Genomic DNA, 66,510 nt, shown 5'->3' on the forward strand with positions numbered 1-66,510 from the left:
ACCTGCCGGTCCAGTGCCTTATTCATCTGACAAAGCAATTCCATTCCGATACAATGTTGTCTCTGTCGAAGATGGGAAAGAGGTGCCCTTCCCTTCTCCGTCTGTTGTAAACATAGCTGATGTCAGTGGGTTGACCCGTAGCGGTCGTGTGTTCTCTGCACCCCCGAAGCCTCAGGCTGTTGCTTATTATGTTGAGCATCCGGTTGGGAATGCGGTTAATTCTCCGAATCCGGCACCTGTTGTTAAACCCTACTCTGTACAGAAGACTCCTACTTCTTCTGTTGGCCCTAGTGGCACTGCGAATGAAGATTGTGATGAGATGCTGAGGCTCATCAAGAAGAGTGAGTACAATGTTGTAGATCAGCTTCTATAAACGCCGTCCAAAATCTCCGTGTTATCCTTGCTGCTGAATTAAGAACCGCATAGGGAGGCTCTGCAGAAAGTTTTGGACTTGGCTTATGTTGATCATGATGTCACTATAGAATAGTTTGACAGCATTGTTGCAAACATCACTGCTTGCAACACTTTGAGTTTCTGTGACGCTGATCTTCCTGAGGAGGAAAGAGACCACAACATGGCTTTACATATATCTATGAATTGCAAGAGCGACGCCATGTCCAACGTGCTGGTGGACACCGGGTCATCTCTGAATGTATTGCCGAAGACCACTCTCTCTAGATTGTCATATCAAGGGCCTCCCATGAGGCAGAGTGGTGTTGTTGTGAAAGCTTTTGATGGGTCGCGTAAAGCTGTGATTGGGGAAGTTGATCTCCCAATCAAGATTGGACCAAGTGATTTCCAAGTTACCTTCCAGGTTATGGATATCCACCCATCTTATAGCTGTCTCCTTGGCAGACCATGGATTCACGAGGTTGGCACTATGACATCCACCCTACACCAGAAGCTGAAATTTGTTAAGAACAAGAAACTGGTTGTGGTAGGGGGAGAAAAGGCTCTCCTGGTTAGCCACCTGTCTTCCTTCTCATACATTGATGCTGAGGATGAAGTTGGAACGCCTTTCCAAGCTTTATCTATAGCCGAGCCTGTTGAGAAGAGGTCTCCTTCATTTCCTTCCTATCGTGATGCGAAACTGGCCATTGAATGTGGTGCAGTTGCTGGTCTAGGAAAAATGATCGAGCTTGAAGACAATAAGTCCCAGGCTGGCATTGGCTATTCTTCAGGGGTCTTCAACGACAAAGGGCTGTTCAAGAGTGGAGGTTTCATCCACGCCGATCAGACTGAAGAAACTACTGCTATCTTGGAAGAGGATGCAGAGGACTCTGACAACTTTGTTATCCCTGGTGGGATCTGCCACAATTGGGTCGCTGTGGATGTTCCTACGGCCATTCATAAGTCAGCGTAATATGTTTGCTTTGTTTAAAAACCCTTCTCCCATGCCAAAAGGAGAAGTGATGACATTGTTGGCATCATATATACAATGATATTTTCATTCAACTGATGCATGTTAAACATTTGTTTTTCCAATTGTTTTCACTTTTTGCTTTTTTGCATGAAATTGGTGATCACAAAAAACCCTAAAAACAAGAATAAAAGCAATATTTTCATCTGCATAATGATTGCCTTGTGTGATTTCTAAAAAGCTTTTTATATTCAAAATCATTATGCAGGTTGATTCTTAAACCCATTGAACATAATGATCCAACGCCATCTCGCAGATTTGAATTCCCTGTATTCGAGGCAGAGGAAGATGATGTTGAAGAGATTCCCGATGAGATCACTCGTCTCCTTGAGCACGAAGAGAAGATCATTCAGCCACATCTTGAGAATCTAGAAACAGTAAACTTGGCGTCTGAAGATTGTGTTCGAACAGTGAAGATTGGGGCACTCCTTGAAGAGTCTGTCAAGAAGGGGTTGATTAGTTTGCTATGAGAATATTCCGATATCTTTGCTTGGTCGTACGAAGACATGCCGGGTCTAGATACAGATATTGTGCAACATTTCCTGCCTTTGAAGCCTGAGTGCGTGCCAGTGAAACAGAAGCTCAGAAGAACTCATCCAGACATGGCAGTGAAGATCAAAGAGGAAGTTCAGAAGCAAATTGATGCGGGGTTTCTGGTGACTTCTACGTATCCTCTATGGGTGGCCAATATTGTTCCTGTGCCTAAGAAAGACGGAAAAGTCCGTATGTGTGTTGATTACAGAGATTTGAATAAGGCTAGTCCAAAAGATGATTTCCCTCTACCACACATTGATATGTTGGTAGACAATACAGCTAAATTCAAAGTCTTCTCATTTATGGACGGATTTTCCGGATATAATCAAATCAGGATGGCACCCGAGGATATGGAGAAGACAACATTCATCACACCTTGGGGAACATTCTGTTATCGAGTGATGCCCTTCGGTTTGAAGAACGCCGGAGCCACGTATCAACGTGTTATGACTACCTTGTTTCATGATATGATGCACAAGGAGATAGAGGTCTATGTCGATGACATGATTGCTCAGTCTAGAACGGAAGTTGAACATGTTGAGCATTTGTTGAAGCTTTTTCAGCGTTTGAGGAAGTACAAGCTTCGTCTGAATCCGAACAAATGTACATTTGGAGTCTGTTCTGGCAAGTTATTGGGTTTTGTTGTCAGCGAAAGAGGTATTGAGGTTGATCCTGCAAAGGTCAAAGCAATACAAGAGATGCCTGCGCCCAAAACTGAAAAGCAAGTCCGAGGTTTTCTTGGCCGCTTGAATTACATTTCCAGATTTATATCCCACATGACTGCCACATGTGCGCCGATATTCAAGCTCCTCCGGAAAGATCAGTCTCTTGATTGGACCGAGGATTTCCAGAGAGCTTTCGACAGTATCAAAGAGTATCTGTCTGAACCTCCGATCTTGTCTCCGCCTGTAGAAGGAAGACCTCTGATCATGTATCTGACTGTTCTTGAAGACTCCATGGGTTGTGTCCTTGGTCAACAAGATGAATCGGGAAAGAAAGAATCTGCTATCTACTACCTGAGTAAGAAGTTCACTGATTGTGAGTCTCGATACTCTATGCTTGAGAAGACGTGCTGTGCTTTGGCTTGGTCTGCTAAGCGTCTACGCCAGTACATGATAAATCATACAACTTGGTTGATATCCAGAATGGATCCAATCAAGTACATCTTCGAGAAGCCTGCTTTAACCGGGAGGATTGCCCGTTGGCAGATGTTGTTATCTGAGTATGATATTGAGTATCGAGCTCAGAAAGCTATCAAAGGTAGTATCTTGGCTGACCATTTGGCACATCAGCCGATTGAAGATCATCAGTCTGTTCAGTACGACTTCCCTGACGAGGAGATTCTGTATTTGAAGATGAAAGATTGCGATGAGCCTACACTTGATGAAGGTCCAGAACCTGGTTCCAGATGGACGATGGTGTTTAATGGCGCTGTAAATCAGTACGGAAATGGTATTGGGACAGTAATCATTACCCCCTAGGGCACACATATTCCGTTTACAGCAAGGCTAACTTTCAAATGCACGAATAATATGGCTGAGTAGGAAGCCTGCATTATGGGATTGGAAGAATGCATCGATCGGAGGATCAAGCACCTCGACGTTTATGGTGATTCGGCCTTGGTTGTCAATCAAATCAAGGGTGAGTGGGAAACGAATCAACCCAGTCTCATTCCGTACAGAGATTATGCGAGGAGGATTTCAACTTTCTTTACAGAAATTGACTTTCATCATATCCCTCGAGAAGATAATCGGATGGCAGATGCGCTTGCCACGCTTGCTTCCATGATTGTGGTGAAGTATTGGAATGAAGTTCCCAATATCACCGTGATACGCTTGGACCGACCAGCTCATATATTTGCAGTTGAAGAAGTCAAAGATGATAAGCCTTGGTATTTTGATATCAAGAATTTCCTTCAGAACTAGGTTTACCCGCCTGGGGCATGTGTGAAAGACAGGAAGACTCTGAGAAGGTTGTCAGGCAGTTTCTACTTCAGTGGTGAAGTGCTTTACAAGAGAAATTTTGACATGGTTCTGCTCAGATGCGTGGATAGAATCGAAGCAGACCTGTTAATGACTGAGGTCCATGAGGGTTCATTTGGTACTCATTCCAATGGACATGCCATGGCTAGAAAGATGCTGAGAGCAGGCTACTATTGGCTGATAATGGAGTCTGACTGCTGCAAATATGTGAAGAAATGCCACAAGTGTCAGATTTACGCGGATAAGATTCATATTCCTCCGACACTTGTGAATGTGATTTCATCACCATGGCCTTTCTCTATGTGGGGAATCGACATGATCGGCATGATTGAACCGAAAGCGTCCAACGGACACAGGTTTATTCTCGTAGGAATCGAGTACTTCACCAAATGGGTTGAAGCGGCGTCGTATGCTAATGTGACCAGGCAGGTGGTCGTGAAGTTTGTCAAGAATCAACTTATTTGCCGTTATGGTGTGCCTGATAAGATCATTACTGATAATGGATCTAACTTGAACAACAAAATGATGGAAGAGTTGTGCGCTGAGTTCAAGATTGCACACCATAATTCCTCTCCTTACAGATCCAAGATGAATGGGGCTGTTGAAACTGCTAACAAAAATATCAAGAAGATTATCCAGAAGATGGTTGTCACGTACAAAGATTGGCATAAGTTGCTGCCATTTGCTTTGCATGGATATCGTACATCTGTCCGCACTTCAACAGGGGCAACCCCTTATTCTCTTGTTTATGGAATGGAGGTTGTTCTCCCAGTAGAGGTGGAGATCCCATCAATGAGAGTCTTGATGGAAGCCAAGTTGACTGATGCTGAATGGATTCAGAGTCGTTACGACCAACTGAATTTGATCGAAGAGAAGAGATTAACTGCCACGTGTCATGGTCATTTATATCAGCAGAGAATGAAGAAAGCATTCGATAAGAAGGTCAAGCCTCGTGTGTTCCGAGAAGGTGACCTCGTGCTTAAGAAAGTCTTGTCTTTTGCGCCCGATTCCAGGGGCAAGTGGACTCCAAACTATGAAGGTCCATATGTTGTCAAGAGAGCCTTTTCAGGCGGCGCTTTGACACTTACAACAATGGACGGGGAGGATTTCACTCGTCCTGTGAATTCAGATGCAGTCAAGAAATACTTCGCCTAGATAAAAAAAACAGAATAGCTCGCTAAGTTAAAACCCGAAAGGGCGGCTTAGGCAAAAAGGAGCGTCTCGGTGGATTGAAAACCCGAAAGGGCGATCCAGGCAAAAGTTAGAGACATTGAAAAAAATAATTTGCATCCCGCTAGATTGAGTACCTCACCCTGGGGTAATCTATGCAAAAATTAGGGATTTGGCAAGTAACTGCATCCTGACAAGACTTTCTGTTTCACAACTGTCTTTTCGTCAGGGATTCTCGATTCGTCGTCAACCAAAGCTTCAAATACATCGGATTCAAATTGGTAGAGAAATGGTCATTATGTTCAATGTAGCCCTCTTCCAATATATATCACCGATTTCAAATTTGTACAGATCTATGGAGTCCTGCCATTTGCAGACTACCATTCCATCAAATCAATTTGAGCTTTTATCCAATTATTTGGACTCTTATTTGTTTCAATTCAAAAAACGTTTTGCATGTTTTAATTGATAAAATATCATTGTTTTCAAAATAATTTTTTTTTCACAAAAACAACTTTTAAACAAAGTGAACATTCACAATGATCAAAGGATACTCAGGAGATTCTCAGTGCTCTCCCAAGGGTGGTATGATTTCCAATAAGGTAAGACATTTGTTCATATCTCCAGAATAACTGTATCTTTTTCCTATAGAACCTTTCATGGTTTCTCCTCAGCGAGGTTGCTCAGTGCAGTGTTGGTTGAAGTTGTTCAGCTTCATTTCCCCCGCAGTACAACATTCTTCCTCCTAGCCTCTACTAGCCCCATGGTGGTTTTCATCCCCAAAGGAGTGCTGTTCTAGCCCTATTGTGGTGGGTCATCCCCAGTAGGTTGTTGTTTGAACACTTTTGTGGGCCAGTTCTCGAGCAGAGTGTTTGTTGAAGACTTCAACTTTCCTCTCCAGCATTATTCTCTCCCCGGCATGGGTGCTTTTCTTGGAAGATTCGGTATTTGGTGGGTTGACATCCCAGTACTTCGTCATTTCCTCGGATAGATCCCCAACGAAGTTATTGGTATGATGAACTTCATCTATACTGTCTATCCCCATCAAAGATCTGGTTGCTTCCTGACATCTCCGATCCCTAAGCATGAGTTGCTGTTGCGGCGTTTCTGCCTGTGCATTGAACTCTTTTCTCCGGTTGTGACTACGATCCCTCCGGAAACTTCTTGAGGCCTTCCTCCCCTGCAGAGCTTTGGTGATTGCCTGATACTTCTGATCCCCAGTAGAGTGGCTTGTGTGGCAGGATCTACTTGTGTGATCTTTTCTCCTTCAGACGGGTCTTCCCCAGTGATGTTGCTCAGAGTTGCTTTCGTGGCAGTTCTTGCTTGTGCAGCGAGCTCTCTTTCCCAGTTGAGACCGATGATCCATCCTTGCAGATGATTTGGTTGTCTTTGATCCTGGCAGATTGTTTGCTCTCCGGCGATCCTGGCTTTCTCTCCTGTGGTGTAGTACCGGGCGTTTGTTCCCTGGGCCTGTTTGTGTTAGAAATGTCTGTTTGTCAGCATTCATCAAACATAAATCACGCATATTCATGCATAATCATAACATTCAGATATTCATGTTGCATTTTTGCCATATATCTTTTGATTGTTGTCTCCTGCTAAGTGGTGATATAGATCTCCCCTGTAGATCTCCCCAAGCAGATGTCGGGTGTCTAATCCCTCAACATAGAGTCAGCCCCTTAAGCAGAAAGTGTCTGTCATTTCTTTTGCAGTTCCCCACTGAGTTATATCCTCGTGGATGACGGTTGTTTCCGTTCCCTCCCGACACATAATGGGATGGGTTTTCCCTTTTGAGTTCTTTCCTGATTAGGATGAGTCTTGATTCAGTTTGCCTTTTACTTTGATCCTGAATTGGCCTTTTTCAACTGTCTCTTGTGCTTCCCTTTGGCATAAATGAATAGTTGCTTACTAACCGACACTCATTCATCTTATCCTCAGTGGATCTTTTGGCCTTCTACCTACAAATCGGTAGTCGTAAGTCCTATCTGTGTGGTTTACTGCCTACTAACCGGTAGTTATAAATCCTACTTACATCCCCTAGCAGAGGTAACCTTTGTGGTTCATTCTGGTTGATGGAGGATTTTGTGGTCTTCTACCTACTAACCGGTAGTTGTAAATCCTATTTTCTCCCATTCTGTTCCTCAGCAGATTGTTGTGGTCTTCTACCTACTAACCGGTAGATGTGAACCCTCTTTTCTCTCCTTGCAGAGTTAACCTTGTTGTTCATCCCAACCGATGGCGGTTACTTTTCCGTGGTTTTCTGCCTACTACCCGGTAGATGTAATCCCCTCTTTGTGGTTATCATTACCCAGTTTGCAGTATTGATATTCCTTCTCCCTTTTGGATATTTGCTTTGATTAAGCAATTTTATCTCCAGCGGGTCTTCCCCTTCCTTGTGGATAACTGCTCCGAGTAAGCAATTTTATCCTCAGCGGGTCCTCTTTCATTCACCGTTTGCCGGTAATGTTTGTTGTCCCTTTTGATTGGTCATCATTATCATACCTAGTTTGGTATCCTGATGCCTTTCTTTTCGGTTGATTTATCCTTTAACAACCTACAAGTCGGTTATGGATAATCTTCCATACGAGTATATTATCTATGTTTTGACGGCTATAGATAATATATCTCATGCACTCTTCGGTCGAAGCCTTTCGTGTTTCCCCAGTCGAGTAAGATTCGTTGTCCCTTTGCGGAGTCGAATATTCACCTTTTAATTGGATAGTTGCCGTATGCTTGCAATTTATCCCCAGTGAGTCATCTCTCGTCTACCCTTTTGTTGTTGGTAACGATTGTTTCTCTTTTCGGTTGATTTATCCTTTAATAACCTACAACCCGGTTATGGATAATCTTCCATGCGAGTATATTATCTACGTTTTGACGGCTATAGATAATATATCTCATGCACTCTTTGGTCAATCTTTTGATTGTTTTCTCCAGCAGAGTAAGATTCGCATTCTTTACAGAATCGAATGTTCATCCTATAAACAAGTCTGCTTTTCTAGCTTTCTTCAGGATGATGAGTGTTTTGGAACACAAACCAATTCACGATTTCGGTTGATCTATCCTTTAACAACCTACAACCCGGTTATGGATAATCTTCCATGTGAGTATATTATCTACGTTTTGACGGCTATAGATAATATATCTCATGCACTCTTTGGTTGAATCTATTATTTGTTTCCCCAACTGAGTAAGATTCACATTCTTTACAGAATCGAATGTCCGTCCTATAAACAAGTCTGCTTTTCCAGCTTTCTTCAGGATGATGAGTGTTTTGGAATACACACCAATTCACGCCTTGGTCGGTCACCTGTTATATACCTACAACCCGGTATCCTTGGTGTTCCTTCCTGTCTGCTCCCTATTATGACCTTGGTCCCCTGTGGAGTCAGATTTTCCTGAGTGATATACCTTTTTCAGGTCTTCCTCAGATTTTTGGTCGATTGTATCTCTCACCCGTACACAGGTCTTAGATATTCATTCTTCCCGAGTTTGTTACTCACTAACCGGTAACACCTCATCCTTTTGCTTCCCCTGGAGAGTCTTTGTTAGACTTTCCCCAACGGAATTTCTGTTGTGATTCACCCTTTTGCTGTATTGGCGTTTTCCCCAACATTTTCAATTTTCCCCGGCAGGGAGATTCTGCGTGAATCTTTCCCTAGCCTGAGTCCGTTTATTTTTATCCAAAGTATCCTTTGTGGATAGTTTTTGTTGTATTGGCGTTTTCCCCAATACACGCATCTCTGAGTCAGCTTGAGCCTTTCCATCGGATTTGTTCCCTTTGGAAATTTCTTTTCCCCCAGTTTGAGTCCTTTACTCTCTAGTAAGGTCTCCAGGCGAGTCGTGTCCTGCTCACGCAGTGTCAAGTTCTTTTTTCCCTAATTCAGAGTCGTGTCCTGCTCACGCCTTCTTTCTTCTTATCCCCATAAGAGTCCTGTTAGAGTCTCTGTTCTTGGTGAGTGTATTACTCCAATAGATCGTCTTTTCTTCTTTGTGGACCTGTATTCCCCACAGAGTTTGTTTGTTTTACATGCATACATTTGCATCATGAGGTCTCTTAGGGACCAAAATTTGTCTCATTATTGTTATTTAAGCCCATTCTACCGCGTCGGGATGAAGATTTTAACCTTCACTTCTCCGGCTAGAATGACCTTAAATAGGGGCATCTGTAAGACCCCAATTTTGTCCCTAAGATCCCTCATGGCATCATATCATAACATTGCATAGCCTCAGGGATCATTAGACACCTTGCTTCCTTCCTTGTGGGTGGGATATCTCCTAAGAGTGGTTCTTGATCACCAAGCATTGTTTGCATTTGTGTATCATTGCTTTTCTTTTAATCACTAACAAAAAATGTACAAAAATATGTCATTAACATTTGTTACTTGCAGCTTAAGCAACCAACAGGTCAAGGCACAGTCAAGTGAATCCTTTGATCAAGAGATGAGGGTTCCATTGAGATATGGATCATGTGATCATTATTTTGAGCTTATATGAGCTAGAGGTCCATTTTGGAGCAAATTCCCCAGGTGTTTGAAGCTCAGGATCATCAGAACATTTTCAGGTCATCTAAGGACCAATGCCAGTCAACTGAAAGTCAACTGTGGGTTTTGAGTGTGGGAATTGGAGTTATTCATCCCATTCATGTTCCAACAATGCTTATTCATCATGTCAAACATCCATGTTGAAGAATTTGAGGTCAAGTCAAAAGTTTCCCAAAATAGAAAGTGACCTATAATTTCAAGTTTCCAAAAATGGCAAGTTTTTGGTCCAACTTAAACTCAACTTTCCAACATCAAAGAAGCTTCAAATTAAATTTTATCCAACATGAGAGTTGAAGATCTCTCTCTCCAAAAAGTCCAAGATCATGAGCATCTGATGAATGGTTGAGGAGATATGATCAAATCATTGCCAAGTGTGCATGGAACTTCAAAAGGCCATAACTTTTGACTCATAACTCCAAATTGAGTGGCTCTTCTTGCATTTTTCTTCTCATGACATGAACTTTCCAAACCATTCATCACATTGCATAAAATCTCATCATATGACCATTTGTTTTTTCATACCTTTTTTGGAGGGAAATTCGAAAATTCAAAATTGGTGCATTGTATGGACAAAATACCATTGCATTTTGGTTTATGAAATGACTTTGAGTGAATTTTATCATGCATTGGCTACTGTTCACGTGGGATTACTCCATGCACCACCAATTTTCATATTTTGCCAAAACACCTCATCATTTTCACTAATCACAAGTTAACCATGTTTAATTTTAATTAGGATTGGATTAGGACAGAGTATAAATACAAAACCCTAACAGAATTTCAGATTAGCTTCATCATTTCACCATTTCTAGATCTAAAACTTCATCCCTCCAAAATTTTCTCTCAATCATAATTCAAATTTTCTACACATAACCTTGCAATATTCTTCCATATTCTGGTTCTGTGATATGGATTTGGTGTAGATCGAGCTCTCAATTGCAGAATTTGGCCAAGAATTGTGTGGTGCAAGCTCAAGAACTCAAGTATGGAAGTTGATTGTTAAGCAAGATCTAAGCTGTTTCAAGCCTGAATTCACTCATCGATCTTCATGACAAGTGTTCTGGAGTAGATTTGAAGCTTGCCAAGCCTTGGATCGTGCATTTCCAGAAACTGCTCTTCAAGAGGTTCAGTTTTCGAATCTCATAATTCTTAAATCCATTGACATGTTAGTGTAGATCTACTCTTGCTGATCAATCTGATATAAATTTCGTGTGATTTGGTTAAGAATTGAGTGAGATATGCTTAATTAAAGTTTGACATGTTGAAATGTTTTTGATCAATTCTCACGATTCATGATGAATTAACTTTAGATATTGGTTGATCTGTAACCTACATTGCATGACCATTCTGATGATATAAAAATTTTAAAATTTTGGATTTTTTTTTCGTGAACAGTAACCACCACCGTCTTCATGAAGAAGACGGTGGTTTCCGCCCGTAGCGTCCACCTAGCGTCCGTTTAGTGTCCGTTTGGTTTTTGGTTAGGGCTTTGGTCCAAAACGTCGTCGTTTTGGCCAGCGAAGGCGCCTTCGCTTCGATTCCAGCATGCAACGTTTTTCAAATTAATTTTCATTCTTCACTTTCCCTCCATGATTCCATGTACTTGTTCATTTTAATTCAATTTTTTTTTTGTTAACTTTGAAAATTCATAATAAATTGAAAAATGACCCAATTAATTCCAGGTTTTTTGCTACTCTATCCTTGACTTGTCTTCTATTTTTTGATGTAAATTTATGAAATTATGCATGGCTAGAATTTAAGTTGTGTTAGGATAATTGAACATGTGTGCATTTGTGACATTGTCTCATTCATCCCATCATAAAATGCTCAATATTGATCCAAATGCCATGAAATTTTGCATGATGATTCTTAACATGTTGATGGATTTGTGTGATTTTATTTGGCATTTTTTGCTATTTCCTTCTCTTTTTGGGACACATGTACTTTAGGTGTGACAATTTGTGTCACACAATAGGATGTCTAGCTTGTGCATTTTTGTATCCATGTCATTTGAATTCTGATGATTCTGATTTTTTGTATGTTGATTGTGTGTGATATGTTGAATGCTCATAAAGTTTTCCAGAATCATTTGAATCATTTCTGTTTTGATGTGGAATTTTCCTTCTTGATGATCAATTGTATGCACCTTTTGCTTGCCTTGCCTTCTCATGCTCATGAATTGAATTTGCTTGTTGATTTTGATTTGGTCCTTTTTAGGACATGTTCATGATTGTTTAAATGTGATTCATGTTGAGTTTTAGCTTCTGTTTTGAATTTTTTCTTCACTTTTGACCCTAGGCTTTGCCTTAGGGGTTTGGACTCACATTTTGAGCTGTGCATTTCAGGTTTCAAGCAATTAGCCACATTGGTTGATATGATCTCATCACTTGAGATACAAGTTATTTCGGTTGACTAACCTTGCTGTTTTGTAGGTCTTTTGGATGGTGAATCAATTTAGTTTGCTTGCATCTTATGCCTTGCACCATTGTTGTCTGATGATTGGTTGTCTGACTGTTGTTGATTGTTTGATTTGTCTGAATGTAAATATTGACTGGTTTAGCTTTTCTTACAGGTACTTTAGTAGCTTTAACTCATTACTTGAGTTGCTTTGCTTTGCTCGTGGTTGGCATACCACTTAGGTAAACTTCTTTTCTTCATGTAGTCTGGAAGACCTGCTGTTTTTGGCAGGCACCTGTTTGAAGCCCTCCTTAAGAGGCCATGTCTTTGTTTGTTTAACTTTGTGCCAAGCAGGTTAAGTCCTCTTAAGAGGCAATTGGCAGATAAAAGGGATGTGTAATCCATCCCCTGCTATTCAGTTGTGTCATTCATCTTGCCCACACCATGTGTTGATGCACTATGAATAAAAACCCAAAAATCTTGTACATAGAGTCAGTCATTGTGGAATAGAGTTCCCCATTCTGGACTCCCACAAATTCTATTGATTCAAGCTCACCCAAGCCCGGGTTAAGAGCTATGAGGCCTAACCCTCATCTCCACTTCATCTGCTCACCCTAACTCTCAATGTTAGAGGTTAAGAGCCTGACTACCCATTCCAGTATTTGGCTTGTTTGTCAAGGTCGATATGACCCCTTGACTAAAGCCCAACCTTGCTTGAGCCCCTTGGTTATGTATAGTGTGTGATAATTGACTGCTTGTTTGCTTATTTGTCCATCTGTGCATAATTGTTGGTGTGTGCCTCTGTGCATTGTTTTCATCTTTGAACATTAATTGTATATCATTTCATGATCATTGTTCATAATTTGTGACATTTGGTTTTGTCCATTGAGGAGTCAATTGTAAGTCCATTGATTGGCATTTGTTTCCTGTGATCTGGTAGGAGTTGGAACTAAGACCATTTATTGGCATTCCATTTCCTTGGAGTCGAGTGTAAGACCATTTATTGGCAACTTGTTTCCTCTTGCTTATTGCATTTGTTTTCTTTGCTTTGTGAGACTAGTGTAAGTCCATAGATTGGCATCTGGTATCCATGTTTTCTTTGCTTTGTGAGACTAGTATAAGTCCATTGATTGGCATCCGATATCCATCTTTGTTTTGTGAGACTAGTATAAGTCCATTGATTGGCATCTGGTATCCATCTTTGTTTTGTGAGTCTGGTATAAGACCATTGATTGGCATCTGGTTTCCATTTATTTTGGCTATCTCTGATACCATGTTTTACTTGCTTACTGCTTTATGTTGCCTTATTCCAAAGGAACTTCCTTGGATCATTTCTATGATCTTGAGAAAGCAACTCCTATCCGTGGCTTTGTCCCTTAACCTTAACCCTCACCCCCTTTGTGCTTAACCTTGAACCTTGTTTTCATCTTTAACCAAAAACCAGAAAACTTTTGTGCAAACATTCTCACCTGTCTTCAAACTAGAAACCTAGGCCTTAAGCCTCTGATTTTCAAACTTCATTTTCACAATACTTCTTCTGAATTGAATCTAATGTCAACTTTGACCATCTTTGTGAATACTTCTAATTGGTTAACTTCACTCATTCAATTGCTTTTGTGGCCCTTGTCCACTTCCTAATCAAGTTTTCATGCATTAGCCATAGATCTGAGTTATCTTAGTGGTTGATGTGAATCTCACCTTTTGTCCTTAGTGATCGAACTGTAAGACTTCCATACTGAAAACAGGGTTAACCCCTCTAGTATGTCGAAGCTATTCTCACATGGTGGACTCGTGGTTGTTCAGGTTGAGTTTTCTCCCTTTGATAACGAAAGATCTTAAGGCTTTTGTTTAAAATCAATCCACTCAATTTTTGAAATCTTTTAGCCGAACTACGACGTTTTGATCCTTATCTTTCATGAAAAGGTACGTAGGCAATGGGTTTCATCCATCCAAACACAAAAATAACTAACTTGTACATTCTTTTCTCATCTCTTCAATCATGTTTGCACAATAAATATTTCATAAACAAATCATTTTTACAACAGTTGTGAAAAGAGGTTCCCTAGGAGTACCTAGGATGTTGTGGATTAACCTCCATATCTTCAATCATTGTTATGAATTCATGTGATTAACCTCCATATCTTCAACAATAAAACACATCGAAATTAAACACCTAAGTAACACAATTTCAACAACAACATGATATCAACACATAGCATGGATGAGGAGTATGAACACAACAAGTTCATCACAAAGTCACACAAATCCTAACCCCCAAACATAAGTTATTTTCCCCCAAAGGCTAAATCTATCTAAAAACTCACCTAGTAGAAGAAGAAGATGAAGTTGGTGAGGATGATGAGTAGAAAATGGTGATGATTAGCTTTTCCTTTTCTCCTCCAAGCCTTTCTTCCTTCTTTCTCTCTTCTTCTTTCTTCTCTTTTCCTCTTCTCTACTCTTCCCTTTCTTCTTTTCTTTCTTTCTGATAACTCTTTCTCTCTTACTACCTACTCTTCTTATCCTTTTCTTTCTCTTTTTCTTACAACTACACAAATATATAACATATACTTTATATATATATATTATAATATTAGGTAGTAACATAAAATATCTCAATTGTTATTTCATCTTCCAGTACCAATTGACCAATTATTAATGTTACCAAAAACGTCCTCTCTTGTACTTATTAATATTGATCTGCCTTTTTTATTAATAATTAATATCTTAAAAGTTCAGTGCTTACTCTATTGGTCTCAATTGACAACATTTAGAGCACATAGGAGCTCCAATTGTTACAACTAACAATAGATAGAGCACACATGAACTCAATTGATCTCAACTGACAACTAATTGAGCATCTAAGGGAATATGGGTCATTACAGAAGAAAAAACGAAAAATCAAAGGGGATAAGCAAAGAGTAATAGGCACAAAAATATAAAAGAAATATTTCAAATTATTCAAAATATGCATTTAAACACCTTTTATTTTATTTTTAAATTCAATTTTTCATTTTAGACAGTGTTTTAAAAACCAGACCGAATCAGACGGTTCAACTGGTTGGACCAGGAACCGGAGATAAATCTAGTTTGGTCAACCTTTCAAAATCGTTAATGGATCAAAGTCGGAGTAAAACAAAAAAAACGGATTAAACCTTCCAAAAACATTCGAACCAAATAATCGGAGCCGATTTTTATAAAACCGTACGGTTCAAAAAAAATCATCAAATTTATAATTTTAAAAAAAAATTATAAATTTTAATATGTCAATATCAAAACTTAACATACATTCTCAATCACAAAAAAAATCCTATTTTTTTACAACCATATATCTCTGGGTTATATTGATACACCTCGTATAGACAAGGCAAAGTCCATGAAACTATCAGTATATCATCACCGATGGGATCATTTAAACCGTATAAAATACCGAAATCCCAAATAGAATGCTTTTTTGGAACCCTTTTTTTTTCTGTTTTATGCCTGAACTCGCTGTCGAACCCGAATTGAATAGAGGTACCATTGAAACCCAGTTGGATATACTTCTTTTGGAAACTTTTTCACGTCACACTTTTCAATAGAGTTGAAAAAACTTTCAACCCAACCTTGAAGAATTTGAATAGGCTCTGTATACAAGAAGCTTAGTAAGGACAATATATATGTTCATTATATACTAAATATGATAATTTTAAATATACAACGTGATGATTTGGTAACGAATGAAACTTTAATAGATCTAGTATAAAAACCTACCTACTCCTAATACTACTAACTTCATCACCTTTCCGCAGTATTTACTACGGTAGAACTCCAAGACTTGGTCGTAAAGATCATCATAACTGACTTCCCCCTCCACCCTCAAACTCTCTTTGTTTCGTACATGTTCATGAAAAAGTAATAAAAAATGAATAATAAGTATATACATTATACCTTATAAAAATTTAATGGTGAAGAACAAAATACACATACCTATTAAAAACACTTTGTTATATTGGTGGCCTTGTTTTGATGAGTGGCATCTAAATTGATTAAGAGTATATGCCGAATCATTTTGTCTTTCTTAAAATTCTGGAGTTAAATTAATTTGTTAGATAAACATATTAGTATTTTTGTTCATTCAAAAGAAAAAATTATATTTTATAAGATAAAAATGAAACATACCTGAGTGTACTGCATTCAATTCCGCCTTTAGAATGTCTTTTGAAAAAGTAGACAGAATTAAACCATCAGCAACCAACACTCAAGGAATCCTCAACCTCATAAACACATGTTCTTAACAACCTCAACAACCATGTTCAATTTCAACAACACCATAATCATAGAAAACATGGTTAACTCATGATTCATGGGAATATTTCATGAATAACTTATATTGTTATGATTTCATGTGATTAACCTCCATATCTTCAACAATAAAACACATCAAAATTAAACACATCAAAATTAAACACCCAAGTATCACAAGTTAAACAACAACAACATGATATCAACACATAGCATGGATGAGGAATATGATCACAACAAGTTCATAACAATTTCACACAAATCCTAACCCCCAAACATAGGTTATTTTCCCCCAAAGGCTAAATCTATCTAAAAACTCACCTAGTAGAAGAATAAGATGAAGTTGGTGAGGATGATAAGTAGAAAATGGTGATGATGAGCTTTTCCTTTTCTCCTCCAAGCCTTTCTTCCTTCTTTCCCACTACTTCTTTCTTCTCTTTTCCTCTTCTCTACTCTTCCCTTTCTTCTTTTCTTTCTTTCTGATAACTCTTTCTCTCTTACTACCTACTCTTCTTATCCTTTTCTTTCTCTTTCTCTTACAACCACACAAATATATAACATATACTTTATATATATTATAATATTAGGTAGTAACATAAAATATCTCAATTGATATTTCATCTTTCAGTACCAATTGACCAATTATTAATGCTACCAAAAATGTCCTGTCTTGTACTTATTAATATTGATTTGTCTCTTTGATTAATAATTAACATCTTCAGAGTTCACTGCTTACTCTATTCACTACGCCAAATAAGGGAAAAGAGGGCGCTTTTTTTGGCCTATAACAGCGCTTTAAAGCGTCCTCTAATCTGGCGCTGGCATAGGTAAAGACAACGCTTTTTTTCCTAGTGAAAGCGCTGTCTAAAATGGCTCTTTAAGACCTTTAAGGGCCACTTTAGAGGGCGCTTTTCCAAAAAAGCGCCCTCTAAACTGGAAACATTTAAGGGGTTTAGAGGGCGCTTTTACTGGAAAGCGCGCTCTAAAGTGGAAACTTTTAAGGGTTTAGAGGGCGCTTTCCAGTAAAAGCGCCCTATAAACCCTTAAATGTTTCCACTTTAGAGGGCGCTTTCCAGTAAAAGCGCCCTCTAAAGTGGGTGGTTATTTAAATTTTTTTTTTAAAAAGCGCTATATTTTTTTATTTATTTTAGACAACCTGTATATTGAAGCAGTACACCCAAAACTATATAATTTGAAGCCCTTTTTCACACATTGCATTCAACAAGCCTTATATACAACAATCCATACATATACAACAATCCACTGATATATAATTGTTTAACTTCTAAAGATTCTATATACAACCAATTCATAACTTAAAAAGAAATAAAACTAAGTAGCAAAAGCATCTCTGAGATGTATGTTTTTTTTGGTAGCAGCAGTCTTCTTAGCAACAACCTCTTTTTGTTCAATATCAATAGCATGAACCTAAAATATCATAAAATTAGTTAGGTGATGTATAAGATCAAGAATTAACATTTTCTATGCATAAATATCATATAATTGTGTTTATACCTTTTTCTTTTTATGCAACTGACTCGATTTGCTGCGTAATCCCCTTATATTTTTGGTCCCTTATCTTTTGAAGATAGAATTGATATATGTTTAGATGGACATGTTCCATTGTCGTAGAGGGATACTTTCAAATATCCAGCATCATCATCTACGCGAATGAGGCTTGACGACAATAGAGCATCTCCATCTAAACAAATATCAATTGATACTTTCGAGCATCCCTTGCCCCTTGCACGAATGATTGACTTCATAATAGCCATTTTACCTGTAAAAAAGAAAACAATTAAAATCAGATGACAAATGTAAAAACAATTAAAATCATAAATATCATATAATTGTGTTTATACCTTTTTCTTTTTATGCAACTGACTCGATTTGCTGCGTAATCCCCTTATATTTTTGGTCCCTTATCTTTTGAAGATAGAATTGATATATGTTTAGATGGACATGTTCCATTGTCGTAGAGGGATACTTTCAAATATCCAGCATCATCATCTACGCGAATGAGGCTTGACGACAATAGAGCATCTCCATCTAAACAAATATCAATTGATACTTTCGAGCATCCCTTGCCCCTTGCACGAATGATTGACTTCATAATAGCCATTTTACCTGTAAAAAAGAAAACAATTAAAATCAGATGACAAATGTAAAAACAATTAAAATCATAAAAGTCATTTTACCTGTAATAAAGAAAACAATTAAAATAAACAAAAAACAATTTCAGAAGAGTTCAAACACATTCGGACCTAGGTTTCTAATGATACTGGTGTTGACACAAAATCATATGTTCATAGGTCGTATAACCCTAACTACTGGGTAACGTAGTCCCATTGCATGCGCTATCATGGTCACTAAAAACCAACCGTCAATTTCCTAATAAACCCAAACTATTTAAATGACTATGAATATTGAAACTTTACAGGTCAAAACAAACGTAGCATAGACAACAATAACATAAAACAGAAATTGGGCAAAGCTAAAACAAAGCAATAACATAAAACAGAAATTGGGCAAAGCGTGTACCTTTGATTGGTAGAAGGAGGAAACGCGCAGTAATAATGTAGATCTAACAGAGGTGGAAGGAAAACGCCTTAGAACCCTAACGTGAAAAAGAACGAAAATAAAAGATAGTGAAATAACAAAACGCGCAGTATGTTATAATTTTAATGTTTACTAAAGGGGACATTAGAGGGCGCTTGTGGAAAAAAAGCGCCCTCTAAAGGGGGCCTAAGAGGGCGCTTATGGAAGCGCTCTCTAAGGCTTTCCAGAAGCGCTTTATAAGCTGGAAATGCACATGGACTTATAACAGCATTTTATTCAAAGCGCCCTCTAAGGGTAACCTTAGAGGGCGCTTTATAAAAAGCGCCATGTATTGTTGTCCCTCTATCTCCTCCTTATTTTTTCGCTTCACCTTAGAGGGCGCTTTATTACAAAAGCGCCCTCTAAAGTGCGTTGTCTATTGCTCCTTATTTTTCGCTTCACTTTAGAGAGCGCTTTTCTAATAAAGCGCCCTCTAAGGTGCGCTGTCTATTCCAGTTTTTGGCGTAGTGATTGGTCCCAATTGACAACATTTAGAGCACATAAGAGCTCCAATTGATACAACTAACAAAAGATAGAGTACACCGGAACTCAATTGATCTCAACTGAGAACTAATTGAGCATCTAAGGGAATATGGGATACTACAGAAGAAAAAATGGAAAATCAAAGGGGATAAGTAAAGAGTGATAGACAAAAAAATATTAAAAAAATATTTTAAATTATTAAAAAGATGCATTTAAACATCTTTTCTTTTGTTTTTAAATTCAAATTTTCATTTTAAACAGTGTTTTAAAAACCAGCCGGTTCAAACGGTTGGACCAGGAACCGGAGATAAATATGGTTTGGTCAACCTTTCAAAATCGTTAATAGGTCAAAATCGGAGTAAAACAAAAAAAAACGGATTGAACCTTCCAAAACCATTCGAACCAAATAGTCGGAGCCGATTTTTATATAACTGTACGGTTCAAAAAAAATCATCATATTGATAATTTAAAAAAAAATTATAAATTATAATATGTCAATATCAAAACTTAACCTACATTCTCAATCACAAAAAAAATCCTATTTTTTTACAATCATATATCTCTGGGTGATATTGATACACCTCGTATAGACAAGGGAAAGTCCATGAAACTATCAGTATATCATCACCGGTGGGATCATTTAAACCGTATAAAATACCGAATTCCCAAATAGAATGCTTTTTTGGAAGCCTTCTTTTTCTATTTTTTGCCTGAACTCACTGTCGAACCCGAATTGAATAAAGGTACCATTGAAACCCAGTTGGATATACTTGTTTTCGAAACTTTTTCACGTCACACTTTTTAATAGAGTTGAAAAAACTTTCAACCCAACCTTGAAGAATTTGAATAGGCTCTGTATACAAGAAGCTTAGTAAGGACAATATATATGTTCATTATGTACTAAATATGATAATTTTAAATATACAACGTGATGAATCGGTAAGAATGAAACTTTAATATATCTAGTATAAAAAACTACCTCCTCCTATAACTACTAACTTCATCACCTTTCCGCAGTATTTACTACGGTAGAACTCAAAGACTTGGTCGTAAAGATCATCATAACTGACTTCCCCCTCTACCCTCAAACTCTCTTTGTTTCCTACATGTTCATGAAAAAGTAATAAAAAATGAATAATAAGTATATACATTATACAATATAAAAATTTAATGGTGAAGAACAAAATACACATACCTATTAAAAACACTTTATTATATTGGTGGCCTTGTTTTGATGAGTGGCATCTAAATTGATTAAGAATATATGCCGAATCATTTTGTCTTTTATAAAATTCTGCAGTTACATTAATTTGTGAGATAAACATATTAGTATTTTTGTTCATTCAAAAGAAAAAATTATATTTTATAAGCTAAAAATGAAACATACCTGAGTGTACTGCATTCAATTCTGCCTTTAGAATGTCTTTTGAAAAAGTAGATAGAATTAAACCATCAGCAACCAACACTCAAGGACTCCTCAACCTCATAAACACATGTTCTTAACAACCTCAACAACCATGTTCAATTACAACAACACCATAATCATAGAAAACATGGTTAACTCATGATTCATGGGAATATTTCATGAATAACTTATATTGTTATGAATTCATGTGATTAACCTCCATATCTTCAACAATAAAACACATCAAAATTAAACACCCAAGTATCACAATTTCAACAACAACAACATGATATCAACACATAGCATGGATGAGGAGTATGACCACAACAAGTTCATCACAAATTCACACAAATCCTAACCCCTAAACATAGGTTATTTCCCCCAAAGGCTAAATCTATCTAAGAACTCACCTAGTAGAAGAATAAGATGAAGTTGGTGAGGATGATGAGTAGAAAATGGTGATGATTAGCTTTTCCTTTTCTCCTCCAAGCCTTTCTTCCTTCTTTCTCTCTTCTTCTTTCTTCTCTTTTCCTCTTCTCTACTCTTCCCTTTCTTCTTTTCTTTCTTTCTGATAACTCTTTCTCTCTTACTACCTACTCTTCTTATCCTTTTCTTTCTCTTTCTCTTACAACCACACAAATATATAACATATACTTTATATATATTATAATATTAGGTAGTATCAGAAAAAATCTCAATTGATATTTCATCTTCCAGTACCAATTGACCAATTATTAATGCTATCAAAAATGTCCTCTCTTGTACTTATTAATATTGGTCTGTCTCTTTTATTAATAATTAACATCTTCAGAGTTCACTGCTTACTTTATTGGTCCAAATTGACAACATTTAGAGCACATAGGAGCTCCAATTATTACAACTAACAAAAGATAGAGTACACCGGAACTCAATTGATCTCAACTGACAACTAATTGAGAATCTAAGGGAATATGGGATATTACAGAAGAAAAAATGAAAAATCAAAGGGGATAAGCAATGAGTGATAGACAAAAAAATATAAGAAAAATATTTTAAATTATTAAAAAGATGCATTTAAACATCTTTTATTTTATTTTTAAATTCAAATTTTCATTTTAGACAGTGTTTTAAAAACCAGACCGAATCAGCCGGTTCAACCGGTTAGACCAGGAACCGGAGATAAATCTGGTTTGGTCAACCTTTCAAAATCGTTAATGGGTCAAAATTGGAGTAAAACAAAAAAAAACGGATTGAACCTTCCAAAACCATTCGAACCAAATAGTCGGAGCCGATTTTTATAAAACCGTACGGTTCAAAAAAAATCATCAAATTGATAATTTAAAAAAAAATTATAAATTTTAATATGTCAATATCAAAACTTAACCTACATTCTCAATCACAAAAAAAAATCCTATTTTTTTACAACCATATATCTCTGGGTGATATTGATACACCTCGTATAGACAAGGCAAAGTCCATGAAACTATCAGTATATCATCACCGGTGGGATCATTTAAATCGTATAAAATACCGAATTCCCAAATAGAATGCTTTTTTGGAAGCATTCTTTTTCTATTTTTTGCCTGAACTCACTGTCGAACCCGAATGGGATAGAGGTACCATTGAAACCCAGTTGGATATACTTGTTTTCGAAACTTTTTCACGTCACACTTTTTAATAGAGTTGAAAAAACTTTCAACCCAACCTTGAAGAATTTGAATAGGCTCTGTATACAAGAAGCTTAGTAAGGACAATATATATGTTCATTATGTACTAAATATGATAATTTTAAATATACAACGTGATGAATTGGTAAGAATGAAACTTTAATAGATTTAGTATTTAAAACTACCTCCTCCTATAACTACTAACTTCATCACCTTTCCGCAGTATTTACTACGGTAGAACTCAAAGACTTGGTCGTAAAGATCATCATAACCGACTTCCCCCTCCACCCCCAAACTCTCTTTGTTTCCTACATGTTCATGAAAAAGTAATAAAAAATGAATAATAAGTATATACATTATACAATATAAAAATTTAATGGTGAAGAACAAAATACACATACCTATTAAAAACACTTTGTTATATTGGTGGCCTTGTTTTGATGAGTGGCATCTAAATTGATTAAGAATATATGCCGAATCATTTTGTCTTTCTTAAAATTCTGGAGTTAAATTAATTTGTTAGATAAACATATTAGTATTTTTGTTCATTCAAAAGAAAAAATTATATTTTATAAGATAAAAATGAAACATACCTGAGTGTACTGCATTCAATTCCGCCTTTAGAATGTCTTTTGAAAAAGTAGATAGAATTAAACCATCAGCAACCAACACTCAAGGAATCCTCAACCTCATAAACACATGTTCTTAACAACCTTAACAACCATGTTCAATTACAACAACACCATAATCATAGAAAACATGGTTAACTCATGATTCATGGGAATATTTCATGAATAACTTATATTGTTATGATTTCATGTGATTAACCTCCATATCTTCAACAATAAAACACATCAAAATTAAACACATCAAAATTAAACACCCAAGTATCACAATTTAAACAACAACAACATGATATCAACACATAGCATGGATGAGGAATATGAACACAACAAGTTCATAACAAATTCACACAAATCCTAACCCCCAAACATAGGTTATTTTCCACCAAAGGCTAAATCTATCTAAAAACTCACCTAGTAGAAGAATAAGATGAAGTTGGTGAGGATGATGAGTAGAAAATGGTGATGATGAGCTTTTCCTTTTCTCCTCCAAGCCTTTCTTCCTTCTTTCCCTCTACTTCTTTCTTCTCTTTTCCTCTTCTCTACTCTTCCCTTTCTTCTTTTCTTTCTTTCTGATAACTCTTTCTCTCTTACTACCTACTCTTCTTATCCTTTTCTTTCTCTTTCTCTTACAACCACACAAATATATAACATATACTTTATATATATTATAATATTAGGTAGTAACATAAAATATCTCAATTGATATTTCATCTTTCAGTACCAATTGACCAATTATTAATGCTACCAAAAATGTCCTCTCTTGTACTTATTAATATTGATTTGTCTCTTTTATTAATAATTAACATCTTCAGAGTTCACTGCTTACTCTATTGGTCCCAATTGACAACATTTAGAGCACATAAGAGCTCCAATTGATACAACTAACAAAAGATAGAGTACACCGGAACTCAATTGATCTCAACTGAGAACTAATTGAGCATCTAAGGGAATATGGGATATTACAGAAGAAAAAATGAAAAATCAAAGGGGATAAGTAAAGAGTGATAGACAAAAAAATATTAAAAAAATATTTTAAATTATTAAAAAGATGCATTTAAACATCTTTTCTTTTGTTTTTAAATTCAAATTTTCATTTTAAACAGTGTTTTAAAAACCAGCCGGTTCAAACGGTTGGACCAGGAACCGGAGATAAATATGGTTTGGCCAACCTTTCAAAATCGTTAATGGGTCAAAATCGGAGTAAAACAAAAAAAAACGGATTGAACCTTCCAAAACCATTCGAACCAAATAGTCGGAGCCGATTTTTATATAACCGTACGGTTCAAAAAAAATCATCAAATTGATAATTTAAAAAAAAATATATAAATTATAATATGTCAATATCAAAACTTAACCTACATTCTCAATCACAAAAAAAATCCTATTCTTTTACAATCATATATCTCTGGGTGATATTGATACACCTCGTATAGACAAGGGAAAGTCCATGAAACTATCAGTATATCATCACCGGTGGGATCATTTAAACCGTATAAAATACCAAATTCCCAAATAGAATGCTTTTTTGGAAGCCTTCTTTTTCTATTTTTTGCCAGAACTCACTGTCGAACCCGAATTGGATAAAGGTACCATTGAAACCCAGTTGGATATACTTGTTTTCGAAACTTTTTCACGTCACACTTTTTAATAGAGTTGAAAAAACTTTCAACCCAACCTTGAAGAATTTGAATAGGCTCTGTATACAAGAAGCTTAGTAAGGACAATATATATGTTCATTATGTACTAAATATGATAATTTTAAATATACAACGTGATGAATCGGTAAGAATGAAACTTTAATAGATCTAGTATAAAAAACTACCTCCTCCTATAACTACTAACTTCATCATCTTTCCACAGTATTTACTACGGTAGAACTCAAAGACTTGGTCGTAAAGATCATCATAACTGACTTCCCCCTCTACCCTCAAACTCTCTTTGTTTCCTACATGTTCATGAAAAAGTAATAAAAAATGAATAATAAGTATATACATTATACAATATAAAAATTTAATGGTGAAGAACAAAATACACATACCTATTAAAAACACTTTCTTATATTGGTGGCCTTGTTTTGATGAGTGGCATCTAAATTGATTAAGAATATATGCCGAATCATTTTGTCTTTTATAAAATTCTGCAGTTACATTAATTTGTGAGATAAACATATTAATATTTTTGTTCATTCAAAAGAAAAAATTATATTTTATAAGCTAAAAATGAAACATACCTGAGTGTACTGCATTCAATTCTGCCTTTAGAATGTCTTTTGAAAAAGTAGATAGAATTAAACCATCGGCAACCAACACTCAAGGACTCCTCAACCTCATAAACACATGTTCTTAACAACCTTAACAACCATGTTCAATTACAACAACACCATAATCATAGAAAACATGGTTAACTCATGATTCATGGGAATATTTCATGAATAACTTATATTGTTATGATTTCATGTGATTAACCTCCATATCTTCAACAATAAAACACATCAAAATTAAACACATCAAAATTAAACACATCAAAATTAAACACCCAAGTATCACAATTTAAACAACAACAACATGATATCAACACATAGCATGGATGAGGAATATGAACACAACAAGTTCATAACAAATTCACACAAATCCTAACCCCCAAACATAGGTTATTTTCCACCAAAGGCTAAATCTATCTAAAAACTCACCTAGTAGCAGAATAAGATGAAGTTGGTGAGGATGATGAGTAGAAAATGGTGATGATGAGCTTTTCCTTTTCTCCTCCAAGCCTTTCTTCCTTCTTTCCCTCTACTTCTTTCTTCTCTTTTCCTCTTCTCTACTCTTCCCTTTCTTCTTTTCTTTCTTTCTGATAACTCTTTCTCTCTTACTACCTACTCTTCTTATCCTTTTCTTTCTCTTTCTCTTACAACCACACAAATATATAACATATACTTTATATATATTATAATATTAGGTAGTAACATAAAATATCTCAATTGATATTTCATCTTTCAGTACCAATTGACCAATTATTAATGCTACCAAAAATGTCCTCTCTTGTACTTATTAATATTGATTTGTCTCTTTTATTAATAATTAACATCTTCAGAGTTCACTGCTTACTCTATTGGTCCCAATTGACAACATTTAGAGCACATAAGAGCTCCAATTGATACAACTAACAAAAGATAGAGTACACCGGAACTCAATTGATCTCAACTGACAACTAATTGAGAATCTAAGGGAATATGGGATATTACAGAAGAAAAAACGAAAAATCAAAGGGGATAAGCAACGAGTGATAGACAAAAAAATATAAGAAAAATATTTTAAATTATTAAAAAGATGCATTTAAACATATTTTATTTTATTTTTAAATTCAAATTTTCCCTTTTGACAGTGTTTTAAAAACCAGACCGAATCAGCCGGTTCAACCGGTTAGACCAGGAACCGGAGATAAATCTGGTTTGGTCAACCTTTCAAAATCGTTAATGGGTCAAAATCGGAGTAAAACAAAAAAAAACGGATTGAACCTTCCAAAACCATTCGAACCAAATAGTCGGAGCCGATTTTTATAAAACCGTACGGTTCAAAAAAAATCATCAAATTGATAATTTAAAAAAAAATTATAAATTTTAATATGTCAATATCAAAACTTAACCTACATTCTCAATCACAAAAAAAAATCCTATTTTTTTACAACCATATATCTCTGGGTGATATTGATACACCTCGTATAGACAAGGGAAAGTCCATGAAACTATCAGTATATCATCACCGGTGGGATCATTTAAATCGTATAAAATACCGAATTTCCAAATAGAAGGCTTTTTTAGAAGCATTCTTTTTCTATGTTTTGCCTGAACTCACTGTCGAACCCGAATGGGATAGAGGTACCATTGAAACCCAGTTGGATATACTTGTTTTCGAAACTTTTTCACGTCACACTTTTTAATAGAGTTGAAAAAACTTTCAACCCAACCTTGAAGAATTTGAATAGGCTCTGTATACAAGAAGCTTAGTAAGGACAATATATATGTTCATTATGTACTAAATATGATAATTTTAAATATACAACGTGATGAATTGGTAAGAATGAAACTTTAATAGATCTAGTATAAAAAACTACCTCCTCTTATAACTACTAACTTCATCACCTTTCCGCAGTATTTACTACGGTAGAACTCAAAGACTTGGTCGTAAAGATCATCATAACCGACTTCCCCCTCCACCCCCAAACTCTCTTTGTTTCCTACATGTTCATGAAAAAGTAATAAAAAATGAATAATAAGTATATACATTATACAATATAAAAATTTAATGGTGAAGAACAAAATACACATACCTATTAAAAACACTTTGTTATATTGGTGGCCTTGTTTTGATGAGTGGCATCTAAATTGATTAAGAATATATGCCGAATCATTTTGTCTTTCTTAAAATTCTGGAGTTAAATTAATTTGTTAGATAAACATATTAGTATTTTTGTTCATTCAAAAGAAAAAATTATATTTTATAAGATAAAAATGAAACATACCTGAGTGTACTGCATTCAATTCCGCCTTTAGAATGTCTTTTGAAAAAGTAGATAGAATTAAACCATCAGCAACCAACACTCAAGGAATCCTCAACCTCATAAACACATGTTCTTAACAACCTCAACAACCATGTTCAATTTCAACAACACCATAATCATAGAAAACATGGTTAACTCATGATTCATGGGAATATTTCATGAATAACTTATATTGTTATGATTTCATGTGATTAACCTCCATATCTTCAACAATAAAACACATCAAAATTAAACACATCAAAATTAAACACCCAAGTATCACAATTTAAACAACAACAACATGATATCAACACATAGCATGGATGAGGAATATGAACACAACAAGTTCATAACAAATTCACACAAATCCTAACCCCCAAACATAGGTTATTTTCCACCAAAGGCTAAATCTATCTAAAAACTCACCTAGTAGAAGAATAAGATGAAGTTGGTGAGGATGATGAGTAGAAAATGGTGATGATGAGCTTTTCCTTTTCTCCTCCAAGCCTTTCTTCCTTCTTTCCCTCTACTTCTTTCTTCTCTTTTCCTCTTCTCTACTCTTCCCTTTCTTCTTTTCTTTCTTTCTGATAACTCTTTCTCTCTTACTACCTACTCTTCTTATCCTTTTCTTTCTCTTTCTCTTACAACCACACAAATATATAACATATACTTTATATATATTATAATATTAGGTAGTAACATAAAATATCTCAATTGATATTTCATCTTTCAGTACCAATTGACCAATTATTAATGCTACCAAAAATGTCCTCTCTTGTACTTATTAATATTGATTTGTCTCTTTTATTAATAATTAACATCTTCAGAGTTCACTGCTTACTCTATTGGTCCCAATTGACAACATTTAGAGCACATAAGAGCTCCAATTGATACAACTAACAAAAGATAGAGTACACCGGAACTCAATTGATCTCAACTGAGAACTAATTGAGCATCTAAGGGAATATGGGATATTACAGAAGAAAAAATGAAAAATCAAAGGGGATAAGTAAAGAGTGATAGACAAAAAAATATAAAAAAATATTTTAAATTTTTAAAAAGATGCATTTAAACATCTTTTCTTTTGTTTTTAAATTCAAATTTTCATTTTAAACAGTGTTTTAAAAACCAGTCGGTTCAAACGGTTGGACCAGGAACCGGAGATAAATATGGTTTGGTCAACCTTTCAAAATCGTTAATGGGTCAAAATCGGAGTAAAACAAAAAAAAACGGATTGAACCTTCCAAAACCATTCGAACCAAATTGTCGGAGCCGATTTTTATATAACCGTACGGTTCAAAAAAAATCATCAAATTGATAATTTAAAAAAAAAATTATAAATTATAATATGTCAATATCAAAACTTAACCTACATTCTCAATCACAAAAAAAATCCTATTTTTTTACAATCATATATCTCTGGGTGATATTGATACACCTCGTATAGACAAGGGAAAGTCCATGAAACTATCAGTATATCATCACCGGTGGGATCATTTAAACCGTATAAAATACCGAATTCCCAAATAGAATGCTTTTTTGGAAGCCTTCTTTTTCTATTTTTTTCCAGAACTCACTGTCGAACACGAATTGGATAAAGGTACCATTGAAACCCAGTTGGATATACTTGTTTTCGAAACTTTTTCACGTCACACTTTTTAATAGAGTTGAAAAAACTTTCAACCCAACCTTGAAGAATTTGAATAGGCTCTGTATACAAGAAGCTTAGTAAGGACAATATATATGTTCATTATGTACTAAATATGATAATTTTAAATATACAACGTGATGAATCGGTAAGAATGAAACTTTAATAGATCTAGTATAAAAAACTACCTCCTCCTATAACTACTAACTTCATCACCTTTCCGCAGTATTTACTACGGTAGAACTCAAAGACTTGGTCGTAAAGATCATCATAACCGACTTCCCCCTCCACCCTCAAACTCTCTTTGTTTCCTACATGTTCATGAAAAAGTAATAAAAAATGAATAATAAGTATATACATTATACAATATAAAAATTTAATGGTGAAGAACAAAATACACATACCTATTAAAAACACTTTGTTATATTGGTGGCCTTGTTTTGATGAGTGGCATCTAAATTGATTAAGAATATATGCCGAATCATTTTGTCTTTTATAAAATTCTGCAGTTACATTAATTTGTGAGATAAACATATTAATATTTTTGTTCATTCAAAAGAAAAAATTATATTTTATAAGCTAAAAATGAAACATACCTGAGTGTACTGCATTCAATTCTGCCTTTAGAATGTCTTTTGAAAAAGTAGATAGAATTAAACCATCAGCAACCAACACTCAAGGACACCTCAACCTCATAAACACATGTTCTTAACAACCTTAACAACCATGTTCAATTAAAACAACACCATAATCATAGAAAACATGGTTAACTCATGATTCATGGGAATATTTAATGAATAACTTATATTGTTATGATTTCATGTGATTAACCTCCATATCTTCAACAATAAAACACATCAAAATTAAACACATCAAAATTAAACACCCAAGTATCACAATTTAAACAACAACAACATGATATCAACACATAGCATGGATGAGGAATATGAACACAACAAGTTCATAACAAATTCACACAAATCCTAACCCCCAAACATAGGTTATTTTCCACCAAAGGCTAAATCTATCTAAAAACTCACCTAGTAGAAGAATAAGATGAAGTTGGTGAGGATGATGAGTAGAAAATGGTGATGATGAGCTTTTCCTTTTCTCCTCCAAGCCTTTCTTCCTTCTTTCCCTCTACTTCTTTCTTCTCTTTTCCTCTTCTCTACTCTTCCCTTTCTTCTTTTCTTTCTTTCTGATAACTCTTTCTCTCTTACTACCTACTCTTCTTATCCTTTTCTTTCTCTTTCTCTTACAACCACACAAATATATAACATATACTTTATATATATTATAATATTAGGTAGTAACATAAAATATCTCAATTGATATTTCATCTTTCAGTACCAATTGACCAATTATTAATGCTACCAAAAATGTCCTCTCTTGTACTTATTAATATTGATTTGTCTCTTTTATTAATAATTAACATCTTCAGAGTTCACTGCTTACTCTATTGGTCCCAATTGACAACATTTAGAGCACATAAGAGCTCCAATTGATACAACTAACAAAAGATAGAGTACACCGGAACTCAGTTGATCTCAACTGACAACTAATTGAGAATCTAAGGGAATATGGGATATTACAGAAGAAAAAACGAAAAATCAAAGGGGATAAGCAACGAGTGATAGACAAAAAAATATAAGAAAAATATTTTAAATTATTAAAAAGATGCATTTAAACATATTTTATTTTATTTTTAAATTCAAATTTTCCCTTTTGACAGTGTTTTAAAAACCAGACCGAATCAGCCGGTTCAAACGGTTAGACCAGGAACCGGAGATAAATCTGGTTTGGTCAACCTTTCAAAATCGTTAATGGGTCAAAATCGGAGTAAAACAAAAAAAAACGGATTGAACCTTCCAAAACCATTCGAACCAAATAGTCGGAGCCGATTTTTATAAAACCGTACGGTTCAAAAAAAATCATCAAATTGATAATTTAAAAAAAAATTATAAATTTTAATATGTCAATATCAAAACTTAACCTACATTCTCAATCACAAAAAAAAATCCTATTTTTTTACAACCATATATCTCTGGGTGATATTGATACACCTCGTATAGACAAGGCAAAGTCCATGAAACTATCAGTATATCATCACCGGTGGGATCATTTAAATCGTATAAAATACCGAATTTCCAAATAGAATGCTTTTTTGGAAGCATTCTTTTTCTATGTTTTGCCTGAACTCACTGTCGAACCCGAATGGGATAGAGGTACCATTGAAACCCAGTTGGATATACTTGTTTTCGAAACTTTTTCACGTCACACTTTTTAATAGAGTTGAAAAAACTTTCAACCCAACCTTGAAGAATTTGAATAGGCTCTGTATACAAGAAGCTTAGTAAGGACAATATATATGTTCATTATGTACTAAATATGATAATTTTAAATATACAACGTGATGAATTGGTAAGAATGAAACTTTAATAGATTTAGTATTTAAAACTACCTCCTCCTATAACTACTAACTTCATCACCTTTCCGCAGTATTTACTACGGTAGAACTCAAAGACTTGGTCGTAAAGATCATCATAACCGACTTCCCCCTCCACCCCCAAACTCTCTTTGTTTCCTACATGTTCATGAAAAAGTAATAAAAAATGAATAATAAGTATATACATTATACAATATAAAAATTTAATGGTGAAGAACAAAATACACATACCTATTAAAAACACTTTGTTATATTGGTGGCCTTGTTTTGATGAGTGGCATCTAAATTGATTAAGAATATATGCCGAATCATTTTGTCTTTTATAAAATTCTGCAGTTACATTAATTTGTTAGATAAACATATTAGTATTTTTGTTCATTCAAAAGAAAAAATTATATTTTATAAGATAAAAATGAAACATACCTGAGTGTACTGCATTCAATTCCGCCTTTAGAATGTCTTTTGAAAAAGTAGATAGAATTAAACCATCAGCAACCAACACTCAAGGAATCCTCAACCTCATAAACACATGTTCTTAACAACCTCAACAACCATGTTCAATTACAACAACACCATAATCATAGAAAACATGGTTAACTCATGATTCATGGGAATATTTCATGAATAACTTATATTGTTATGATTTCATGTGATTAACCTCCATATCTTCAACAATAAAACACATCAAAATTAAACACATCAAAATTAAACACCCAAGTATCACAATTTAAACAACAACAACATGATATCAACACATAGCATGGATGAGGAATATGAACACAACAAGTTCATAACAAATTCACACAAATCCTAACCCCCAAACATAGGTTATTTTCCACCAAAGGCTAAATCTATCTAAAAACTCACCTAGTAGAAGAATAAGATGAAGTTGGTGAGGATGATGAGTAGAAAATGGTGATGATGAGCTTTTCCTTTTCTCCTCCAAGCCTTTCTTCCTTCTTTCCCTCTACTTCTTTCTTCTCTTTTCCTCTTCTCTACTCTTCCCTTTCTTCTTTTCTTTCTTTCTGATAACTCTTTCTCTCTTACTACCTACTCTTCTTATCCTTTTCTTTCTCTTTCTCTTACAACCACACAAATATATAACATATACTTTATATATATTATAATATTAGGTAGTAACATAAAATATCTCAATTGATATTTCATCTTTCAGTACCAATTGACCAATTATTAATGCTACCAAAAATGTCCTCTCTTGTACTTATTAATATTGATTTGTCTCTTTTATTAATAATTAACATCTTCAGAGTTCACTGCTTACTCTATTGGTCCCAATTGACAACATTTAGAGCACATAAGAGCTCCAATTGATACAACTAACAAAAGATAGAGTACACCGGAACTCAATTGATCTCAACTGACAACTAATTGAGAATCTAAGGGAATATGGGATATTACAGAAGAAAAAACGAAAAATCAAAGGGGATAAGCAACGAGTGATAGACAAAAAAATATAAAAAAATATTTTAAATTATTAAAAAGATGCATTTAAACATCTTTTATTTTATTTTTAAATTCAAATTTTCATTTTGACAGTGTTTTAAAAACCAGACCGAATCAGCCGGTTCAAACGGTTAGACCAGGAACCGGAGATAAATCTGGTTTGGTCAACCTTTCAAAATCGTTAATGGGTCAAAATCGGAGTAAAACAAAAAAAAACGGATTGAACCTTCCAAAACCATTCGAACCAAATAGTCGGAGCCGATTTTTATAAAACCGTACGGTTCAAAAAAAATCATCAAATTGATAATTTAAAAAAAAATTATAAATTTTAATATGTCAATATCAAAACTTAACCTACATTCTCAATCACAAAAAAAAATCCTATTTTTTTACAACCATATATCTCTGGGTGATATTGATACACCTCGTATAGACAAGGCAAAGTCCATGAAACTATCAGTATATCATCACCGGTGGGATCATTTAAATCGTATAAAATACCGAATTTCCAAATAGAATGCTTTTTTGGAAGCATTCTTTTTCTATTTTTTGCCTGAACTCACTGTCGAACCCGAATGGGATAGAGGTACCATTGAAACCCAGTTGGATATACTTGTTTTCGAAACTTTTTCACGTCACACTTTTTAATAGAGTTGAAAAAACTTTCAACCCAACCTTGAAGAATTTGAATAGGCTCTGTATACAAGAAGCTTAGTAAGGACAATATATATGTTCATTATGTACTAAATATGATAATTTTAAATATACAACGTGATGAATTGGTAAGAATGAAACTTTAATAGATTTAGTATTTAAAACTACCTCCTCCTATAACTACTAACTTCATCACCTTTCCGCAGTATTTACTACGGTAGAACTCAAAGACTTGGTCGTAAAGATCATCATAACCGACTTCCCCCTCCACCCCCAAACTCTCTTTGTTTCCTACATGTTCATGAAAAAGTAATAAAAAATGAATAATAAGTATATACATTATACAATATAAAAATTTAATGGTGAAGAACAAAATACACATACCTATTAAAAACACTTTGTTATATTGGTGGCCTTGTTTTGATGAGTGGCATCTAAATTGATTAAGAATATATGCCGAATCATTTTGTCTTTTATAAAATTCTGCAGTTACATTAATTTGTTAGATAAACATATTAGTATTTTTGTTCATTCAAAAGAATAAATTATATTTTATAAGATAAAAATGAAACATACCTGAGTGTACTGCATTCAATTCTGCCTTTAGAATGTCTTTTGAAAAAGTAGATAGAATTAAACCATCAGCAACCAACACTCAAGGAATCCTCAACCTCATAAACACATGTTCTTAACAACCTTAACAACCATGTTCAATTACAACAACACCATAATCATAGAAAACATGGTTAACTCATGATTCATGGGAATATTTCATGAATAACTTATATTGTTATGATTTCATGTGATTAACCTCCATATCTTCAACAATAAAACACATCAAAATTAAACACATCAAAATTAAACACCCAAGCATCACAATTTAAACAACAACAACATGATATCAACACATAGCATGGATGAGGAATATGAACACAACAAGTTCATAACAAATTCACACAAATCCTAACCCCCAAACATAGGTTATTTTCCACCAAAGGCTAAATCTATCTAAAAACTCACCTAGTAGAAGAATAAGATGAAGTTGGTGAGGATGATGAGTAGAAAATGGTGATGATGAGCTTTTCCTTTTCTCCTCCAAGCCTTTCTTCCTTCTTTCCCTCTACTTCTTTCTTCTCTTTTCCTCTTCTCTACTCTTCCCTTTCTTCTTTTCTTTCTTTCTGATAACTCTTTCTCTCTTACTACCTACTCTTCTTATCCTTTTCTTTCTCTTTCTCTTACAACCACACAAATATATAACATATACTTTATATATATTATAATATTAGGTAGTAACATAAAATATCTCAATTGATATTTCATCTTTCAGTACCAATTGACCAATTATTAATGCTACCAAAAATGTCCTCTCTTGTACTTATTAATATTGATTTGTCTCTTTTATTAATAATTAACATCTTCAGAGTTCACTGCTTACTCTATTGGTCCCAATTGACAACATTTAGAGCACATAAGAGCTCCAATTGATACAACTAACAAAAGATAGAGTACACCGGAACTCAATTGATCTCAACTGACAACTAATTGAGAATCTAAGGGAATATGGGATATTACAGAAGAAAAACGAAAAATCAAAGGGGATAAGCAACGAGTGATAGACAAAAAAATATAAGAAAAATATTTTAAATTATTAAAAAGATGCATTTAAACATCTTTTATTTTATTTTTAAATTCAAATTTTCATTTTGACAGTGTTTTAAAAACCAGACCGAATCAGCCGGTTCAACCGGTTAGACCAGGAACCGGAGATAAATCTGGTTTGGTCAACCTTTCAAAATCGTTAATGGGTCAAAATCGGAGTAAAACAAAAAAAAACGGATTGAACCTTCCAAAACCATTCGAACCAAATAGTCGGAGCCGATTTTTATAAAACCGTACGGTTCAAAAAAAATCATCAAATTGATAATTTAAAAAAAAATTATAAATTTTAATATGTCAATATCAAAACTTAACCTACATTCTCAATCACAAAAAAAAATCCTATTTTTTTACAACCATATATCTCTGGGTGATATTGATACACCTCGTATAGACAAGGCAAAGTCCATGAAACTATCAGTATATCATCACCGGTGGGATCATTTAAATCGTATAAAATACCGAATTTCCAAATAGAATGCTTTTTTGGAAGCATTCTTTTTCTATGTTTTGCCTGAACTCACTGTCGAACCCGAATGGGATAGAGGTACCATTGAAACCCAGTTGGATATACTTGTTTTCGAAACTTTTTCACGTCACACTTTTTAATAGAGTTGAAAAAACTTTCAACCCAACCTTGAAGAATTTGAATAGGCTCTGTATACAAGAAGCTTAGTAAGGACAATATATATGTTCATTATGTACTAAATATGATAATTTTAAATATACAACGTGATGAATTGGTAAGAATGAAACTTTAATAGATTTAGTATTTAAAACTACCTCCTCCTATAACTACTAACTTCATCACCTTTCCGCAGTATTTACTACGGTAGAACTCAAAGACTTGGTCGTAAAGATCATCATAACCGACTTCCCCCTCCACCCCCAAACTCTCTTTGTTTCCTACATGTTCATGAAAAAGTAATAAAAAATGAATAATAAGTATATACATTATACAATATAAAAATTTAATGGTGAAGAACAAAATACACATACCTATTAAAAACACTTTGTTATATTGGTGGCCTTGTTTTGATGAGTGGCATCTAAATTGATTAAGAATATATGCCGAATCATTTTGTCTTTCTTAAAATTCTGGAGTTAAATTAATTTGTTAGATAAACATATTAGTATTTTTGTTCATTCAAAAGAAAAAATTATATTTTATAAGATAAAAATGAAACATACCTGAGTGTACTGCATTCAATTCCGCCTTTAGAATGTCTTTTGAAAAAGTAGATAGAATTAAACCATCAGCAACCAACACTCAAGGAATCCTCAACCTCATAAACACATGTTCTTAACAACCTCAACAACCATGTTCAATTTCAACAACACCATAATCATAGAAAACATGGTTAACTCATGATTCATGGGAATATTTCATGAATAACTTATATTGTTATGATTTCATGTGATTAACCTCCATATCTTCAACAATAAAACACATCAAAATTAAACACATCAAAATTAAACACCCAAGTATCACAATTTAAACAACAACAACATGATATCAACACATAGCATGGATGAGGAATATGAACACAACAAGTTCATAACAAATTCACACAAATCCTAACCCCCAAACATAGGTTATTTTCCACCAAAGGCTAAATCTATCTAAAAACTCACCTAGTAGAAGAATAAGATGAAGTTGGTGAGGATGATGAGTAGAAAATGGTGATGATGAGCTTTTCCTTTTCTCCTCCAAGCCTTTCTTCCTTCTTTCCCTCTACTTCTTTCTTCTCTTTTCCTCTTCTCTACTCTTCCCTTTCTGATAACTCTTTCTCTCTTACTACCTACTCTTCTTATCCTTTTCTTTCTCTTTCTCTTACAACCACACAAATATATAACATATACTTTATATATATTATAATATTAGGTAGTAACATAAAATATCTCAATTGATATTTCATCTTTCAGTACCAATTGACCAATTATTAATGCTACCAAAAATGTCCTCTCTTGTACTTATTAATATTGATTTGTCTCTTTTATTAATAATTAACATCTTCAGAGTTCACTACTTACTCTATTGGTCCCAATTGACAACATTTAGAGCACATAAGAGCTCCAATTGATACAACTAACAAAAGATAGAGTACACCGGAACTCAATTGATCTCAACTGACAACTAATTGAGAATCTAAGGGAATATGGGATATTACAGAAGAAAAAACGAAAAATCAAAGGGGATAAGCAACGAGTGATAGACAAAAAAATATAAAAAAATATTTTAAATTATTAAAAAGATGCATTTAAACATCTTTTATTTTATTTTTAAATTCAAATTTTCCCTTTAGACAGTGTTTTAAAAACCAGACCGAATCAGCCGGTTCAACCGGTTAGAACAGGAACCGGAGATAAATCTGGTTTGGTCAACCTTTCAAAATCGTTAATGGGTCAAAATCGGAGTAAAACAAAAAAAAACGGATTGAACCTTCCAAAACCATTCGAACCAAATAGTCGGAGCCGATTTTTATAAAACCGTACGGTTCAAAAAAAATCATCAAATTGATAATTTAAAAAAAAATTATAAATTTTAATATGTCAATATCAAAACTTAACCTACATTCTCAATCACAAAAAAAATCCTATTTTTTTACAACCATATATCTCTGGGTGATATTGATACACCTCGTATAGACAAGGCAAAGTCCATGAAACTATCAGTATATCATCACCGGTGGGATCATTTAAATCGTATAAAATACCGAATTTCCAAATAGAATGCTTTTTTGGAAGCATTCTTTTTCTATGTTTTTGCCTGAACTCACTGTCGAACCCGAATGGGATAGAGGTACCATTGAAACCCAGTTGGATATACTTGTTTTCGAAACTTTTTCACGTCACACTTTTTAATAGAGTTGAAAAAACTTTCAACCCAACCTTGAAGAATTTGAATAGGCTCTGTATACAAGAAGCTTAGTAAGGACAATATATATGTTCATTATGTACTAAATATGATAATTTTAAATATACAACGTGATGAATTGGTAAGAATGAAACTTTAATAGATTTAGTATTTAAAACTACCTCCTCCTATAACTACTAACTTCATCACCTTTCCGCAGTATTTACTACGGTAGAACTCAAAGACTTGGTCGTAAAGATCATCATAACCGACTTCCCCCTCCACCCCCAAACTCTCTTTGTTTCCTACATGTTCATGAAAAAGTAATAAAAAATGAATAATAAGTATATACATTATACAATATAAAAATTTAATGGTGAAGAACAAAATACACATACCTATTAAAAACACTTTGTTATATTGGTGGCCTTGTTTTGATGAGTGGCATCTAAATTGATTAAGAATATATGCCGAATCATTTTGTCTTTCTTAAAATTCTGGAGTTAAATTAATTTGTTAGATAAACATATTAGTATTTTTGTTCATTCAAAAGAAAAAATTATATTTTATAAGATAAAAATGAAACATACCTGAGTGTACTGCATTCAATTCCGCCTTTAGAATGTCTTTTGAAAAAGTAGATAGAATTAAACCATCAGCAACCAACACTCAAGGAATCCTCAACCTCATAAACACATGTTCTTAACAACCTCAACAACCATGTTCAATTTCAACAACACCATAATCATAGAAAACATGGTTAACTCATGATTCATGGGAATATTTCATGAATAACTTATATTGTTATGATTTCATGTGATTAACCTCCATATCTTCAACAATAAAACACATCAAAATTAAACACATCAAAATTAAACACCCAAGTATCACAATTTAAACAACAACAACATGATATCAACACATAGCATGGATGAGGAATATGAACACAACAAGTTCATAACAAATTCACACAAATCCTAACCCCCAAACATAGGTTATTTTCCACCAAAGGCTAAATCTATCTAAAAACTCACCTAGTAGAAGAATAAGATGAAGTTGGTGAGGATGATGAGTAGAAAATGGTGATGATGAGCTTTTCCTTTTCTCCTCCAAGCCTTTCTTCCTTCTTTCCCTCTACTTCTTTCTTCTCTTTTCCTCTTCTCTACTCTTCCCTTTCTGATAACTCTTTCTCTCTTACTACCTACTCTTCTTATCCTTTTCTTTCTCTTTCTCTTACAACCACACAAATATATAACATATACTTTATATATATATTATAATATTAGGTAGTAACATAAAATATCTCAATTGATATTTCATCTTTCAGTACCAATTGACCAATTATTAATGCTACCAAAAATGTCCTCTCTTGTACTTATTAATATTGATTTGTCTCTTTTATTAATAATTAACATCTTCAGAGTTCACTGCTTACTCTATTGGTCCCAATTGACAACATTTAGAGCACATAAGAGCTCCAATTGATACAACTAACAAAAGATAGAGTACACCGGAACTCAATTGATCTCACCTGACAACTAATTGAGAATCTAAGGGAATATGGGATATTACAGAAGAAAAAACGAAAAATCAAAGGGGATAAGCAACGAGTGATAGACAAAAAAATATAAGAAAAATATTTTAAATTATTAAAAAGATGCATTTAAACATCTTTTATTTTATTTTTAAATTCAAATTTTCCCTTTAGACAGTGTTTTAAAAACCAGACCGAATCAGCCGGTTCAACCGGTTAGACCAGGAACCGGAGATAAATCTGGTTTGGTCAACCTTTCAAAATCGTTAATGGGTCAAAATCGGAGTAAAACAAAAAAAAAACGGATTGAACCTTCCAAAACCATTCGAACCAAATAGTCGGAGCCGATTTTTATAAAACCGTACGGTTCAAAAAAAATCATCAAATTGATAATTTAAAAAAAATTATAAATTTTAATATGTCAATATCAAAACTTAACCTACATTCTCAATCACAAAAAAAATCCTATTTTTTTACAACCATATATCTCTGGGTGATATTGATACACCTCGTATAGACAAGGCAAAGTCCATGAAACTATCAGTATATCATCACCGGTGGGATCATTTAAATCGTATAAAATACCGAATTTCCAAATAGAATGCTTTTTTGGAAGCATTCTTTTTCTATGTTTTGCCTGAACTCACTGTCGAACCCGAATGGGATAGAGGTACCATTGAAACCCAGTTGGATATACTTGTTTTCGAAACTTTTTCACGTCACACTTTTTAATAGAGTTGAAAAAACTTTCAACCCAACCTTGAAGAATTTGAATAGGCTCTGTATACAAGAAGCTTAGTAAGGACAATATATATGTTCATTATGTACTAAATATGATAATTTTAAATATACAACGTGATGAATTGGTAAGAATGAAACTTTAATAGATTTAGTATTTAAAACTACCTCCTCCTATAACTACTAACTTCATCACCTTTCCGCAGTATTTACTACGGTAGAACTCAAAGACTTGGTCGTAAAGATCATCATAACCGACTTCCCCCTCCACCCCCAAACTCTCTTTGTTTCCTACATGTTCATGAAAAAGTAATAAAAAATGAATAATAAGTATATACATTATACAATATAAAAATTTAATGGTGAAGAACAAAATACACATACCTATTAAAAACACTTTGTTATATTGGTGGCCTTGTTTTGATGAGTGGCATCTAAATTGATTAAGAATATATGCCGAATCATTTTGTCTTTCTTAAAATTCTGGAGTTAAATTAATTTGTTAGATAAACATATTAGTATTTTTGTTCATTCAAAAGAAAAAATTATATTTTATAAGATAAAAATGAAACATACCTGAGTGTACTGCATTCAATTCCGCCTTTAGAATGTCTTTTGAAAAAGTAGATAGAATTAAACCATCAGCAACCAACACTCAAGGAATCCTCAACCTCATAAACACATGTTCTTAACAACCTCAACAACCATGTTCAATTTCAACAACACCATAATCATAGAAAACATGGTTAACTCATGATTCATGGGAATATTTCATGAATAACTTATATTGTTATGATTTCATGTGATTAACCTCCATATCTTCAACAATAAAACACATCAAAATTAAACACATCAAAATTAAACACCCAAGTATCACAATTTAAACAACAACAACATGATATCAACACATAGCATGGATGAGGAATATGAACACAACAAGTTCATAACAAATTCACACAAATCCTAACCCCCAAACATAGGTTATTTTCCACCAAAGGCTAAATCTATCTAAAAACTCACCTAGTAGAAGAATAAGAAGAAGTTGGTGAGGATGATGAGTAGAAAATGGTGATGATGAGCTTTTCCTTTTCTCCTCCAAGCCTTTCTTCCTTCTTTCCCTCTACTTCTTTCTTCTCTTTTCCTCTTCTCTACTCTTCCCTTTCTTCTTTTCTTTCTTTCTGATAACTCTTTCTCTCTTACTACCTACTCTTCTTATCCTTTTCTTTCTCTTTCTCTTACAACCACACAAATATATAACATATACTTTATATATATATATTATAATATTAGGTAGTAACATAAAATATCTCAATTGATATTTCATCTTTCAGTACCAATTGACCAATTATTAATGCTACCAAAAATGTCCTCTCTTGTACTTATTAATATTGATTTGTCTCTTTTATTAATAATTAACATCTTCAGAGTTCACTGCTTACTCTATTGGTCCCAATTGACAACATTTAGAGCACATAAGAGCTCCAATTGATACAACTAACAAAAGATAGAGTACACCGGAACTCAAATGATCTCAACTGAGAACTAATTGAGCATCTAAGGGAATATGGGATATTACAGAAGAAAAAATGAAAAATCAAAGGGGATAAGTAAAGAGTGATAGACAAAAAATATTAAAAAAATATTTTAAATTATTAAAAAGATGCATTTAAACATCTTTTCTTTTGTTTTTAAACTCAAATTTTCATTTTAAACAGTGTTTTAAAAACCAGCCGGTTCAAACGGTTGGACCAGGAACCGGAGATAAATATGGTTTGGTCAACCTTTCAAAATCGTTAATGGGTCAAAATCGGAGTAAAACAAAAAAAAAACGGATTGAACCTTCCAAAACCATTCGAACCAAATAGTCGGAGCCGATTTTTATATAACCGTACGGTTCAAAAAAAATCATCAAATTGATAATTTAAAAAAAAATTATAAATTATAATATGTCAATATCAAAACTTAACCTACATTCTCAATCACAAAAAAAATCCTATTTTTTTACAATCATATATCTCTGGGTGATATTGATACACCTCGTATAGACAAGGGAAAGTCCATGAAACTATCAGTATATCATCACCGGTGGGATCATTTAAACCGTATAAAATACCGAATTCCCAAATAGAATGCTTTTTTGGAAGCCTTCTTTTTCTATTTTTTGCCAGAACTCACTGTCGAACCCGAATTGGATAAAGGTACCATTGAAACCCAGTTGGATATACTTGTTTTCGAAACTTTTTCACGTCACACTTTTTAATAGAGTTGAAAAAACTTTCAACCCAACCTTGAAGAATTTGAATAGGCTCTGTATACAAGAAGCTTAGTAAGGACAATATATATGTTCATTATGTACTAAATATGATAATTTTAAATATACAACGTGATGAATCGGTAAGAATGAAACTTTAATAGATCTAGTATAAAAACTACCTCCTCCTATAACTACTAACTTCATCACCTTTCCACAGTATTTACTACGGTAGAACTCAAAGACTTGGTCGTAAAGATCATCATAACCGACTTCCCCCTCCACCCTCAAACTCTCTTTGTTTCCTACATGTTCATGAAAAAGTAATAAAAAATGAATAATAAGTATATACATTATACAATATAAAAATTTAATGGTGAAGAACAAAATACACATACCTATTAAAAAACTTTATTATATTGGTGGCCTTGTTTTGATGAGTGGCATCTAAATTGATTAAGAATATATGCCGAATCATTTTGTCTTTTATAAAATTCTGCAGTTACATTAATTTGTGAGATAAACATATTAGTATTTTTGTTCATTCAAAAGAAAAAATTATATTTTATAAGCTAAAAATGAAACATACCTGAGTGTACTGCATTCAATTCTGCCTTTAGAATGTCTTTTGAAAAAGTAGATAGAATTAAACCATCAGCAACCAACACTCAAGGACTCCTCAACCTCATAAACACATGTTCTTAACAACCTCAACAACCATGTTCAATTACAACAACACCATAATCATAGAAAACATGGTTAACTCATGATTCATGGGAATATTTCATGAATAACTTATATTGTTATGAATTCATGTGATTACCCTCCATATCTTCAACAATAAAACACATCAAAATTAAACACCCAAGTATCACAATTTCAACAACAACAACATGATATCAACACATAGCATGGATGAGGAGTATGACCACAACAAGTTCATCACAAATTCACACAAATCCTAACCCCTAAACATAGGTTATTTTCCCCCAAAGGCTAAATCTATCTAAGAACTCACCTAGTAGAAGAATAAGATGAAGTTGGTGAGGATGATGAGTAGAAAATGGTGATGATTAGCTTTTCCTTTTCTCCTCCAAGCCTTTCTTCCTTCTTTCTCTCTTCTTCTTTCTTCTCTTTTCCTCTTCTCTACTCTTCCCTTTCTTCTTTTCTTTCTTTCTGATAACTCTTTTTCTCTTACTACCTACTCTTCTTATCCTTTTCTTTCTCTTTCTCTTACTACCACACAAATATATAACATATACATTATATATATTATAATATTAGGTAGTAACAGAAAATATCTCAATTGATATTTCATCTTCCAGTACCAATTGACCAATTATTAATCCTACCAAAAATGTCCTCTCTTGTACTTATTAATATTGGTCTGTCTCTTTTATTAATAATTAACATCTTCAGAGTTCACTGCTTACTTTATTGGTCCAAATTGACAACATTTAGAGCACATAGGAGCTCCAATTGTTACAACTAACAAAAGATAGAGTACACCGGAACTCAATTGATCTCAACTGACAACTAATTGAGAATCTAAGGGAATATGGGATATTATAGAAGAAAAAACGAAAAATCAAAGGGGATAAGCAACGAGTGATAGACAAAAAAATATAAAAACAAAATATTTTAAATTATTAAAAAGATGCATTTAAACATCTTTTATTTTATTTTTAAATTCAAATTTTCATTTTAGACAGTGTTTTAAAAACCAGACCGAATCAGCTGGTTCAACCGGTTAGACCAGGAACCGGAGATAAATCTGGTTTGGTCAACCTTTCAAAATCGTTAATGGGTCAAAATCGGAGTAAAAAAAAACGGATTGAACCTTCCAAAACCATTCGAACCAAATAGTCGGAGCCGATATTTATAAAACCGTACGGTTCAAAAAAAATTCATCAAATTGATAATTTAAAAAAAAATTATAAATTTTAATATGTCAATATCAAAACTTAACCTACATTCTCAATCACAAAAAAAATCCTATTTTTGTACTACCATATATCTCTGGGTGATATTGATACACCTCGTATAGACAAGGCAAAGTCCATGAAACTATCAGTATATCATCACCGGTGGGATCATTTAAACCGTATAAAATACCGAATTCCCAAATAGAATGCTTTTTTAGAAGCATTCTTTTCCTATTTTTTGCCTGAACTCACTGTCGAACCCGAATTGGATAAAGGTACCATTGAAACCCAGTTGGATATACTTGTTTTCAAAACTTTTTCAGGTCACACTTTTTAATAGAGTTGAAAAAACTTTCAACCCAACCTTGAAGAAGTTGAATAGGCTCTGTATACAAGAAGCTTAGTAAGGACAATATATATGTTCATTATGTACTAAATATGATAATTTTAAATATACAACATGATGAATTGGTAAGAATGAAACTTTAATAGATTTAGTATTTAAAACTACCTCCTCCTATAACTACTAACTTCATCACCTTTGCGTAGTATTTACTACGGTAGAACTCAAAGACTTGGTCGTAAAGATCATCATAACCGACTTCCCCCTCCACCCCAAACTCTCTTTGTTTCCTACATGTTCATGAAAAAGTAATAAAAAATGAATAATAAGTATATACATTATACAATACAAAAATTTAATGGTGAAGAACAAAATACACATACCTATTAAAAACACTTTGTTATATTGGTGGCCTTGTTTTGATGAGTGGCATCTAAATTGATTAAGAATATATGCCAAATCATTTTGTCTTTCTTAAAATTCTGGAGTTAAATTAATTTGTTAGATAAACATATTAGTATTTTTGTTCATTCAACAGAAAAAATTATATTTTATAAGATAAAAATGAAACATACCTGAGGGTACTGCATTCAATTCCGCCTTTAGAATGTCTTTTGAAAAAGTAGATAGAATTAAAACATCAGCAACCAACACTCAAGGAATCCTCAACCTCATAAACACATGTTCTTAACAACCTCAACAACCATGTTCAATTTCAACAACACCATAATCATAGAAAACATGGTTAACTCATGATTCATGGGAATATTTCATGAATAACTTATATTGTTATGATTTCATGTGATTAACCTCCATATCTTCAACAATAAAACACATCAAAATTAAACACCCAAGTATCACAATTTAAACAACAACAACATGATATCAACACATAGCATGGATGAGGAATATGAACACAACAAGTTCATAACAAATTCACACAAATCCTAACCCCCAAACATAGGTTATTTTCCCCCAAAGGCTAAATCTATCTAAAAACTCACCTAGTAGAAGAATAAGATGAAGTTGGTGAGGATGATGAGTTGAAAATGGTGATGATGAGCTTTTCCTTTTCTCCTCCAAGCCTTTCTTCCTTCTTTCCCTCTACTTCTTTCTTCTCTTTTCCTCTTCTCTACTCTTCCTTTTCTTCTTTTCTTTCTTTCTGATAACTCTTTCTCTCTTACTACCTACTCTTCTTATCCTTTTCTTTCTCTTTCTCTTACAATCACACAAATATATAACATATACTTTATATATATTATAATATTAGGTAGTAACATAAAATATGTCAATTGATATTTCATCTTCCAGTACCAATTGACCAATTATTAATGCTACCAAAAATGTCCTCTCTTGTACTTATTAATATTGGTTTGTCTCTTTTATTAATAATTAACATCTTCAGAGTTCACTGCTTACTCTATTGGTCCCAATTGATACAACTAACAAAAGATAGAGTACACCGGAACTCAATTGATCTCAACTGAGAACTAATTGAGCATCTAAGGGAATATGGGATACTACAGAAGAAAAAATGAAAAATCAAAGGGGATAAGTAAAGAGTGATAGACAAAAAAGTATTAAAAAAATATTTTAAATTATTAAAAAGATGCATTTAAACATCTTTTATTTTGTTTTTCAATTCAAATTTTCATTTTAAACAGTGTTTTAAAAACTAGCCGGTTCAAACGGTTGGACCAGGAACCGGAGATAAATATGGTTTGGTCAACCTTTCAAAATCGTTAATGGGTCAAAATCGGAGTAAAACAAAAAAAAACGGATTGAACCTTCCAAAACCATTCGAACCAAATAGTCGGAGCCGATTTTTATATAACCGTACGGTTCAAAAAAAATCACCAAATTGATAATTTAAAAAAAAATTATTAATTATAATATGTCAATATCAAAACTTAACCTACATTCTCAATCACAAAAAAAATCCTACTTTTTTACAACCATATATCTCTGGGTATTATTGATACACCTCGTATAGAATAGGGAAAGTCCATGAAACTATCAGTATATCATCACCGGTGGGATCATTTAAACCGTATAAAATACCGAATTCCCAAATTGAATGCTTTTTTGGAAGCCTTCTTTTTCTATTTTTTGCCTGAACTCACTGTCGAACCCGAATTGGATAAAGGTACCATTGAAACCCAGTTGGATATACTTGTTTTCGAAACTTTTTCACGTCACACTTTTTAATAGAGTTGAAAAAACTTTCAACCCAACCTTGAAGAATTTGAATAGGCTCTGTATACAAGAAGCTTAGTAAGGACAATATATATGTTCATTATGTACTAAATATGATAATTTTAAATATACAACGTGATGAATTGGTAAGAATGAAACTTTAATAGATTTAGTATTTAAAACTACCTCCTCCTATAACTACTAACTTCATCACCTTTCCGCAGTATTTACTACGGTAGAACTCAAAGACTTGGTCGTAAAGATCATCATAACCGACTTCCCCCTCCACCCCCAAGCTCTGTTTGTTTCCTACATGTTCATGAAAAAGTAATAAAAAATGAATAATAAGTATATACATTATACAATATAAAAATTTAATGGTGAAGAACAAAATACACATACCTATTAAAAACACTTTGTTATATTGGTGGCCTTGTTTTGATGAGTGGCATCTAAATTGATTAAGAATATATGCCGAATCATTTTGTCTTTCTTAAAATTCTGGAGTTAAATTAATTTGTTAGATAAACATATTAGTATTTTTGTTCATTCAAAAGCAAAAATTATATTTTATAAGATAAAAATGAAACATACCTGAGTGTACTGCATTCAATTCCGCCTTTAGAATGTCTTTTGAAAAAGTAGATAGAATTAAACCATCAGCAACCAACACTCAAGGAATCCTCAACCTCATAAACACATGTTCTTAACAACCTCAACAACCATGTTCAATTTCAACAACACCATAATCATAGAAAACATGGTTAACTCATGATTCATGGGAATATTTCATGAATAACTTATATTGTTATGATTTCATGTGATTAACCTCCATATCTTCAACAATAAAACACATCAAAATTAAACACCCAAGTATCACAATTTAAACAACAACAACATGATATCAACACATAGCATGGATGAGGAATATGAACACAACAAGTTCATAACAAATTCACACAAATCCTAACCCCCAAACATAGGTTATTTTTCCCCAAAGGCTAAATCTATCTAAAAACTCACCTAGTAAAAGAATAAGATGAAGTTGGTGAGGAAGATGAGTAGAAAATGGTGATGATGAGCTTTTCCTTTTCTCCTCCGAGCCATTCTTCCTTCTTTCCCTCTACTTCTTTCTTCTCTTTTCCTCTTCTCTACTCTTCCCTTTCTTCTTTTCTTTCTTTCTGATAACTCTTTCTCTCTTACTACCTACTCTTCTTATCCTTTTCTTTCTCTTTCTCTTACGACCACACAAATATATAACATATACTTTATATATATTATAATATTAGGTAGTAACATAAAATATCTCAATTGATATTTCATCTTCCATTACCAATTGACCAATTATTAATGCTACCAAAAATGTCCTCTCTTGTACTTATTAATATTGGTTTGTCTCTTTTATTAATAATTAACATCTTCAGAGTTCACTGCTTACTCTATTGGTCCCAATTGACAACATTTAGAGCACATAAGAGCTCCAATTGATACAACTAACAAAAGATAGAGTACACCGGAACTCAATTGATCTCAACTGAGAACTAATTGAGCATCTAAGGGAATATGGGATACTACAGAAAAAAAAATGAAAAATCAAAGGGGATAAGTAAAGAGTGATAGACAAAAAAATATTAAAAAAATATTTTAAATAATTAAAAAGATGCATTTAAACATCTTTTATTTTGTTTTTAAATTCAAATTTTCATTTTAAACAGTGTTTTAAAAACCAGTCGGTTCAAACGGTTGGACCAGGAACCGGAGATAAATATGGTTTGGTCAACCTTTCAAAATCGTTAATAGGTCAAAATCGGAGTAAAACAAAAAAAAAACGGATTGAACCTTCCAAAACCATTCGAACCAAATAGTCGGAGCCGATTTTTATATAACCGTACGGTTAAAAAAAAATCACCAAATTGATAATCTAAAAAAAAAATTATAAATTATAATATGTCAATATCAAAACTTAACCTACATTCTCAATCACAAAAAAAATCCTATTTTTTTACAACCATATATCTCTGGGTGATATTGATACACCTCGTATAGACAAGGGAAAGTCCTTGAAACTATCAGTATATCATCACCGGTGGGATCATTTAAATCGTATAAAATACCGAATTTCCAAATAGAATGCTTTTTTGGAAGCATTCTTTTTCTATTTTTTGCCTGAACTCACTGTCGAACCCGAATGGGATAGAGGTACCATTGAAACCCAGTTGGATATACTTGTTTTCGAAACTTTTTCACGTCACACTTTTTAATAGAGTTGAAAAAACATTCAACCCAACCTTGAAGAATTTGAATAGGCTCTGTATACAAGAAGCTTAGTAAGGACAATATATATGTTCATTATGTACTAAATATGATAATTTTAAATATACAACGTGATGAATTGGTAAGAATGAAACTTTAATAGATTTAGTATTTAAAACTACCTCCTCCTATAACTACTAACTTCATCACCTTTCCGCAGTATTTACTACGGTAGAACTCAAAGACTTGGTCGTAAAGATCATCATAACCGACTTCCCCCTCCACCCCCAAACTCTCTTTGTTTCCTACATGTTCATGAAAAAGTAATAAAAAATGAATAATAAGTATATACATTATACAATATAAAAATTTAATGGTGAAGAACAAAATACACATACCTATTAAAAACACTTTGTTATATTGGTGGCCTTGTTTTGATGAGTGGCATCTAAATTGATTAAGAATATATGCCGAATCATTTTGTCTTTCTTAAAATTCTGGAGTTAAATTAATTTGTTAGATAAACATATTAGTATTTTTGTTCATTCAAAAGAAAAAATTATATTTTATAAGATAAAAATGAAACATACCTGAGTGTACTGCATTCAATTCCGCCTTTAGAATGTCTTTTGAAAAAGTAGATAGAATTAAACCATCAGCAACCAACACTCAAGGAATCCTCAACCTCATAAACACATGTTCTTAACAACCTCAACAACCATGTTCAATTTCAACAACACCATAATCATAGAAAACATGGTTAACTCATGATTCATGGGAATATTTCATGAATAACTTATATTGTTATGATTTCATGTGATTAACCTCCATATCTTCAACAATAAAACACATCAAAATTAAACACATCAAAATTAAACACCCAAGTATCACAATTTAAACAACAACAACATGATATCAACATATAGCATGGATGAGGAATATGAACACAACAAGTTCATAACAAATTCACACAAATCCTAACCCCCAAACATAGGTTATTTTCCACCAAAGGCTAAATCTATCTAAAAACTCACCTAGTAGAAGAATAAGATGAAGTTGGTGAGGATGATGAGTAGAAAATGGTGATGATGAGCTTTTCCTTTTCTCCTCCAAGCCTTTCTTCCTTCTTTCCCTCTACTTCTTTCTTCTCTTTTCCTCTTCTCTACTCTTCCCTTTCTTCTTTTCTTTCTTTCTGATAACTCTTTCTCTCTTACTACCTACTCTTCTTATCCTTTTCTTTCTCTTTCTCTTACAACCACACAAATATATAACATATACTTTATATATATATATATTATAATATTAGGTAGTAACATAAAATATCTCAATTGATATTTCATCTTTCAGTACCAATTGACCAATTATTAATGCTACCAAAAATGTCCTCTCTTGTACTTATTAATATTGATTTGTCTCTTTTATTAATAATTAACATCTTCAGAGTTCACTGCTTACTCTATTGGTCCCAATTGACAACATTTAGAGCACATAAGAGCTCCAATTGATACAACTAACAAAAGATAGAGTACACCGGAACTCAATTGATCTCAACTGACAACTAATTGAGAATCTAAGGGAATATGGGATATTACAGAAGAAAAAACGAAAAATCAAAGGGGATAAGCAACGAGTGATAGACAAAAAAATATAAGAAAAATATTTTAAATTATTAAAAAGATGCATTTAAACATCTTTTATTTTAATTTTAAATTCATATTTTCCCTTTTGACAGTGTTTTAAAAACCAGACCGAATCAGCCGGTTCAACCGGTTAGACCAGGAACCGGAGATAAATCTGGTTTGGTCAACCTTTCAAAATCGTTAATGGGTCAAAATCGGAGTAAAACAAAAAAAAACGGATTGAACCTTCCAAAACCATTCGAACCAAATAGTCGGAGCCGATTTTTATAAAACCGTACGGTTCAAAAAAAATCATCAAATTGATAATTTAAAAAAAAATTATAAATTTTAATATGTCAATATCAAAACTTAACCTACATTCTCAATCACAAAAAAAAATCCTATTTTTTTACAACCATATATCTCTGGGTGATATTGATACACCTCGTATAGACAAGGCAAAGTCCATGAAACTATCAGTATATCATCACCGGTGGGATCATTTAAATCGTATAAAATACCGAATTTCCAAATAGAATGCTTTTTTGGAAGCATTCTTTTTCTATGTTTTGCCTGAACTCACTGTCGAACCCGAATGGGATAGAGGTACCATTGAAACCCAGTTGGATATACTTGTTTTCGAAACTTTTTCACGTCACACTTTTTAATAGAGTTGAAAAAACTTTCAACCCAACCTTGAAGAATTTGAATAGGCTCTGTATACAAGAAGCTTAGTAAGGACAATATATATGTTCATTATGTACTAAATATGATAATTTTAAATATACAACGTGATGAATTGGTAAGAATGAAACTTTAATAGATTTAGTATTTAAAACTACCTCCTCCTATAACTACTAACTTCATCACCTTTCCGCAGTATTTACTACGGTAGAACTCAAAGACTTGGTCGTAAAGATCATCATAACCGACTTCCCCCTCCACCCCCAAGCTCTCTTTGTTTCCTACATGTTCATGAAAAAGTAATAAAAAATGAATAATAAGTATATACATTATACAATATAAAAATGTAATGGTGAAGAACAAAATACGCATACCTATTAAAAACACTTTGTTATATTGGTGGCCTTGTTTTGATGAGTGGCATCTAAATTGATTAAGAATATATGCCGAATCATTTTGTCTTTCTTAAAATTCTGGAGTTAAATTAATTTGTTAGATAAACATATTAGTATTTTTGTTCATTCAAAAGAAAAAATTATATTTTATAAGATAAAAATGAAACATACCTGAGTGTACTTGTAATACCCCAAAATTTACCCTTCATTTTTTCCAAAAAAAAAAAAAAAAAAAAAAAAAAAAAAAAAAAAAAAAATTAAAATAAATAATTAAAATATAACAAATTTTGGGTCTCCCTCATTCCAAGCCCACAAGTCCACGAAAATCAGCTATAAATATAAGAGTTTCAGTAGGGTTTCAGACACTTGGAAATTCCCTGAGAAATAGACTTGGAGTTCACGTGGAGTTTCAAACCTAGGAACTACTCTGCAGCAACCTTCGGGCAGCCCTGAGGAGTTCATTCCGCCTCACGCAAACCCTAAACGTTGCTTCGCCAATCCGACCTTGCCTTCCAATTTTAACAGGTCTCTCATCAGGTATGCCTCTGTTCCTATTACTCTATGCCTCGGGTTGAATACTGAATATATGAGGTAACCTCAGGCTTGGCCCACAGGGTTATATTTGTGTATGAATATGTGATTTATGCCTTGACTGTTTAACAATTTCGTTTATGAGGTGAATGCCATAGGATCTGGAATCTTTAACATCGTGCAGGTACCAATGGAAAATCCAAATCCCGCAGGTGCTCGCTAGCCGCTTCGCTAGGCGAGCACGCAGCGAAGCTTCGTTAGGCTTTCGCTAGGCGAAGCAGTCGCGAATGTGACAGTATCTGCTTTATTCCGTTTTGTTCTAACCTGTTCTTTGTGTTGCCATGGCCTTGTTATATTTTGATTTCAATCCTGTTTGCCTAACCCCTTTTGTTGAGTTTTTGTGAGGGCTCACATATTCTCGCAGGGATACCCTCCGGAGGTTTATTCCGATTTCCCGTACTGATTGGTTTTCTTTGATGGCATCAGCTTGGGAGAATCTCAGGGTTGCTTATCCTTTAATTGCTGTAACTTCGGATCTTGATCCGTGTGGTATTTTACTTCTTCCCTTTTATTTCTACTGTTTCTTAGCTGGAAGACCTCGATAGGAGGCAATGTTTGAGCCCCTTGGTGGCATTTTTTCTATTTCAAGATATATGTTTTGTGTGATGTGATTGTTTCCCCATAGGATGCGAGGCTTCGCATAGTCTCCCGTTTGCATGCCAATTTAGGTAGCACTGTTCCTCCGCCTAGGACTTCCTTTTTGCATGCGCGTTCCTACAACGCAAACAAAACCTAAAACCCAAAGCAACACGTTTACTCCTTCTACTACAGGCGAGTAAGTCTCCAAAGGTCGAGCATCCGGTAGATTGCGTAGTAACGTTGTTCACCCCGTAACATAATCCATAACCCCGTAGTTAGTCGAACTACGGCTTGCTCTGATTCTCATTCCGGATGAGATACGTAGGCATAAGACGCGATGTCTTAGCGAGCACAATTACCCCCAACCCATAGGTCAGCCGAGCTACGAAGACTCTGATTCTCATATTCAGATGAGATACGTATGCAGTGGATGCGACATCCGCGCGAGTCATTTCTCTTAACCTTTTTAGTAAATAGCACATTAGGCAAAACCATACCCTTTAAACAGAAACCGCATAAGTGGATCCCGTAGAGTACTACGGATGCGTAGGGGTGCTAATACCTTCCCTTCGCATAACCGACTCCCGAACCCAAGATTTGGTTGCGAGACCTTGTCTTTTTCTTTCCTATTTTCAGGTTTACTTCGAGCGTTTCCTTTCCCTCCTTTGGGATAAATAACGCACGGTGGCGACTCTCCTGTCTTTTTTCTTCGCCGGTTGTCTTTTTTCGCACTGTATTTTTTCAGGTTGCGACAGCTGGCGACTCTGCTGGGGACTTTAGAAGTTGACCTCTTGCTGGTCCATCTTCCCTAAGCGAGTCCCTCCTAGCTTGTGTGTTTTCTTGTTTATTGAGTGTTCATTCTTTTGTGCAGTTACTTATTTGCCTAATTGCATTCATGTACATATGTTTGCTGTATCTGCTGCTGTTTGTTTGTTTGTTGGGATGGGATGTTCTACGAGAGATAAGACCATTACCCAGGCTTGAGTGTACACACAGGTTTTAGAGTGGATGTTCATGAGGCTTGCGTGGCATGTTGCTGCGTTAAGTCGTTCGTGAAGAACCACACCCAGACGAGGTTTCTCTTGGATATACTATGTCCTACGGATGTTCCGTAACGACATAATATTCCCCTAGAAATTGTCGACTATGGTGACCATTTCCCGAGAACTCAGTCGAGGCCTCTCCTCCGAGACGTGATTATGTTAGCTCTGGTGGGCGCATTCTCGCTGATCAATCCGAGGACCCCGAGACTAGGAACTTGCTTTAGGATGTCCTGTTGAGGGGAGTCAGTGGAGGTCTTTTATTCCGTAATAATGCCAAACCTTCAATGGTAAACGTATTATTCGCGACTGAAGGGCTGAAGTTGACGAACTTCTGTTCTTAGAACCTACCAGTGAGGGGCGGGCTAAATTCAAGAAACCTTAACCTCCAACCAACCCGGTTTTCTGGAGCAGTGCTTTGATCTCGTATTATATTCCTCAGTGGTTTTCTCTTCAGACAGTGCAACCTGACAAATGCTCAAGCAGATACAGCAATCCTGATTGACACGCCGCTGCATTGCATTCACATCATCACATCATTTGCATTCATATCATTTAATACATGTTTATCCATTTCTAGGGGGTTTACATCTTCTTCTTGATTCCGGTCGGGGTTTTTTTTCTGGTTCTCTTAAGATGGATATTGGCAGAAAGAGACTCGTCGCCTACAAGTTTCCGGTGGTCTGTCTGGAGCCCATTCAACAGTTAATGAAGTTAATGGATCCTGGTTCTCTAGAAGGATTCCGAGAGGATTACGGTTTGATTCTAAGTTTCGTCACGGTTCTTTCCAAAGATCAACATGATGCTCTCTTCACACTACTGCAGTTCTATGACCCTCCATTGAGGTGCTTCACATTCCCGGATTATGTTTTGGTCCCTACTTTGGAGGAGATTGCCAGTTTTCTCAGAATTCCCATCAAGTCACAGTTGCTATTCTACAGCTCGGAGTGTCTGCCCGATCTCAGCATGGTTGCTTCAACCACATATTTGAAGGAATCAGTTTTGAAGGCTAATATGTGTCAGAAGGGAGAAGTTAACGGTTTTCATCTGAGTTTCTTATTGGGAGAAGCAAAGAAGAAGCTTGAAGATGGTGACCAGAGGGGTTTCAATGCTGTGTTGGCTCTTTGTGTGTATGGGATTGTCTTGTTCGCTAATGTCGCCAAATTTATAGACGTAGATGCCATACGCCTCTTCGTGTTGGGAAATCCAGTGCCGACCTTGCTGGGAGATTTCTTTCATTCAGTGCACCACAGGAATAAGAATAGAAAAGGAGGATTGTTGAATTGTTGTGCGCCTTTGTTTTATAAGTGGTTCAGTTCTCACATACCCAAGTCAGGAGCATTCATTGATGTCAAGGACTCGTTGAGTTGGTCAAAGAGATTGATGGGGTTGAGAGCTGAAGATATTTCTTGGTGGTCTGACCGGAGTTTGCTTCGGGCAGATATTATTCACAGTTGTGGGAACTTCCCGAATGTCCCGTTGGTAGGAAGAAAAGGAGGAATCAACTATAATCCTTCTCTTGCAGTTAGACAGTTTGGATATGCCTTAAGAACTCCGCCGGTGGAAAAGGATGTGGAAGAGTCTCTGTTTTTCCATTCTTCGCCTGATTTGACGGTATCCCGTAAGGCAGCTGAGGCCTGGCTCAAGGTGATCAAGAAAGGAAGAATTTTTCTTGGGAAAGGAGATTGTAGAGCTTACCCTCAGTATGGAGAATGGCTTCAAGGAAGAATCGAAGAGTTTGGTCTACCGTTTCCTATTGAAGAACCCTTGTATTCACCTACTCTCGAGCAGTCAGCAACGGTGAGCCGAGAGGAGTATGACAAGTTGAAGAACACCACGGAAGGACTTCAAATCGAGATATCGGAGTTAAGGGAGAAATTGCAAGACTGTATGCATCGATTCCATGAGTCAGAATATCAGAAGGAGGAAGCCGTCAAATTGCAAGAGGAAGCCGAAAGGAAATTTGCTGTGGAGGTGAATTTCTTCAGGAAGACAGACGAAGCCTTGAGATCATCCAGTTCTGAGTTGAGGCGAGTCAAGCAGCAGTTAATGGATGCTCGTGGTAAATTAGCTGGGTGGCAAGAGCGATGGGATGCATTTTCAACTTCTCGGAAGACAAAGGAGGAAGAGACGGTGGCTGAACTGACTGGTCAGATAGAGAAATTGAAGACTTTGCTGAAGGGGAAGAACCATGAGCTGCTGTGTACCCGATCAACTAATGGTTATATCACAGATCAACTCAATGAGGCTCAAGGATATATCGAAGAACTCAAGACGCTGGCAAGTTTGAAGAAATCCAGACTTGAAGAGGTATTTGGAGAAGATGATGGGAATTACTACAAAGAACACATCAACGAACTGGATAGGAACATTCGCAAGAGGAATCTGCTTATCCGGCGTTTGACAAAATCTCCAGAGCATCCTGACACGGTGGCACTACTGGATGAAGTGAGGAACGGTCCTTATGGGTTGCATACAGGAGGCTGATTTCTGATTTGCTTGTTCCTCTCTTTACTTACTGCTTTGGTGTTATGTAGTGATGATCCACAGGCTTGTTGTGGAGATCCTCCTTTGATGTATTTTTGGCTAAGGCCCTTTCCTTGAACTCATTTGTATGATGGTTTCCCTTTATTACATCTTGATCTCAGAAGTTTATCCATGACTCGGCCTTCTTGCACTACCCACCTGATGTGAGACTGGAATCAAGGGGGTAGAATACCTTTTGGAATTGATAAACATGTCATTACATTTACATATTCATTGTCATATCTTGCATAACAGGTACCGCTGCGGTGTTCTCATATTATTTGGTGTTCCATTAGCAGGATAGCTGACTCAGGCATTCACCGATACGGTACCCGGAGGAATCAACAGAGAGCAATGGAAGGTGTACAAGCAGAGCTCGCTGAGATGAGGGCCCGCATGACCCAATTCATGGATGTGGTTCAAGGGGTGGCTCAGGGACAACAAGAGCTCAGGCAGATAATACAAGGGAATCCCCCTGCTCAACCAGAGACAGTGACTGATCCTCCAGCTGGAGAGGTTAACGGACCCAGTGGACCAGGGCCTATCCCGATCCCGCACGCCAACCCCGGTCAACAGCCCGTTCATGATGATCAGGACGATCAGTTTCCCCCACTTCAGGAAGACTTTGGCATGGGTCATGGCGTAGACCCCATGTTCAGGCGATTGGAAGAGAGGTTGAAGGCAGTGGAAGGACAGAATCCTTTGGGAGTAGACGTTGCTGACTTAGGGCTGGTCCCAGGTGTGAGAGTGCCACCAAAATTCAAAGTCCCGGTCTTTGACAAGTACAAGGGAAACTCTTGCCCCAAGACTCACGTGCAAGCCTATTTCCGTAAAATGGTTGCATACTCTGATGACGAGAAGCTACTTATGTACTTCTTCCAGGACAGCCTAGCTGGGGCATCCTTGGAGTGGTATATGAGGCTGGACAGAGCCCACATCCGTTGCTGGAGGGATTTGGCGGAGGCCTTCGTGAAGCAGTATCAGTATAATGCAGACATGGCTCCGGACAGAACTCAACTTCAGAATCTGTCTCTTAAAAGCAATGAGTGCTTCAGGGAATACGCTCAACGCTGGAGGGAGACAGCTTCCCGTGTTCAGCCCCCTATGTTGGAGAAAGAAATGGCCAACATGTTCATGAATACGTTGCCTGGACCTTATCTGGAGCGTCTGGTGGGGTGCAATGCTTCCAACTTTGCTGATGTGGTCTCTACCGGAGAGAGGGTGGAGAATTACCTGAAGACCTGCAAGATCCAAAGTGGAGGAGGATCTTCGTCAGGGGTAAAAAAGTCGTTCGTTGGAGGGCATAAGCAAAGAGAGGGGGGAGTGAATTCTTTGGCTTCCTATGAGAACAGAGGTGTTAGAAGGAATAATTTTCAGAATTATCATCAACAACCGTATGTTGCGGCGGTGACCATTCCAGCTGCAGCGCCACTACAACAACAACCACCGCAGCGTCAACCAGCTCAGTATCAACAGCAGCAGCAACCGGGTAACAGACCCGCTTATCAACAAAGGCAAAGGATGATGGACCGGCGTTTCGACACTATTCCAATGTCGTACGCCCAGTTGCTTTCTAGTCTTCAACAACTACAGCTTGTGCAATTACGCTCTCTGGCTCCTCCTGTTGGTAGACTTCCGGTGGGTTACGACACCAACGCTAGGTGTAGCTTCCACTCTGGGGCACCTGGCCATGATATTGAGAACTGCAAAGCTTTTAAGCACGTAGTTCAAGACCTCATAGATTCAAAGGCCATCGACCTTGCACCGGCTCCGAATGTCGTTAACAATCCCATGCCGCAGCATGGTGGTGCGAATGTTAACATGGTAGAGGGAGAAGCCAAGTTCATTAAGGATGTGTTGAAGTTGAAGACTCCATTGTCGGATATCAAAGGATGCTTGCTGAAGGCCGATGTTTTCCTCAGTTGTGGGAAGGGTTGTTTGGATTGTGCTACTCAGAGTGGAGGTTGTTTGAAGCTACAGCAGGGTATCCAGGCCTTGCTCGACAAGGGTATCCTCCAGGTTGAAGATTTGTCTGTCCAAGAGTCTATGGAAGGGGTTGAGGAAGAAGGGTTTAAAGGTGCTACTGAAGAGTTCCTAGATGTTGTTCCTGCTGATTCTGCAGTCCATGATGATGTATTTACTCTTTCCAATACGGTTGACTCTTTTGTATTTGAACTTGATTCCGATGTTTCGGATGTTCATGCTCCAACAAATGGGGTTTCTGAGTACGACTGTGACATTGCAACTATAACTATTTTCTATCCAACTAATCAGATCAGTGTGCCAGAAGCGCAACCCGCGCCACCAGTGCGACGACCTACTATGACCATCACAACCCCTGGTCCTTTACCCTTCACCAGTGAAAGGGCCATTCCATGGCATTATGGGGGGAGCGTGTATACGCACGATCATAAGGTGGAACGGCCACTAAAAGTAGAAGAGGGTCAGAAGCCTGAACTTGAAGGTCCCGCAGTGGATAATGTTGGTGGAATCTGGCGATTCACCAGGAGTGGTAGATTGCTCTCACCACCGGTTACCCAAGCTGATAATGCTGATGCTGTGGCGAAAACCAAAGGCAAGCAAGTCGTGAATGAGGGTACCTCTGCACCCCAAGATGGTTCTGAGCCCACTTTTGCAAAGGACGTGGACGAGTTTCTAAGAATCATAAAGAAAAGCGATTACAAGGTAGTCGATCAGTTGATTCAGACTCCGTCCAAGATATCCATTCTCTCACTCCTATTGTGTTCGGAGGCACACAGGGAGGCACTTCTGAAGGTTCTTAGTGCTGCATATGTACCTCAGGAGATCTCAGTGAACCAACTAGAAGGGATCGTTGCCAATGTCCATACAAGCAACGGGTTGGGTTTTACTGATTCTGACTTAACACCAGCTGGACGCAATCATAACAAGGCTCTGCACATCTCATTGGAATGCAGAGACACCATGTTATCTCATGTTCTGGTGGATACAGGTTCCTCTCTCAATGTGCTACCCAAGAGGGCCCTGTCGAGGTTAGAGGTAGAGGGTTTGGTCTTGAAACCTTCAGATCTTATGGTGAGAGCCTTCGATGGTTCTAAGAGATCGGTGTTTGGAGAGGTGGAATTGCCAATTCTGATTGGATCACAAACCTTCAACACTGTCTTCTACGTGATGGATATCAGTCCTTCCTACAGTTGCCTGCTGGGTCGGCCTTGGATCCATAATGCTGGGGCAGTCTCTTCAACTCTACATCAGAAGGTTAAGTTTCCGGTCAACGGACGAATTATCACCGTCTGTGGTGAGGAGGACATCCTGGTCAGTAACCTGTCTACATTCAAGTATGTAGAAGTAGGAGGTGAAATTCATGAGACTCTATGTCAGGCTTTTGAGTCAGTTCAAATCAAGGATGCAGCTCCGGTGGAAGAGGTTAAAGCGGGTGCCTCTATCTCATCCTTTAAGCAGGCACAGGCCGTGGTGGATTCAGGTGTTGCTCCCGGTTGGGGACGTCTGTTGGAATTACCAGTTAAGGAAGATAAGTTCGGGATTGGGTACCAGCCAGCTCTGACTTCTACAACTTCAACACTTCAGGGGCCGATCACTTTCTCCAGTGCTGGCATCATTCAGTATGGTCAAGTCTCTGCTGTCAACGAAGAAGATGGGGATAGTGACTGCGACATCAACAACTGGGTGCGTCCGAGGATCCCGGGTGAAGTCATTAACAATTGGTCTTCTGAAGAGATTATTCAAGTCACTCTTCTTGAAGAGTAATTTTCTTTGTTTATTCATGCATATCCAAGTCTTACGTTCCACCCAGGGCGTAACGACTCATTGTAGGGCCCGTCTATGTGACACTTGCATTTTTTTATCATAAATAAAGGACGTCTTTTCGCATTCAAATATTTCGTTCCTTGTCTTTCTATTTTTTTGCAGTTTTTCAAAAAAAAAATATAATAAAAAAAATAATAAAAAAATGGCAATGTTTTGTTTAGTTTCCACATTTTTTTTCACACTCATAAGCACATACCATCACTCATGCAGATGCACATCACCGGATCCTATTGATAACGGTTCTGCTATGGCTCGCTTCGACTTTGAAAATCCAATCTTTCAAGCTGAAGAAGAGGATGATGAAGATTGTGAACTCCCTGAAGAACTTGCCAGGTTGTTGAAACAAGAGGAAAGGGTTATTCAACCGCATCAAGAGTTTGTTGAAGTGATTAATCTCGGCACCGAAGACGCCAAGAGAGAAATCAAAATAGGGGCTGCTTTGGAAGATAATGTGAAGAAAGGGCTGATTAAATTGCTGCAAGAATACATTGACATCTTCGCCTGGTCTTATCAGGACATGCCTGGGCTGGACACAGACATCGTGGTACACCGCTTGCCTCTCAAAGAAGGTTGTCCTCCGGTCAAGCAGAAGCTCAGAAGAACAAGACCAGAGATGGCTGTCAAGATAAAGGAAGAAGTGCAAAAGCAGTTGGATGCAGGGTTTCTAGCAGTCACCAATTATCCGCCATGGGTTGCAAACATCGTCCCAGTACCTAAGAAGGATGGAAAGGTACGGATGTGTGTCGACTATCGGGATCTGAACAGAGCTAGCCCTAAAGATGATTTCCCATTACCTCACATCGACGTTTTGGTGGATAATACAGCTCAGTTCTCGGTATTCTCCTTCATGGATGGCTTTTCTGGCTATAACCAAATCAAGATGGCACCAGAAGACATGGAAAAGACAACTTTCATAACCCCATGGGGCACCTTCTGCTACAAGGTGATGCCGTTTGGTCTGAAAAATGCCGGAGCAACATATCAACGAGCTATGGTAACTCTGTTCCATGATATGATTCATCATGAAATCGAGGTTTATGTGGATGATATGATTGCCAAATCTCAGACAGAAGAAGAACATTTGGTGAATTTGCAGAAACTGTTTGAGCGTTTGAGGAAATTCAAGCTGAGGCTTAATCCGAACAAGTGTACTTTCGGGGTGAGATCGGGAAAATTGCTGGGTTTTATTGTTAGCGGAAAAGGGATTGAGGTGGATCCTGACAAAGTGAAAGCAATACAGGAAATGCCTGAGCCAAGAACAGAGAAGCAAGTCCGTAGTTTCTTAGGGAGGTTGAACTACATTGCAAGGTTCATCTCTCACCTAACAACCACGTGTGAGCCAATTTTCAAATTGCTGAGGAAAGATCAGGATATCAGGTGGAATGAAGATTGTCAAAGGGCTTTCGAGAAGATAAAAGAGTATCTACAGAAACCTCCGATCCTTATACCTCCAGTTCCTGGGAGACCTCTGATAATGTACCTATCAGTGACTGAGAACTCGATGGGGTGTGTATTGGGACAGCATGACGAGTCTGGTCGAAAAGAGCATGCCATATACTACCTTAGCAAAAAGTTTACCGACTGTGAAATCAAATATTCGCAGCTTGAGAAAACTTGCTGTGCTTTGGCCTGGGCTGCTCGCCGACTGAGGCAGTATATGTTGAACCATACTACCTTGTTGATTTCTAAGATGGATCCAGTGAAATACATATTCGAGAAGCCAGCTCTCACCGGAAGGGTCGCTCGTTGGCAAATGATTTTAACAGAGTATGATATTCAGTACACGTCACAGAAGGCCATCAAAGGGAGTATTCTGTCAGACTACCTTGCCGAGCAACCGATTGATGATTATGAGCCAATGAAGTTTGAATTCCCTGATGAAGACATCATGTTCCTCAAGATGAAAGACTGTGAAGAGCCAGTTGTTGAGGAGGGACCTGATCCAAACGAAAAGTGGACTTTGTTGTTTGATGGGGCTGTCAATGCTAGAGGAAGTGGAATTGGTGCTGTCATTACAACTCCGAAAGGTGCCCACATACCTTTCACCGCTCGTTTGACTTTTGAGTGCACAAATAATGAAGCTGAGTACGAGGCCTGTATCTTGGGCATTGAGCAAGCCATTGATCTGAGAATCAAGACTCTGGACATCTTCGGAGATTCAGCTCTGGTGATTAATCAAGTGAATGGTGATTGGAATACTCTCCAGCCCACTCTGGTCCCCTACAGAGATTACACGAGAAGACTGTTGACTTTCTTCACAACGGTAAAATTGTATCATATACCTCGTGATGAGAACCAGATGGCAGACGCACTTGCTACTCTATCCTCCATGATCAAGGTAATTCGTTGGAACCATGCTCCCAGGATCGATGTGATGCGCCTTGACCGGGCCGCGTATGTGTTTGCTGCTGAACTGGTAGTCGATGACAAGCCCTGGTATCACGATATCAAGTGCTTTCTGAAGAATCAAGAGTACCCTGCAGGGGCATCCAACAATGACAGAAAGACTTTGAGAAGATTGGCAGGCAGTTTCTTCTTGAACAAAGACGATGTGTTGTATAAGAGGAACTTCGACATGGTTTTGCTCAGATGTGTGGACAGACACGAGGCGGACATGTTAATGCAGGAAGTTCATGAAGGTTCCTTCGGTACTCATGCCGGTGGACATGCAATGGCTAAGAAATTGTTGAGAGCGGGTTATTATTGGATGACCATGGAATCAGATTGTTTCAAGTATGCTCGGAAGTGTCGTAAATGCCAGATTTATGCTGATAAGGTGCATGTACCGCCGAATCCTCTGAATGTGATGTCTTCGCCGTGGCCGTTTGCCATGTGGGGTATTGACATGATTGGAAAGATTGAGCCGACTGCTTCCAATGGGCATCGCTTCATCCTTGTTGCCATCGACTATTTCACCAAATGGGTCGAAGCAGCGTCATTTGCGAATGTCACCAGACATGTGGTTGCCCGTTTCATCAAGAAAGAAATTATTTGTCGCTATGGGATTCCCGAAAGAATCATTACTGATAATGGTTCTAATCTCAACAACAAAATGATGAAGGAGTTGTGTCAGAACTTCAACATTCAGCATCACAATTCTTCCCCTTACCGCCCTAAGATGAACGGCGCTGTTGAGGCGGCAAATAAGAACATAAAGAAGATTGTGCAGAAGATGGTCGTCACGTACAGAGATTGGCATGAGATGCTACCTTTCGCCTTGCATGGGTACCGTACTTCAGTACGTACGTCGACCGGGGCAACCCCTTACTCCCTGGTGTATGGTATGGAAGCAGTCCTACCTGTTGAAGTGGAGATCCCTTCTCTAAGAGTCTTGTTGGATGTCAAGTTAGACGAAGCTGAATGGATTCGGACAAGGTTCAATGAGTTGAGTCTTATCGAAGAGAAGCGAATGGCAGCCATTTGTCATGGACCGTTGTATCAGAGTCGGATGAAGAGAGCTTTTGATCAGAAGGTGCGTCCTCGTTGTTTCCAAGTCGGAGATTTAGTGTTGAAAAGGATCCTTCCTCCTCAGACAGATCACAGGGGCAAGTGGACTCCTAACTATGATGGACCGTATATTGTCACCAAGGTTTTTGATGGTGGGGCCTTAATGCTTGCAACTATGGAGGGTGAAGACTTCGCTTCCCCTGTGAACTCAGACGCAGTTAAAAAATACTTCGCATAAAATAGACCCGCTGGACAGTAAAAAGAATAGTCCAGGCAAAAATGGGCATCCCGACGAACCAAGAAAATGGAAAGGTTCGGGCAAAAATTAGGGATCAAAAATAAAAAAAAAGATTGTACACCCGGTAAGTTGAAAACCTGAAAAGGCAACTTAGGCAAAAATGGGTATCCCGGTGGATCGAAAACCCGAAAAGGGCGATCCAGGCAAAAGTTAGGGATTAAGCGAATGACTGCGTTCTGAGTAGCTCTGAATCTCATCTCGTGCCAATGACTGGAAATTTTTGAAGGATAGGAAACAGTCCAATCACTCTTTCAGAAGGCTGATTATCTAGAGGATCTTGAAGACGAGCAAGTTATAGCAGAATTGGAACCCAATAGAAATCCATTTCACATTGCCATTAGATTAATTTCTGTTTTTATCTTTTGTGCGATTACCTCTTTCTAGGGATTGCTTCCTGATGTAAATGCCTATTCAGAGGCCGTTCAATCAATAAAATCATGCTATTCAGTATATCTCTGTTTTCATTTTCATTTTACTGTTTTGTTTGCAAAAATGACGTCCGAATTTTTGATAAACATTGCATCATGACACATAAGGGCTTTACAGGTACATGCTCAATAAACATTTAAAATTGCTGTAAATTTTAAGTGCTTTGGATCGTCTATTCAGAACAGATACCCTCGGGGCATTTCCTTAAAATCCCCTTGCAGATGATCGTGAATATCTTCCCCAGTGAAGTCACCAACAGACAAATTCGGTGTCTTATCCCTGCAGAGCTGATCAGAGCGTTGGATTCTTCAATCCCCAGCAGTTTCTCACCACCGTACTTCCCCAAGCGGTTGTTTCAGGACATACACTCCCCAGTAGAGTTGACAGTGCCAGACTATATATCCCCAGCGGAGTTGACAGTGCCAGACTGTATCTTCCCAGCAGAAGTGGCTGCTCCTTAGAGTTCGATGCCAGATCGATAATCCCAATGCCAGATCCATGGTTTCTTTTCTTGAAGCAGAACCTCGGTACCGTATCAGTGTTTGCTCCCCCTGCTGAGTCATCTCTCGCAAATCGTGGTTGCCAGAACCATTGTAGCTTTCCTCAGCAGCAGGCTTCCAATGCCATTCCTTCCCCGATCAGAGTCTCGGTATGGCCAGAACACCGCATGGCTAGTCGTCTCCCCACAGAGTTCATTGTGGTGTGTATCTCCAACAGCCTTGCCAGGGTCCAGAAGATGGTGATCATTTCCCCAGCAGATCCCCTTGCCTCGGCTTGGCATTCTACCCAGCATTTCGCATCCCTGCATGTAGAATCATATTGCATTGCATCCTTCCAAATCGCGTAGCATTTCCATTTTCATGGAGCATTACGCCATTGAAAAATTCAAACATACGCATGTAAGCATAAAACATTCTCGGTATCCCAAGTGATAAGCTAGAAGTTGTTTCCAGTACTCAGACTGAAGATTGTTCATGACTTAACTTTGTGTCATTGGCCCAGGCGCCGCCTCTATTATCATTCCCTATTTCTGCCGATGCTGACAGGCATGAAGTTTTCCGGTATCCAGACCGAAGTGGCGTTCAGGCCAGTTTTCCGGTATCCAGACCGAAGTGGCATTCAGGCCAGTTTTCCGGTATCCAGACCGAAGTGGCATTCAGGCCAGTTTTCTGGTATCCAGACCAAAGTGGCGTTCAGGCCAGTTTTCCGGTATCCAGACCGAAGTGGCGTTCAGGCCAGTTTTCCGGTGTCCAGACCGAAGTGGCGTTCAGGCCAGTTTTCCGGTATCCAGATCGAAGTGGCGTTCAGGCCAGTTTTCCGGTATCCAGACCGAAGTGGCATTCAGGCCAGTTTTCCGGTATCCAGACCGAAGTGGCATTCAGGCCAGTTTTCCGATACTCAGATCGAAGTGGCGTCCAGGCCAGTGTTCCGATGTTCAGATCAAAGTCCTTTCCAGTATTCAGACTGATGAGCGGCATTCAGGCCATGGTTATTTCTGTGTTACCATT

General features: G+C 36.1%; 1 long non-coding RNA gene across 16 annotated transcripts; it reads right to left on the reverse strand.

The window, feature by feature from the left end:
- Positions 1-19,954: 19,954 nt before the first annotated feature.
- Positions 19,955-50,761, reverse strand: LOC127086935 (uncharacterized). 16 transcript variants are annotated; one of them, XR_007789685.1, is made up of 13 exons: positions 50,178-50,761; positions 47,737-47,835; positions 38,938-40,910; positions 36,490-36,588; positions 30,311-31,854; positions 27,605-27,640; positions 27,413-27,511; positions 27,197-27,319; positions 25,776-27,070; positions 25,317-25,436; positions 25,125-25,223; positions 24,909-25,031; positions 24,448-24,782 (listed from the first exon to the last, which is right to left on the reverse strand). It is a non-coding gene; the product is annotated as an uncharacterized LOC127086935 (long non-coding RNA). The 16 variants fall into 16 exon arrangements; XR_007789686.1 differs by lacking the exons at positions 27,413-27,511; positions 27,605-27,640 and adding exons at positions 29,675-29,773; positions 29,867-29,902; XR_007789679.1 differs by lacking the exons at positions 27,413-27,511; positions 27,605-27,640 and adding exons at positions 29,675-29,773; positions 29,867-29,961 and having other exon boundaries at positions 25,317-25,411.
- Between the last annotated feature and the right edge of the window lie 15,749 nt (positions 50,762-66,510).

The sequence above is a fragment of the Lathyrus oleraceus genome, chromosome 5 (assembly GCF_024323335.1).
Source record: "Lathyrus oleraceus cultivar Zhongwan6 chromosome 5, CAAS_Psat_ZW6_1.0, whole genome shotgun sequence".
Taxonomy (NCBI): Eukaryota; Viridiplantae; Streptophyta; class Magnoliopsida; order Fabales; family Fabaceae; genus Lathyrus; species Lathyrus oleraceus.